The sequence below is a fragment of the Megalops cyprinoides genome, chromosome 20 (genome assembly GCF_013368585.1).
Source record: "Megalops cyprinoides isolate fMegCyp1 chromosome 20, fMegCyp1.pri, whole genome shotgun sequence".
NCBI classification, from domain to species: Eukaryota; Metazoa; Chordata; class Actinopteri; order Elopiformes; family Megalopidae; genus Megalops; species Megalops cyprinoides.
In genome coordinates, this window is record NC_050602.1 from 10,595,914 (window position 1) to 10,663,436 (window position 67,523).

Genomic DNA, 67,523 nt, shown 5'->3' on the forward strand with positions numbered 1-67,523 from the left:
GGGGGGGGGGGGGGTTGTAAGGGTGGGGGTGGGGGCAATAATAAGCTGCTTCCATTTAAAATAATTTAGTTTGTGTATTTGTTTGAAACGGACCGTCCCGAAGCTAGAAAAGAGAATATATAATATTTATATAGGCTATAAACAATGCACCATTCTTACGTAGATTTTCCATAATTACATACATTGGGTCTTTTTATTTATAGGATTTTAATATCTAGTTGGTCTGTTTGAAAGATAGCTCTAGCAGCAATCGGAATGCATTCTACGTTTGATCAGTGCTGAACGGAACAGCTCCTTTGAATACGGCGTTGCCGATTGTGTTTTCAATGTAAAAAGCGTGTTTTGGGGAAAGATGGTCTTCGAGCTTTACTGTACAGCTATAGAAACAAGAGCTTAAAATGCAATTCAGCTTCCAGTTGTTGATGTTTTGTGGCTTGTAAGCGCTTTTTTGGAAGAAGATGGTGATGAAATAATGGCAAGTTCATCCATTGCTATACATCGGCAGAGGTTGAAAGACGGAGCTGCACGGTTCAGCCATCTCCGCGTCTTCCTGCGCAGCAGTAGTTTAAATCGGGTTTCGTTTGGAGAATTGCCAGCAACCCCAAAATAAATCTCGGTCTTTCCATCTCTTCTGCTTTCTCGCTTCTCATCTCTCTCTTTCTTTCCCCATCTTCGTCATCGCTCCGTACCTTCTCTTTCTCCTTACAATCCTCGTACACATGCACAGCCGACAAGTGCTTCAAACCGGTGATTAAAATAAAAAGTCAGCAAGGCATCGTTCACGTTTAAACGCCAGGTGACGATTTGTCCGTCATTCCCTTCAGAACCTCGTCTATCCGGTCGTCTTCAATGACCACTGCAGAAAAAAAGAGGGAAAACGTGTTATACCTTCGAATATGCTGATTTAAGATTATTTAAACAATCTATCGTTTCATTTGGATGCTGGGGACGGATTTCACAAAATGTCCTAGGTGACAGACAACCGTTTGAAGAGACATACACATGTTCGCTTGACGCACATAGAATTTGTAGTGTTTGCATTAAAGGTTTGACTAATCCGTGACCATTACATATTTTGCATGGAGCAACGCGTTTATAAAGGTTACACGTAAAAATATACCCTGCACATTATGCAAGTACCACCACTATCCAAAACAACATATCTCTCACTTGGCCCAGTACTCCAGCTAGGGTATTGTTGATCTGTCGCCTAAGTTTATGCACCTTACTGGAGAAAAACAGACTCGACTGTAGAGAAAACCAACACTACGCTCGACGTTGTCCTTTCTGTGTGTTTCGGGGGTTAAAAATTACATTTCAAATGGCTTGTTTCCTCCGGTTTAAGAAAAATAGCAACCACACGTATTACGCTAAAACTCAAACTAATTACTATTCTGCGACAGTTCCACTGGTTGCCTTGCGCAGACAACGCTAACATTTTTTCGTACGGTGACCAAGACTCTTCTCCCAGTTCAAATGTTCATGATTCCAAAGACAGTATAAAATGCGTTTACAACAACGTTACACTGTTGACAGCCTACTCAGAAGTTAATGTTCTGTGTAATGTCAAGGGCAGTTGCCATCAGCTTTGTTCGTCAGCCCATTTATGGAACGCATCGCGTTCGTGTCAACATCTCTGATTCCTAAATGTTTTAACGCTGTGTTGAATTTAATGAGCAACATCATTACGGTAATTGTCACTGACACGTGCACGCGTGTTTGTTGTGAAATAACCAGCGATGGCATATTTGTGTTCCGGTGCTTACCTCGCTTAGCTCTGCCAATTTGTCCAAGTTTGGGGGGTCTTTTTGCTTGCGACGCCCCGAAGAACGAATTAGTGTCTTGCAGCCCACAGCTGAACGACATTTGACTGACTTCGCTGTCTGCTCCATATCCGCTCATTTTCCCCTCATTGTATGGCAGGACCTCGGACATTATGGCACAGAGAGAGAGCGGGTCGTGCGACGAAAAATAGGGTTGAATAGGAGGAGATGAGCAATAAATCGCAGATCTCCGCAAATAATTGCACTTCTCACGCGATCCTCTTGAAATCCTCTCACGGTAAATGTAACGGGCAGTCTTCTTTTGCAGCCAGCTTCGCAAGATGCAGAGCCCGAGCAGGTAGCGCCGTGATGGGCAATGAGGTGACGGTCGAGAGAGGAGCGTTGTGTTCGCGTGTGCGTTCGGAGAAGTCTGATGAGGAAAGTGGGAGATCCCGGGATCATAAAGGAAACCCAGGCGGAACAGTGAAGTCATCCATCCGGGTTTGAAGTGTGTGTGTGCGTGTGTGTGTTTCTGTGTGTGTGTTTGTGTGGGTGGGTGGGTGGGTGTGCGTGTGTATGGAGGATTCGAAATGCTAAGAAAGTAGAAAGAGTGACATCAACAGGCGAGCGGTGTAACTGACCGAAAGTACCAAGAAAAACGAGAAGCTGCTGAATTAATGTAGGTTCACGTTCTGGTGAACACCTGAAATGAAGCGGCAGGGCGGATATTGTTTTCAGAAGTTGGTGGGTATTATTTTATTTACTGGTGCCCTTATGCAGGCGGCTTGCAGGGGTATTGAGCATTATACAGAGTTGAATGAACGAAAAATCACGGGTAAAATAGGCCTACGTGTTACCGTTATGAACCACATACTCTATATCCTGTTACAACAGCTTATTTGATAACAGAATGCGGTAACTAACAATGTTTTATTCATGACAAGCATTTATGAATTTTACTGGAGCGTAGAAAATGGATGTCTTACTAAACGTAGACCTACATTTAAACTGCAACATGAGACAGGCGGTGGTAGGTTTGGGATTGAGTCAGTTTTGGACTGAGTCGAGCCCACACATGTTTAAACTTCTACTTTAGGTAATTTTTTTCTGGGCTGTTTGCCTCCACACAAAATCCACTGTAAATACTGTGTAAATTGTTGACCTGGAAGTGTCTTGAAGCGAAACTAAAATCATACGCTTCTGCTTGATAAAGAGGCGATGGATAAGACACATAGCTCTGTTTGAACAAAGGCAGCTGCTGTTCTGAAATGTAACTATACACATATGGTTTGTCTATTTGGACAGGCATACTAAGGGATTTCTCTTCGTTTCCCCAATCCCCCTCTTCTATTTAAACAATAGCCTACTTCGTATCTCTGGACAGCTAAACGTTATTTAATTGTTGCTACGCTGTGTTTAACAGTAGGTGCCTCTCGCAGGCATTGAGCCTACATTTTTTCTAACTTCAGTTCTAGAAGATTCCCGAAAGACAGCCAGAATGATCCCTCCGGGGGTTGGTTACTGTGCATATAACGGCAAATCGTAGAGAGAGGGCTTCAACTGGCATAAGATAATAATAAATAAATACAATCTAGTTACCAGCAGCAGAGACCGCAGTGATAAGTAGCTGTTTGTTAATTAGCCTTCAAAGAACAAATATTTACAATAACGTATCTGAAAGTTACATATTAGCCAGCATGTGACATAAGTAGGTGTTCCGAGTGTTTGCTGCAGGGAATACGTAGATGGACACGTTACACGCATTAGGAAATAGCCTATGTATGAACAGAGACATTACTTAAATTTTTACACTATATGCTGAATGCTACTTTCTCGGAGCTCTTAAACCGTCGTTGCTCAGCACTCCGAGTTCAATAGTCTCAACAGAAGGCTTATTTGAAACCTGGAACAGTTGGCTTTTCTGTGATGTGCACAATTATGGGAGCGCTCATCAATGTCATTGTTATCCTAAACTCCACCTAAGAAACCAGCTATTAAAATAAAATTTTATGACTAAATAATCAAAGAAAGTGGAAACTTAATCAGACTTAATCAAACAAAATAGTTTTTTGCCTGTGAAGGTATAGTTATTTCAATCGGATGATGTGTTAAAGACATGTATATTAGATGAATGGGGGCAATATAAATATTAAGTAAGTTTCATACTATTAATGTTATATTAATATTAAAATATTAAGTAAATTCATATTCAGCACCAAGGCCAGCGTTCAATGCAGTCTATCGCAGACTTAATGCAGCTGTTGAACGGTTTTGCTCAAATGTCCTTAATACTCATTGGCAATAACCCTCTGAAAATCGTGTTTACGTTTTAGAAAGTGAATATTGTAACCAAACAAAACACAGATAAAAATAGCTCTTGAGGTCCTTGTTGGGTCTTGAATTAAGAATGTATGTAATTCACTATCTTTGTAGCCTTCTCTCAAAAGCAGTAGCTGAGAGACCAGCCCTATACATGCACACAAATATACATCCGTAGTTACTGTTAAATGATGTATTGCTTGGCTAAAACTATACAAACATACTTATCTTCTTGCTACAGACAAACAAAGTCATCTTTTTTCCCCAAAAGATCCTTCCAGAAGTTTATCTGTTATACAAGTGCACTGGGCATTTTGGCCTAAGATACCCTCATTTTGGCCACATTAGTATGGCAGTAAATCCTGGATGGCCTATCACTTTTTTTGTGTCCAGGTCTGTAATAACAACAGCAATAACTGCGCCACAACCTGCTTAGCGCTGTTGCGCAATAACTCCAATATCTGCTGTAACACTTTGCTGGACAAGAAAATAAATGGGAAAATCTGGCAAGCAAAGAACAGCTGCTTTACTAACTGGAATTAATATTCTGTTGGACGACTACGGGGGTAGGGAGATGACGGAAGCACTCCTTAAAGGGAACTGCGGGGGACTGTCTTGCTCTTCTGCTGTGAGTTGACATGATCACGCTGCCTGTCTGTCAGGTTTTACTGTATGTCCTTGTTGCAGTCCACTCCTAGCATCTGCTGTGAACATAGACGTGCATGGAATGCCTCTGAACAACTCAAGTCCTTATTTGTCTATGGATTTATAAAAATAAATTATTAAAATGTGTTTATTTTTACTCCTTATTTATGTGTATGACCTTGAAGCATGCATGTCCACTCTTCCACGCAGTGCAAACAGGCTGTCAAAACAGGCTTCTCTGGATCAGGTTGAGGCCACTTTTATGCTATTGAGCTTTCAGTTTATCACACAGCTTTTACTTCAGTGTACACGCAAACTAATTCCCGGACCCCCAAGTAAAGTGTAGTCAAATTCGGTGAATCGAACTTTCTCTTCACGTCACGTCACATTGAGCACGACTGTCAATGTCCCACGTCCTCTTCCTGATGGACCTGCTACAGCCAGGCTAGAAGTACAGCAATGCAGGCCCCGCCAGGAGATGGGGGTGCAGTCAGACGTTGCTTTGAGAGTGCGCGGAGACCTGATTCTGTCACCGAGCGCATGGCATTAAGGAGATGGCACAAGCGTGGCTCCGACAGAGCGGCTTTCACGGTCACGCCGAAAACGCTCAGAGAAGATTTGCGTCAAGTGGGACACCTCCACGGGGTTGCCGTCGGTCAGGGGCGGAGCTTGGACCACGTGACTTGAGTCTCTCGGGACAACTTGACGCTCTGCTCCTATGCTCTTTGTGTACTCCAGCTATCTCCTTATGCTTTATGATTGGTATCAAGTGATTGGGCTCTCTGAACCGTGGTCTCCAGAATCAGCAACCCTCCTCCCCCTCCGGTCCGTGACATAAGGTGACCTAGTTAGTAGCCGGAGAGTTCTTCATTAGGGTAAACGAAGAAACCCAAAACCCTGTCGAAAAAAGACACTTCCCTGAATGCAGCTCTCTGATCACTCAGTCGCATTCCTGACTTACAGAATGTAGAGTGGAATATTCAAGAATGGAATTTCATAGGTATCATGAAACATATTAAGTTTATTATTTTTTACCAGACTTCCCTTTTAAACAACACTCTACCAGCATTCTTTTACAAGACATTAAAATATAAATGATAAACAGAAAAAAAAGCATTACAACAAATGTATGGTTTTCATATCCTACTTGCATGAAAATCAACCATGTTAGATGGGTTTTCGTCATATTCATACCAAATGTTGTTTTTTTGTCTGTATATATGTTACATAATTGGCAAGTGTGTTTAAGAACATCTGTTAATGTTGAAAGAGAGAGTGATTTGGCAGGGAGAGAGTTCTTGGCTCATTACAAAATGAATGGAACAGGAAGTGATAAATTTGGGAGGGGGGAGGGGAGTGTGAGAACAAGATGAGTAATGGGTGTGCAGCGTGTTAAACTGAGAACACAATTTCCAAATGATCTTAGACCCTGGAAAGCTGTATGCAATTTGTTATATTGTGTAATAAGCCAATAATTCACAACATGGCTCCATGTAGCACACGTATGGCAATGTGTTAGAAATATCATTTGAAAGGCCTGTCTGTAAAGCAAGGGACTCTTTATCTCTTCCTTTTTGTCTCTTTCTCTCTCTTCTCTTTCTTCTCTCCTTCTTTGTGCCTCTTTTTCCCTCCCCCTGTCTCTCTCTCTCTCTCTCTCTCCCCCCTCCTGCGGTGTAACCTCCCTCTGTGCTTCTCCTCTCTTCCCTTTCTCTGTTCTGTCTCTCCCCTGTTTGACAGGCAGCTGTTGTGTTGCCTGGCCCCTGATGAGGTGGCTGACTCGATCAATCCGGGTTCCTCTGACAAGGGCACCCGGCCTCAGAGCTCCGTCTCCGCGAGCCGTGCTTCCAATTACAAAGGCATCACCGGTGCTGACTCATCCGTGCTCCGCTGCCTCCGAGAAAAGTGGGTAGGCACGCCAAATAAGGAGGAGCCCTTCACCTGTATTGATCCCTAATGGCTGCTGTATGTGTGTGTGTGTGTGTGTGTCTGTGCGTGTGTGCATTTGTGTGTGTGTGTGTGTGTGTGTGTGCGTGTGTGCATTACCGTCTGAGATTAATTCCATTGTTTGTGTGGCACAGTTATTTGAGTAATCTTTTACAATCCTCTGCATTTGCCCAGGGGAAAAAAAATCAGCAATGTGGTGATGTGGTGTCATTTGGCAGGCGAGTTAAGGTAGCGAGCACAGTTGTGACATCATTTACTGAGTGGATGTCCCCCCACCCTCTCCACGGTTTTCTCCTTTGGGCTCTCGGTAAAAGGAGCATGTGTTTCGCTGCACAGACATAATCGAACCCGTCACCCGAACATCATCTGTCTGCCTCCACCTCCGCTAGGCTGAGCACACAGCTGCATTGTGGGACATTCCCTCGGTCTCTCTGCAGCTCGCTGGGCGAATCGCGGACAGTTGCTCCTCCTCTCTCCCAGCATACATGCCTCACCTGGTGCCTCCCACTGCTCCCCGCTGTCAGGCTCCTCTCTAAATTGGCTGTTAGTGATGAGCTACTGGTCCATCCCCACTGGATAGAAATCTTCCCTGCCTACAAAGTGTTTTTTTTCCTAAAGAAAAGATTTGAATTATCTGGATTTTAATTGGATTAGAACAGAAAATGAATGACAGATAATTTGATTTTGTGTTGGTGAGATCACTGACTAATTATTTGGATCAATATTCAAATTTTGACTAAGAAAAAAAGAAAAATCTAATCTTTAACACAGTTATTCATAATATGCATGAAGAATGAGGACCACACATAAAATAACAAAAGATTCACTGATATTATTCCTGCCTTGTGTCATTGTTTACACAGAAGCATCCTGGGTCTCATGCATTGCTTAGAGAAATTTGTACACAGATGTTTAAGTAGGCCCCTAGACAGGACACCAGTACATAATCGATTCGTTTTGGTGTCCACTGTGTGTTGGTAAACATTGGTAATCTGAACCATTTTAAATGGGTTGACTCACCTGGGCAGTAACCTATTGTGCTAAAGTATCACAACAGACACACCAGTTCCCTCGACAACATGGAAATGTACTCCTTAACAAAGCATCTATTCTCCAGTGTCCTTCTCTTTAAAATTGTCTTAACCAGTGTTGTCTTAACACTGGTTTTAAGTTTCACTCTTTACATTTTTTTTTTTTTTAAACATAATGATTTCCAAAATCCTGCTTCTAACCAGGCAGATGCTGAAGAACCCCATTGTAAATTGGACCCAAACTATAAAATATATACTGTTGTTTTTTTGAAAAGTATGATAATTTATTGTTTGTTTTAATTTTTTTTTTTTTTGTTGAAAGTGCTAAATACGCAGGGAGGTTCAACAAAATCCAAAGAATTGAAGTTAATTGTACCGGATAGTGAAGCACAGTGTCAGTGCCTTTCTGAGGACAACCTCAGCGGAGGGTTTCTCTGCTCACTGCGGGCGTTGTTGATAAATAAGAACGCCTTTGTCATTTGCGCTGTAGCCTAACTAGGTCACAAACGACACGTGTTTTCGGTGCCAGCTGGATACAAGTAATTGGCAGCGGCTGCCTGAGCTTTTTTCTAATTTATTTATTTTATCCTTCCTCCTTCTTCTTGTTCTTCAGACACTGCCTGGCACTTTGTTTTCAGATACCCGCGACTTTCAAAGAAGCTCCGATCGGTAACGACCGAGCGCTACAGCTACAGCGAGGCGCACTTACAGTAGCTGGCGGCTGGCGAAGTGCGAGGTAACAGCTGTCGCTCGGCGCGCCCCCGCCAAACAGCCTCCCGGGATTCGAACAGTATGCTAATAAGGCGTAGAACCGCAGGTGAAACATCGCCCGCCTGTCACACCGAATTACTTGTGCCGCGTCGGCAGCACAGTCATCTGCCTGAATGCAGCGTACTGACTTTGCTGTCCACTTGACAGGGGGACCTGTGTGGGACTGTAAGTTCATTTTACTGCAGTGCACCTTGGGAGACCAGTATGAAAAGGTGAACACCTTGTTTTCGCGAATTAAAAATGTTGAACGGGGCGTTTGTTGCCGTTACAGGTTAATACAAACACACGGAGAACCGACTCTCAGCCTGTTAGAAACTGCAGAGTTTGGCCTTCTTATGCAGAGAGACAAAAACTGTTTGAGGTCATTCTGTCCAAAGAAGTCCCATCCCTTCCTATGCTTTTGTAATAATATGAAAACACATTTTCAGAAAAAATAAATCTCACAAACCAAAAAGTAACAAAATAAGGATGCAACTAAAATACCAACATTCTCAGGTAACACTTGAAAACACAGTTCTCATTCATTTAAATGTACAGTATTTAAAATATATGTGAATTTGGTATTACTGACAGAAGTTAAAAACAGTCTGTTCCATGGGGTCAGGAGTATATACGGATTGGCATGGCCAGCAGTAGAAGCCTGTTATAGCTGGGACTGAAGCCATTACTGATTTTGTCTAGTGTTTTGGCAGCTGGCTTTTGCTTCTCTGGGACCAGAGATGAAACAGTGACCTAATGTAACCTCAATTTGACAGGAACAGGGTTATTTAATTCAAATGAATATTCAGGCCACTTTGTTTTCAAAAGCATATAAATGTTTTCTGTTTGTGTTAATTGACAAAGAAGGATTACTTCAGCTGTGCATAATTTTTGGCTGCTCAGATCAGATCAGAGCGAGATGTGAGACCGCAGTTTAGCTGAAAAGGCAAAGCTGGAGTTTCCTGGTCACATACTCCTGCCACTTCAGGGTTTGCAGGGTCCATCCTACCACCAAAATATTGTTGGTTCAATTCCTGATTAAGCCACACCTTACTGGTATGGTGTATTACCCACTGTGGCTCAGTTTAGCATTGAGCTGTGCAGTTAGCTGGTCTCTACTGTTGCTGCAGGGAGAAAGATTGAAGAACAGAACATTTTTATTTTGGCTTCTTGTTCAATAGGTTGAGAGTGGCCATTTACACACAACTAAACAAATTGCTCTGCAATTTGCAATATTTTTTGCAGCAATTTGCAATAGGGGCATATTTACTTGGATCTGAAGCTGTGAAGTGTTCTGCTGTAATTCTGGGGAATTAAAATAACCTTACTTGAAGAGCAGGGGCAATCTCTCTGCTTCAGATGCAGTCAGCCAGGGCTCTGTTTAAATTGGTCCTCCGAGTCCACCTGGTGGACAGTTCCTGAATAATTCTCAGCATTTCTCTACATTTAACATTTTCTCAGAAAAAAAAAAAATCAGGGATTTAATCCTGTCAGCTCTTCTGATTCGACCAAAGGCTAAAAGGGAGAGAAGGTGAGGGATAGGACCTTGTGCTTTTCATCACCGCAGAGTAATGAACCCACCCCCCCCCCCCCCCCCCCCCCCCCCCCTCTATATTGCCTCTGTAACAACAAAAGTGCAAGGAAGAAAAACATACGAACCAGATGGCTTCTCTCTGGATGTCAGGCAACTCGAAGGCATATGCAAGACTTGCTGCGCTGTTTGCCCAGTCCACGGTCTAGCAAACAGAGGGGCAAGTGTTGCCTGATCCTTGCAGCTGTCGCTGGGACACTTGAAGGATTTCATTGTGCCGACCTCCCTGACCCCGCGGGAGGATTTATAGAACTTCTGAGGTCCCACCTGCTCCACAGCCAAGCACCCCCTTGACCCCCCACATTTCCCGATCGGGCAGCATTTTCTCTGTTTTTTCCATTTCATCACTGTAAATCACTCCGGCATCTTTCCATCTCCCTCACCCCTCCCTGCGCGCTCTCCTTGTTAGGAGCTGGCAGAAATAGCAGGGTATCGGGAGCAGGCAGGCAGAGAGCTTCTCTCGGCAGACCTGCCAGCAAGGCTTGCTGTTTTATCTAATACGAGGCCAAGTCATTTTGGCGCTTGATAATGGGCTGTGTGAGGCCAGGTTTTGTGTCACGTGTATTTTTGGTGAAGTAGTAATGATATGAAATCTCTACAAATATCTGGGATCTCAGCTCAATATGTTTTCAACCTACTTAACAAGAAGTGTTCTCTATTTCTCTTGACTATACCAATAATTTTATAAATAACTTATAAAAAAAACTGATTACATACCTTAAATATAAAAGGATGCACTGCTCTACTAATCATATGTTGTTGACATTATTTGTTTTATTGTGTCCAGATGAATGTGGCAAATGAATGACGTGATAATTTTGGCCACTCACACAAAAAGAAATAACAGGACATTTTCTATTACACAAACTTGATATAGGCCTTTATTTTTCCAACTTATGGGTCTGCTTAGTTAGGGATTGTTAACAGTTTACAGTTTACCCGTTTTCACTGAGAAAGTATCAATTGTTTTTGATTTTTTTTTTTCAGTAATAGGGATACTTTTACGTTAAACCCATATCAACAATATATAAATATTGAGAGTAGGCAACGTGCTCTTATTCTGAAATTTGCCCTCCTAACTTATACCGGAAGTAACTTTAGGCTTCACAGTTTCCTGTGACAGTTGTCACATGAAAAGTTATTTGAAGCTGTTGTGGACTGTGGTCCGGGCGGTTAGCTTTCCCTAGTCATGTGGGCATCGCGTAAATCTCGTTGTGTTTGAGAGTTACACATGGTACGGCCTACTTACGTGGGCAGAAATGGCAGGAGGTGGAAAGAAGAAATCAGCCGGTCCGCCGTCTCGAGTATGGGGGACACTGCGCACATTATGGCAGGAGAAGCACCTGATATTGTTCAAAGCGGAGTATACGTTCCTGGTAGCTGCAGTATTATGGTGCTTAGAAATCGTGATCAATGTTTGGGTCATACAGAAAGTAGCATGTAAGTATATGGGAAACTGAGATTAGCTAGGAAACGTTAGCTGTTCCTGGTGAAACGTGTTCACTTGCTTACTACGCGCTAGCTACAATATAATTGCGTATAGCCACAACTGCATTGTAGCCATGTAGTCAGCTGTTGTTTTTTTTTCCTGTTCATTTTAGCAAAATTAACAAAAAACCGGTTATAGTGTAAACGTACCTAGTTAACGGCATAGCTAAAGCACTAGGTACTCTGTCACTTACTTACCGTTAGCTAGCTCGCTATTTGTGTGCAGTTATTCAAAATGTGTGAGCCTGTCACATTCCAGTTTTGCCGCTAGCTAGCTACACGTTTGCAATAAAAAAGGTTACCTTAACTATAGACTTGTGGGCTTGTTGAATGGGAAGATCTCGAGTACGTACCAAATGAAGAATTGTTGCTGTTTAGATGGCTGTCTCCATCCAGCTGACTGGGGGAGAGGGGTTCTTTAGTACTTCAGCTAGTTGTTTTAGCTAGGCTGTTACCACAGTTAATGTATTGGCTGTGTAACTAAGAATCTCTGTTGAAGTGGTAGTTTGGCATTTCCATATTTCTGATATAAAATCACTTTCTCAAAATCCAAATAGTATGTATGTAGTAATGTCCGAATTCTGGAGTCATCACGTGTGAAATGCATATGCATGCTGTGGATTAGTACAGTAAGGTGTTTGAGTTCAATTTTTTTGTTCTCTGCTGTTGTGCTGAATCCCCCCCCCCCTAGACACAGAGATCGACTGGAAAGCTTACATGGACGAAGTGGAAGGCGTCATCAACGGCACATACGACTACACCCAGCTGAAGGGAGACACGGGGCCGCTGGTGTGAGTTTTCGAGAATCGTCTCTCCCAAATCCCCGTAGGATATGGGAACAGTTTGTCCCCCTTAGAGTCACTGCAGTGACAAAATAGCTCTCTTCCTCTGCTTTTGGCTCTGCAGGTACCCGGCTGGTTTCGTGTACATCTTCACAGCGCTCTACTACGTCACTGACCACGGGGTGAACATTCGGACGGGGCAGTACCTCTTCGCTGCCTTCTACCTCGTCAATCTGCTTCTGGTCTTCCGTATTTACCACCGTACCCAGAAGGTGAGCCGCAGCATCTAGCAGCAGTCTGGTCTGGGCAGCATACTGTGTGTGGGATTTGACCAAACGTGATGGTGTCGTGAAATGACCATTATTATTATGTCCTTAAATGAACAATAGTAAGGGCTCATTCAAACTGTACTGGGGAGCAGAACAGACCCAACTAACACATCACTCAGTGCTCATAACGTGAACAAACAATTTTTCAGCTTGCTCAGCTTTCACCAGCACGATTCGGTGATTATGGCACTTGAGTTTGACCAGTAAGCCAGTAGCATAATGTCTTATGGTGAATAAAACAACATGTTGCTTTTGCATTGACCAAAAAAGAGCCACTCATGACCAGCCACTAATTCCATGCAACGTCCGTATGGCTATTGCCAGCCGGCCCTAAGGTTTGATTGGCCGTGCCGAGACTGCGGCGTGTCGTTGACATGCTGTGCTTTTCCTTGCCCCCCCCCCCCAGGTTCCCCCCTACGTGTTTTTCTTCGTGTGCTGTGCCTCGTACCGCATCCACTCCATCTTCGTCTTACGGCTCTTCAATGACCCTGTCGCTATGATGCTGCTGTTCGGAGCGGTCAACCTCTTCCTGGACAGGCGCTGGATGCTGGGCTGCGCACTCTACAGGCAGGTATCCCCACACACTCAGCACCCCTCAAGCAGGTGAAAGTCCAGTCCTGTCCCTCTTAAAGGAGGAGCACATATAACTTCATGTAAGTTCCCCTGAGTTCTTTTTGTAATAATACTGCATAAGACTGCCGTTTTACACACACTCAAGCACACTTAGTTTTGCCTGTCTGAATCACACCTGTTGAATGTGTGCTTCCAAAACATGGCATGGCATCACTGGACAACGGTTAGCCTGTGTGCACAGATAAAATTGATTACCTGTATTTGGATTGAAAAGATACTCATGTATAACATATAGTCAACGTGTGGGTGTCACTTTCCATGTGGTGATTTAATATGGCCTGGCAGCTGATAGATTCTCATCGTGTGAATGCCCTGTTGTTGTTTTGACGTGTCCACCCTCTCCTCTTGTGGACAGTTTAGCAGTGTCTGTGAAGATGAACGTGCTTCTCTTCGCCCCCGGTCTCCTCTTCGTCCTTCTGTGGGAGCTCGGCCTGCTGAAAACCCTGCCCAAGCTCTCCCTCTGTGCGGTCATACAGGTGAGCCCTTCCCGTCACCCTGGCAACACCGGTGCCTTGTTCTTTATCCAATCATCCAAGAACCTGTGTGTGTGACCCCTCCCCTTCCTGTGCTTCCCATCACAGCTGTTGCTAGGTCTGCCCTTTCTCATGGAGAACCCCGTGGGCTATGTCAGCCGGGCCTTTGACCTGGGCCGCCAGTTCCTCTTCAAGTGGACGGTGAACTGGCGCTTCCTCCCCGAGGAGGTCTTCCTGAGCCGCTACTTCCACCTCGCCCTGCTGGGGGCGCACCTGCTCACCCTGCTGCTCTTTGCATTCCGACGGTGGAAGAGGTAACAGGCCGGTGGCCCCCTGTGCGCTAAGACCGCCCACCACGGCTGCGCTGCTCCCAATCAACAGGATGAGATGAGGGCTTGAGGTCAATGCGGGAGATTTAGATTTCTGTCTATGGCTGGGGTTGAAGTTGTATAGTGTTCGTCAGAGCACTTGACTGTAGACTCCAGGGTTTTTGCTTTGAATCTGTAAATGTCAATGTAAATCTCAAGTGACCCCCTGCTGTTTTACCCTTGAGCAAGCTCTGCAGTCTAAGTCCATATATTCATAAGCATATGGATGCAAGTAGAAATTTGTGCACATGTATTAAATGTACACAAAGCATTACGTTGTTACATTACATTGCTGTGCATAAAGTCGGCCACAAATAGAGCCAAATGCCAGGCCCTTATGTGTTCGTTGTCTGTGATCATTCTCTGTGTTAGAAGGTTAAATATGTGCTGCTGATGTCATTTCAGGCCTGAAGAGAGCATTATGGTACTACTGAAGGACCCAGCTAAGAGGGTTCAGCCCCTGCCGAAACTTAGCGTTGATCATATCCTTCTGTCTGTGTCTTTGTTGCCAAAAGGCCTTGTGTGAATCACCTTTGTTTTTGTGTTGTTGCCGCAGAATTCCATGCACCTAGTCTTTTCTTTGCCAGTGTTTTTGGTGTAAAGTGGCACACTTTGTCATAGGCCTTCCCTTTGAGCACATGACCTGGTGCTTGCAGCATCACACCTAAAGCATTCCATGGTTCCTCCTTAACGGCCAGTCACAGATCGTCTTGATTCTGTTCACCTCCAACTTCATCGGCATGTGCTTCAGCCGCTCGCTGCACTACCAGTTCTACGTGTGGTACTTCCACACCCTGCCCTACCTGCTGTGGAGCGGGGGGGTGAAGAAGCTGGCTCACCTGCTCAGGTAAGACCAGGGTGACCTTGCTGGTCCGTGTGAGCACTGAACCTGTGGCAAGAGCGGTGGAGTTTTTAGGTGTAAGTACTCGCTAGCTCAGGAGAGCAAGCAGTGCAGCAAGGAGTACCTGCTCAGGGAGTGTCACATCAACCGCTGCTTTCCTGTTCCTTTAATGAATGAATATTTAGGCTAAGACTGATAAGTTGATATTGTTTCCATTGGGACTGCTGAAACGATAGGAAATTGTTGCTACGTGTTTACTGTAGGCAGCCGGTTTGTGTCTGTCTTGAACAGCATGCTGTGTATTTGAAGCACATCACAGCTGTTTACATCATATCAATCCCAGAATGCTTTGCAGTGCCTTTTAGAATACTGGGCCCATGCGAGACCAGCGGCTGCATGTGGGATAATAACTTCTTTAAGGAAATGAACATTTTAAGACCCACTGTTTTGGTTGTGGGGCATCCCTTTAGGATGAAGCTGTGTAATTTAAGGCTCCCGAGTGGCTTAGTCTGTTAAGACTGTAACCTAATCTAAGCAGTGTGGTCAGTTTCGGTTTGATTGTAGTCCAGGTTTAGTTTTCAGAAAGTCAATGTTGAAAGCATAAATGTGGCTTTGTTCAGGCTGTTGATGCGTGAAAGTAGCGTCAAATGCACATGGCCTTTGGAACACTTAATGTTGAACTTACTGTATGGTGTAATTGATACCTTTTATAAAACCATTTTGTATCGATGCTGCTGTAATGCTGCACAGATTCACTGTTTTTTAAATAATCTGCATGGTTTATCCTACTCACTGACACAGGCAAGTGTACTTATCCTACCCAGTACACTTGCCTGTGCGCATTGGAGACTGGAGAAAGTGCACAACATGAGTGCAGTATTGATGCTAAAACAAGCCTGATGCTTCTTGCTTCTTGCAGTTGTTTCCTGCATCTTGCAGAGTGTTCTGACAGTGATTATGGGACTTTCTTTCTTTGACAGGGTCCTGATTTTGGGCCTCATCGAGCTGTCGTGGAACACCTACCCCTCCACTGTGTACAGCTCGGTCGCCCTGCATGTCTGCCACCTCATCATCCTGTTCTCGCTGTGGCTGTCCCCCGCAGCCTCCGGCCACCAGGGCGGCGACAAAGGGCACGAGGACAAGCCCAAGCGCCAGTGACCAGGCCTCGACCACCCGGCCAGGACACGCGTCCGTCTCCACCCTGCTGTCTCTCGCCTCCCCCCCTTCTTCCGCGGGCGGGACGGTGAAAGGGCGAAGGGGTGGGGATCAGTCTTAAATACCAGCAGCTCGGCCCCTCCCCCCACCCAAGCGTGGCCATGCCCATAAGCTCCTCCCACACCATGGGAGACAGACAGCTTCCATCTTAAGGGTGGGTGGTAAAAACAAAAAAAGTATTTGCAGTGAATTTCATGTAGTCTCACCAGGTGGAATCCCCCTCCATGCTATCCGTCTCAGTAAAACCTCTCAGGTCTTGGAAAAGAACATAAACTTATGAAAAAGTTGTAAAATGTGATGACGAATGTTACACTGTGTTACAGACTTAAAGGAAACGATTTAAGGAAAAGTTTTTTTATTATTATTATTATTTCAAGTTTTTCTCCTACCCTCTGACGCCCCTTTCGTTGGACTTGCATTTCCGATGGTGGACCAGGTTGGCTTGGACTTGAACGAGATGTTCAGGCGTAATAAGCCCAAAGCTATCGTGGCACTGCAACTTCCATGCGTGTGCTTCATGAAAGATGACCTGTGACGTTTCGTTGACCTAAAGCTGACCTTAAGTTTTTAAGACGACCCTGTCTAGTAAGCTACCTTCAAGCGCGGTCATCTCACGCTGTCAAAATTCATACATACCAAAAAATAAAACATCTAAATAATGCGTGCTTTGATAAATACATTCGAAAGATTAGACAGCAGTTAGGCAGTAAAAACACATACTGTACTATCAGTCCTCAAATGGCTTTACATTATTGTATGAACGGTGTGATATCACTGAATCAGCAGGTACTCCAAACTTTCAAACACTTGAACTTCGGGACCCTTCAGGGTTAAGTATCTGAGCAGTGTTCAGTGCTAATTGCAAATGAATAAATGAAGTGTTCAGGGTAGAGATGTATTTTGTTGTTTTTTCTTTTTTTTTTTTGGACTAGTCAGGGCTTACGGACATTTGCTTAATGTATTAATTTGCATGACTTTCTTTGGCTGAATATTTGACAGTAAATGGAAACTGACAATGAGTGGATTCAGGGTATCCCTTTATTGTGTAGTCAGAAGAACTAAAACAGAAAATGAGTAATTAAATGAAACACGTGTATTTTTATTTCATTCACTGCTTGAAATTGACCATTGAAAGTAGGTGGAATTAAATGTTCACTTTTTCATTATCAATCCCCCCCACACACACTTGCACACACTCAGTTTTCTGTTACGTTCTTTAAAGGCTGTCAGTTTAATGTTGTCAGGTGAACTATGCAAGGAATGCGAATGCAGCTGTGAAGAAAATGAAAGCAAGTGGTGCCTCATTTCAGAACCACCTTAGGATCAGACACATGGAACCGAGTCAAATTCGGAACTGAAAAGGGTACCGCAGACTTCCTGAGACAAACTGCTGTCTCCATTTTGGCCAGTTGTAGTGCGAATACCTCTCCTGTTGCAAAAATCCCTCCTTGCTTTTTGGTCAGTCAACATGGCTGCCTGTCCCTCTCAAAATCAATACCATGCTGTCTCACAGCCCCTGTCTATGCATTCTTCTTCTCAAAGTGTCTTGAATGTTCATGTGTGGTTTTTCCCTCCAAAAACTTGCACAGTAACTCTGATTGGCTGCTGTTCCTCAGTGATTGGCAGGGCCGGGCCTGGTGTGGCGAAGGCTGGAGGCTCACATGTTGTTGGGGTTGTAGCAGAGCATGTTGAGCTTGATGTTCTCGTCCCAGTGGCGCAGCAGCAGGAAGAGCTGGCGCGCTGCCCCCTTCAGGCTGGCCAGGTCCACGCCCTCGGGCAGCCTCTGCCCGCGTAGCCAGAAGTCGGCCTTGGCGGCCACCAGCTCCCACTCCACGAAGTAGCCGGCGCAGCGGTGCTCCAGCCAGGCCAGCGCCACGGCCGTGGCCCAGGTGGTGCCCTCCAAGTCCCGCAGGGCCAGGCGCTCCCCGGCAGGGTCCGGCAGCTCCACTGGGGAGCCCTCGCACGCGTCCGTCTCGGAGCCGCGCCCGCTGTCGGCCTGCGGCGGCCCCCCGCCCTGTTCCAGGGACGCCTCCTCGGAGCTCGGCGTGTGGGGCGGGGAGAAGGGGTCCCGCTCCCAGGGGCGGCCGCGGGGGGGCCGGGCCTCTGCGGGGGTGGCACCCACCTCTGGCTCCTGGCCGCGGGTGCTGGAGGGCTTTGAGGAGGCGGGGGTGTGGGGGGAGTTGGGGGGTTTGGTGTGAGTGGGGGTGGGGGTGTGGGTGTGGGGGGAGGTTTGGGGCTTGGTGTGGGTTAGGGTGGGGGTGTGAGGGGTGCTGGGGGGCCTGGTGTGGGTATGGGTGGGAGTAGGGGTGGGGGTAGGGATAAGGGGGGTGTGAGGGGTGGTTGGAGGCCTATTGTGGGTATGGGTGGGAGTTGTGGTAGGGGTATGAGGGGTGGTGGAGGGCTTGGTGTAGGTATGGGTGGGGGTTGGGGTGGGAGTGTGGGGGGAGCTGCAGCGGTAGGGGGGGCTGAGGCTGCTCCGGTGGCTGGTGTAGGGCGACGCCCTCTTCAGCCGCTCCAGGGGAATCTGAAGGCACTCGGAGTACAGCTCCGTCAGCAGGAAGGCACCAGAGGCCAGCTGGAGATGCACCTGGACGGGGAGAGAGAGAGAATGTGCCGGAAACTTGTGAGCCTATCATTGTGAAGGAAGGAATGCCCTTGCATTTTAGTGACTATGCAGACTAAATAAATATGTACCTAAGTATGAAAACTTTTTTAGTCACTTTAGTCACTGCATTACAGTCATTTAGCAGATGCTCTTTTCCAATTACAATTTTTACATTTGTTCATTTATACAGCTGGACATTTGTTGCGGCAGTTTTGGGTTAAGTACCTTGCCCATGGCTACTGCAGCAATGCCCTAGCAGGGGATTGTGCCTGCAACCTTTCGGTTACGAACTTGGCTCCTTACCGCTATGCTATACTTTAAAATGTAAATAGATAAGCCTGTTGACCACATATAATACAGCTATCAGCTAGAAAGGTTTCGAGTGACTCGAGTGTGGTGATCTCACCAGAGGCAGGTAGTCGATGCTTTCGGAGTCTGGGTTTTTCTCCGTCTCGGCTGACAGGCAGTGAGGTTTCAGCGGTGCCTGCTTTCCTGTGCAGTTGGAGGCTCTGAGCTTGCCCATACTGAACCTGCAACACAGACGGCTTCCGTAGTGCTCTCGCACAGGGTAGACTGAGTATACATTCATTTTCTGATTTTTGCGTTCATATTTACTCTGCAAAGGGAATTTTGGCATGTTTGGTTCATTGTCTGGTGGTCTTTCAGCTGCCATTTATAACTGTTCACAACTTTTTATTGAGTACACAAACAGGATGTGATTTGTATTATGTGTAGATTAGATCCTTTTGACTTCAGATTTGGCAGCCGGGTGTCCAGCTTGTCTTTTCCATCGGGGAGTTCCTTACCTGGAGCCGAAGAACGTCTCCACTGACCGGCTCTCCAAAGACCGCTGCGATCGCATGGATGTGGCCGATGGGCTGGCGGGGTACCAGCTGCCCCCTGTGCCTGCAGGGCACACATTCACAGGGGTGTAGCGTTCACATGAGGCAAGTGTTCACATTGGCATGGCATTCAAATGGGGCATGCAGTGTTCATGCAGGAAAACCAGTCCTATGGACACAGCACTGGCAGACGACTGTAAGAATGAACACATTTGCAGGGACACAGGTTTGTGTGTTGGGAGTTCAGTAGTTTCATGTTTTTTTTTTTCCTGTTGGCTTTCCACATGATCTTCTGTCCACAGTCACATGACCCAATGACCTCATTGACAGAGTTGAGGTTGGAGACACAGGTTATGTGTCAGATCTGTTTGTTATGTCCAGATGGTCTGCTCCTTGATTCCTTGCGTCTTTTGCCCAGGAGGTTTTGATAGGTAATAGGAGACTCTGGTGCTGTCTGCTTTCTCATTCCAGCCTATGTATGTTCTGATTTAGACCACACCTCTTCAAGAACGTTCATAACAAGCCAGCAAATCGGAGCACTTGTAGTTTCAGCAATGGTAGCAACAGGTCTTTCAGTGTGAAGCACACAGAGCTGAATAATTGGTCATAATGAACCGAATATGTGTGGTGGTGCGGGGGAGGGGCACTCACTGCTGTCCCAGGATGTCAGGCTGCAGGGGGAGGCTGGGGTGTCGTCCCGGTCTGGAGAACCAAGCGAAGAGGTCAGCAGTGTGGTGCAGTGATGGAGGACAAACCAATGTATATGACAGTACAACTAGGTCGTAGACAGAGCCTGCAATCCAATATCCTTTGACTACCAGTCCGATGTTGAAATTAAAAATTATTATGATAGCGTATTGGTATTGGTGTAGGTTTCAAAGTGCTTGAGTAATGAACATGATGGAAGTTCAGTGTTGCCAACTTGGGTACTTTTGTGTGATCTAGAGACTGTACAGCATCCTCATGATTTCTTTTTATTGTCAAAATAATAAGATTTATTCATAAGGTATAAGGTACACATCACAGGATTGGTCTACAAAAAGCAACTTTAAAAGGGCAACTGAACGACCGTTTGTTCTGAGGACTTGCTAACACTGCGGTTCTCCTGTAAGTCATCCAATGGTAAGAGGTAAGTGAGAGATAATGGTGATACAACATGAAAGAGGTGCAGACAGGGACGGTTTGTTCTCAGTGTCTCACAGGTGAGAGTGAGGATACCTGTGGACGTGAAGGTGTCCTCGAATTCTTCCGAGTCCCGGCTGGACGGCCTGCGCCCCAGTCCCATGGAGTACGTCCTCTGCCTGCGGCTGCCAGAGTGGGAGCTCCGCCTGGTGGCGAACCGCACCCCTGCCAAAAAAACCGAAGCCACGGTTACCACGGAGACCAGGTCTACAACAGGCTCCAAGGTTCAGATTTTATGGTTTGGCCATCAGAAGTAAAGACAACCATGCTATTTCACAATATCCAGTTAAGTCAAGTGTTGATGAAAACTCATATACCTTTTAATCTGTGTTCACATAGCAATGGGCATGGCAACATTGTTTTTTCCCTCTGTCTCTGTTCAGTGTAATGTACGCTGTTCAGCAATGACATGAAATGGACCTAGCGTTTAGAATGTAATATAACTGAACCACCTTGAGAAATGCCTGTATTTTACAATTGACTGGCACTGGTCATTTTCATTCTCAGATTTTTAAATATAGTTTTCCTGCAATTGCTGTTGGCTGTATCCCAAACTGAATTTTGATGAATTTGCATGAGAAGATTTTTCAGTATTGATGTAGTCCAAAAGAGATTAGCACTCAGCTAGAAATTCTGAAGCAGTGGACCATGGGACTGACAACAGAGTAATATTTTAAGTTTTAGTTTAAAGGCTGGAAACCAGTTTCCTTCTTTAAAGGATTCACACATCCACTTCTGCATCTCTGTCCCTATAGAGCCTAGAGCCTATTCTTGGGGTCACAGCAAAGCTATTTATCCTAGAGCCCTGGGTGCTGTCAGCTGGAAGGAAAGCCAGTAGCGACACCTTACCCATGTTGCGCACTTCCACGGAGCCCGCCACGCCCTCGTTGGTGTTGGCGTCGACAGCGGCGAAGGCGGTGTACATGCAGATGGTGTTGCAGCCCTTGCTGGTCTGAATGGCTTTCATGCGGTACCTCTTAGCCGGTCCTGTGGGACAAACGCACGGTTAGCGGAGCCGGCTTTAGCCTGACGGCCTCACCTTCAGGGGAGTGAGGCATTAGCCATTAACAACTCCGTGCCCAGTCTGCATGGCTTCCCATGGATCAGCCCCCCGCTGTGAGGGGAGTGCATTAAAGGCACCTAGTGTGCAGTGAAATGAAAGCGGAGTTACCTCAGCCTTGTAAGGCCAGTGAGCCTTACTTTTTGAATATGGTCGGCGTTTTCAAATCAGCTCTTTTCCAGAGAACCTCGGTGACATTTTAAGTTGCAGCTAAGCAGGCGTATTTAGTGACAACCCTACAATTTTCCCTACTTTTTTTGCTCTTAAAAGGGTGGATTGTGTGCTTCACAGCAGCCAGTGTATTTTCAAACATTAGGCTCTGGGTAATCCTGTGTTTTAAGGTGAATTTATTAGTGTCTTTTATTTATTATGTCTTTAGGTGAATTTTTTAAGAGTGCTGATATTAATTACTCTCATTCATTCATTAATTACTCTCAAATCCAAGCACTTAGATGAGATGCAGTGATTCCTCAGTTAAAAGTAAATTATTGGTATCTGCAATTAAGAGACCATAATATAGATCTTCAGCTCAAAACAAGTACTTAGGGATGTTGACGTTTTTGTATATCTTGTGTATTGAACTGAATATTATGACATGAATATAATGAGAAGGCACAGCTGGTTGTTTTTACTAAAGCAATGGAAGGTACCTTGCTCAACCATACAATAGCAGTGAGATCTGAACGTGCAACGTTATTGTATCACAAAGTTTCTCAACTGACATGCTACACTGCCTCCCCATAGAACATACAATCAGCAAAAACACAGCTTCATACAGCTTTATATCATTGATTATATATTTATAAAGGGTACTAGTATGTTGCAGTGGTATGCATCTGTAATGTGAAAAAGCCATGCAGTAAATGTTTAAGGATGCACCTAGTTTAATCTCTCCACTGCTCAGGTAATCCAGAGCCCAAGGGGGGCCACTAAAGACTGTAACAGCATCAGCCCACCCACCGTGCTCGATGTCCGACTCCTTCTCCGCCAGGTTCTCGAAGTCCCGTGTGACGGAGCGGGCGGTCAGCTGGTGCACGATCTCCTCCCAGCCCTCCGGTCTGGCGGGGGGGCCCTCGGGTGCCCAGAGCGGCGACAGGTCCACCGTCACCTCCCAGGACACGGGCTTCCCGGCCAGCGTCCCGTGGATGACGGAGCGGCACAGGGCAGGGGGCGGGCGGGGCTCGTCGGGCGGGGCGGCGGAGAACAGGTACTCGGGGTCGGTGAAGCCGTCCCAGTCCAGCGGAGAGGCGGGGAACAGCAGGCCATCTAGAATTAAGGAGGGCGGAGCCAACGGGACAGAAACCCCCAGTGTTAAATGTGCCTATTTACATACACAGGGAACTCCTGATTACATGTTATGTAATTATGACATTATCTGTCCCAGTGGATGAAAAGCTTGTGTATAATCAAAGTATACAGTAGGGAGTAGGTTTTTAGTCTTAGTGTGAGGTATGAGCAGATCGGAAGTGTGATTTTAGGGGTGTAGGGTGTGAGTTTGGTGGAGAGATGTGATGGTCGGAGTGTAGGTTTGAGGGTTCGAAGTGGGTAAGTGGGGTTGGCATTTGTTGCACAGAGGGTGACGTTTGGGGTGTAAGATCTATGATTTAGTGTTTGGAGTGCAGGATGTGGTGTTTGAGCGCTGTGGTTTGAAGAGTGAGTTACTTAGGGGTATGACTGGAGTGTGAGGTGTGGGTGAATGATGGGGTTGGCATTTTAGGTGCAGCATTCTGGGTGTGGCATTCAGGGTGTATGGTGCAGGGTGTGATGTTTTAGGTGTTAAGGGAAAAAGGGTGTCAAACTTGAAGTGTGGGTGTGGTGTTTGGGATGTAGGGTGTAATATACAGAGCGTTGGGTTTGAGGAATAAGGGGATTGGGGTTGTGATATTTGAGGTATAAGGTATAACGGGATAATGTGGTTGGTGTTTTGGCATAGCATTTAGGGTATAAGGGTGTGGCGTTTCTGGGGTTAGGGGATATGGGTGTGTAGTGCTTAAGGGGTGTGGTGTTTGGGGGGCGGGGTGTGGTGTTTGGGGGGTGGGGTGTGATCGTGGGGTGCTCAGGGTCCCGCTCACTGGAGTCAGTGAGGCTCCTGCGGGACAGGGCCCCGCGGGGGGTGGGCTGCGCCTCTCCGTCGCTCTCGTCCAGCCTCCCGCCCAGCGCCTGGTGGAAGGACACCTTCTCCAGTGCGCGTCGCAGCCGGTGCATGTCCAGCTCTCCCTGCGGGGACGAGAAGCTGCGGCCCGACATGGCCGAGCGGGCCAGCGTCTTCTGCCTCCGCCGGGACTCCGCCTCGCCCGTCGACCTTCCCGCCTGCAGCGCACCGGGGCGGGGAGGGGCACAGGGGAGTAACCCACTCTGAAGAGCCACGCCCACAACACACTGACACGCACTGCAGGGGCTCTGAGGAACTGTCATCATTTCTGCTGCAGTATTCATTGGTAAACTTTAGTGTGAGTCTTTCCCATTCTCAATATACACTCTCTGGCTTTGTTTTTAATTTGTATGTTCTAGAGACCACACAACTAAAGCAATTATGACAATTTCTTAAATGATGCTGCATTTGTCAAGTATTGAACATTTCCAGAAATTAACTGCACATGAAAGAGAGAGTTCATTTAGAAAAATAGCATTTGTCAGTGTATGTAGTCTTAGGTTTGTATTTAGTAATGATGCTGCAAGTTACTTTTAAAAAGGCTGAAATTGTGATTGAAAAGGTTTTAACGTCCAGTGACAATATACAGTGTTGAAAGAAACTGATAGTCCTGTGTGGGGGTGGCAAGTTGCCTGTACCCCCCTCTCATCAGCATAGTACACGTACCCAACACTGAATGGCTAAATGGCAGCATTTATGACTTTTTTATGGCTAAGTGGCAGCATTTATGACTTTTTATTATTGCTCCACTCACACTCCACTGATAGGTAAACGCATACACATACACACAGATGCAGATGCACCGGTTTCCAGCTAAACCTCACCCTTCCCAGCTCCGCCTCGGTGCTGTCGGACGCGGCGGCCTGCTGCCACGGCGACTCCCAGCGCGACAGCCTCCTCTGCTCGGGCGGGGCCATCCTCTCCAGGCCCTGGGGCAGGGAGCCCGTGTCCAGCGGGGCGGGGCCGGTGCTGTCGGAGCTGGAGGAGCCCTGGGGCAGGCCCCGCTCGCTGCTGACCGAGCAGCGGGTCAGGTGGTACTGCTCCTGCACGTACGAGGCCCGCTCGATCCTGCGCCGCACGTCGCTGGGCGGCTCGCCCTCGCCCCCTGCGGGCACACGGCTGTCACTGCATGGCTTTTTGCTTGTGTTGTACTCTCAACTGTAAATTGCTTTGGATAAAAGCATCTGCCAAGTGAATAAGTGTAAATTTAAATGTAAATCTACTTCCTCTGTTGGTGACTTTGATTCTTATATCTGCCTTCCTACTTTAATCTCCTGTATGTTACTGCCCACTCTGGCTTGTAGTCATACTGCACTAAAACCGTTCTAAATCCATGGCTTGTCTGTTTAGACAGCTGAACATTTACCGGGTTCTGTTCACCTTAGTCGGGGTAGGTGCACAGAGCCCACTATACATCCAGCCATCTAAACAGACTAGTAAAACATAAGTGTTGGATTTGGCATGGTTTTAGTGCAGTATGACTCCAGGCTGGAACCCATGACCTTCTGGTTCCCACCCCCGCTACGCCATGCTGCTACCATTATCCGCATTGACTGATGGGGCTCACCTGTGCTGCTGCTGGTTTCGACAGGCCTGGCGCAGGAGAACTCGGACGAGATCTCGCGGGATATCTCTCGGACCGCCTCCTCGATGTCGCCTTGGTCGGAGGACGCGAGCAGCGGTTGGAGGGGGTCAGACACGAAGAGCTCGTCCTGGGAGTGCCCGAACACGGAGCCCACCGAGCCCCGGGACGGGCCCTTGTTGGTGCGGCCCCTTGTCTGGGGTTTGGAGAGAGAGGTACTGCTGAGAGCACAGAGACACCTGAACGGACTCATGCTAACTAATTACCCTCACCCGACCGTGCTGCGTTTCCTTTAGTATATCTGAGTGTGCCTCCTTCTGTGTGAATGTTATTGTTCTGTTTAATCTCAGATTTTCACGTGAGGTTCTGTTTGTCCATAACTTGGTCCTTCTCGGCAGTGGAGCTCTTTTCCAGGGGATTTTTTCACCTCAGAACTGATTACCATCACCATTCCACCATTTAAAGCAAATATGAGATGAGGTTTTAATGACTGTCTATGCTTATATCACAGAATTGCCACTAGAGGGAGTCTAAAGACACTTGATTACAGACAGATCTATGTTTTCAGTATAACCACTGAAGGATTTTGCAGTGATTAAATAGCTGTAGAGGAATTGCTCCCCAGACCCTCTATTCTAATGATCTAGCACCACCCAACTTTTACCTCCACTGTAAACTGGAGTTTTTGTCACTAATACTTCAGTGATTGGTACATATGGAGGGTGAGAAGAAGTGACCAAGATAATACTGATACTGTGAGGAAGGGATATAAGTGTGTCTGGAATTACAACAGTGCCTGAATTACTGATGGATTTCCTGGTGTCAGGGGGTAGATTGTGCTAAGAAACAGTTTATGAACATGTTTCTCGAAGAACTGAGATAGCAAACGTGTGATCTACCTCTGAATCATTGCACCACATGACTTACACTTACCTCATTTTTCTTAGATTGGAAGGCAGATACATCATAGAGAGTGCAGTAGCCAATCAGACAGTTTCCAGGGTAGAGTGGAGGGATTTCACTGGGCGAGAGGAGAGCCTCCAAGTTGTCAGGCACATACCAGTCAATGCGCACATCTGTGAGCACGGGTTCAAAGGCCTTCTTCAAGGATTTGATCAGCTGAAGGGAAAAAGCATAGGTTTGTGTTAATTAGGTTAGATTTTGAATGAAATTTTAATATTTACCATGTTTTGTACATATTGATAAGAAATGTACACCATATCAATTGCTGATGTGGCTACATTGAACCGGTTCTGTTTTTTCCCAGCAGGGGGCAGTGTAGCCTTGTTCTCACCTTGGGTTGCAGCCTCTCTTCCTCACCCAGGAACTCTGTGTTACCTCCTGTCACCTTGGCAACCCCCTGCAGCAGACGCCTGCAGGCCAGAGGGCCCAGCCCGAGCCCGAAACACCTGCCAATCAACAGAGTTCTTGCATAAGAAGGAGGGAAAACAGGCAAAGCTCTTGTACACTTGCTTCAGCAGCAGTGTGACATCTTATAGAGCATTTTGGCTTTTAACATGTATTCACTTACAATCTGTCAAGTGGAAAATCAGATCATCATGAGAGCATCAGTAGTGGTGGTACAGAGAGGGAGCATGGAGTTCTGAGGGGCCACAAGACTGTCCTCCCACCCCCATCTTTCCCAGCGTTCACTTCCAATTACTCTCTTATCTGATTGCCTGTTTAACTGGACATGTTTATTTATGAAGTGCTTTTGCACCATGCGATGAAGGACTTATTTCCATCATGTGGCAGAACCAATAAAACATACAAAAAGCCCTGAGAGAAGCCTTAAATGTTCCATGATGATTAATTGGGCCATTTCGCTGATTGAACGCCCCAATGTGAACAAAAGCTGGAGGACACAGCCCCGCCCTCTCGGAACCCGGTGTAGATAGAGTCACGTGCGCAAACCAACAACGCTGCTGCATATCGCTGAGTCAGAGCAAATCTGTGTAATATCAGCTCCGGGCAGAAATTGTCCTTAAGTGCTGATCTTGGACCAGTTTTGCTGTTTTAACTTATAATGGGTAAGGTTACAATTGGGGTTGGAAAATCTGATCCTAGATCAGCGCTTACGGGCAAAGAGGAGTGTAATTTCAGGTTGGTAAACAGGAAGCACTCTACCCCCAGGACCCATGTCAGGCGTTTCCTCTGCTCAGTCGGTACAGCAAATGATGGCGGTTGATCTGCGCCGTGGAATACAGATGCATGGAAAAATGGAGTTAGCCATTTAGCGTTAGCGGGTTTTTTTTTCCGTAATGCCCAGGGGAGCAGTAGAGCGGAGAGAAAGGAGCGGCGACAGCGTCGGGCACTTAGCGTGATTACTGGGCATGACCTAACGTTACGCTGCTCTGCCGCCAGCCGTCTACCACCCCCCGCTCATTCCCCCATCTCCCCTCTCCCCCGCCCTCCTTCACCAAGGCCGTTTCCAGACACGCTGTAATTACCTCACCAGCGGTTAAGCTGGGACAGGGGGATGGCGATCAGACACTTCAGGGCTTTGCTTTACCTTCGTTCAACCCCCCACCCGCCCACCCCCCGCCACCTGACCCTCTGCGCCTATGAGCATGTGCATTAGCAGTTCCGTTCTGGTTACAGATTGATGGAGAAACTGTATCCATGTGCAAGGCTGACCCGCGGCGTGCTGTTAGCATCTGACCTTCACAGGGACAGGCTGTAAAGTGACCAGCTTTGCAACCACACAACTTGCTTAGACTGTCCTGATGAAAGATGTGGCAAAGGCCATGAAAATTGCCTTGTAAACAAAGTGCATCAGTCTCGGACCAATGTCTTGTAGCTATTACTTGCGTTTTATGTGGATCTGAACAGGATGAGAGCTACTTTCACCTTTATATAAAAAAATAATCAAGTATAATATACCCAAGTATAACATGTCAGGTGGATTGTAATCTTAGAGTCAGCAGTAAACTGTAAACTGTGTTAAGCGTTCCGTCTTTACCTTTAGACTTTAACTGTAAACTGTGTTAAGCGTTCTGTCTTTAGCTGTAAAATTTAACTGTAAACTGTGTTAAGCATTTCGTCTTTACCTGTAGACTTTAACTGTAAACCGTGTTAATCATTCTGTCTTTAACTGTAATCTTTGCCTGTAAACTGTTAAGTGTTCCGTCTTTACCTGTAAAATTTAACTGTAAACCGTGTTAAGCGTTCTGTCTTAAACTGTAGACCTTTAACTGTAAACTGTGTTTATCGTTCCGTCTTTACCTGGCTGAACAGGCGTTCCTCCGCACCAGCTCCAGCACCTTGCCCACACTGCTGACCGTGCCGTCTGTGATGAGGAACACCTGGCGCGGGCAGCCGCGGTGCACAGGCTGCTGGTACACCCAGGAAAGGGCACCCAGGAGGTTGGTGCCCCCCATGTCGGCCCTCATCTTCTGGATGTACTCGCAGGCCAGCGCTAGGGTGTCCTGGAGAAATGGGGTGACACACGCTAAGGATGCTGGGATACATGTCTTATATCAACACGGCTTTAAGCCTCTGTCACAATGAACGATAGCTATAACTATAGCGACCAAAATACAAAATTTGTCATGACAATTAACATGTTTTTCCAACAACAAAATGCATCTAACCAATCAGTGCTATAACAAAGAAATTAAAAAGGAGTTTTGTGACAGAGATGTCAACACTTTAAAGTCAGTAGTGTGTTGAAAAAAACATTCCTTATATGACCACTTACAAAAGAGGTCATTATCATTAACTATTATCATTGGTCTCAGTGTGACATGGTCTACAGTAAGTCACCTTGTAAATGTGATCATGAGAAGTGTGAAACCTCTATAGATTTGAGGCCAAAATGGAATTTAATGATTCCAAAACATATAAAAGACAGCAGCACACCTAAATCAACACCAATATAGTCAACAGCACTAATAATATAACATGAACGTAACTATTTAACTATGCATGCCAAGGTCATATGGACATTTGATTTTGTTGGAAAATTTCCATTGCTTTTTTTTTAACCGGGCACAGATTAGTGATTACTACATGCTGTGACTGCATAGTCAAATCACCATATGGCTGTCTTTATTAAAGAGCGTGTGTCCTTCTTGGCCCTTGCTGTGGCTAAACCTGATACTCTGCTGTCAGGGCAACCCCCGTTGAGGTGACCTGGACATTTATTGTTATCCGCAGAGGAGCAAACAAGGTTATTCGCTCAAATAAAAACCAGCTGCTTGCAAAGGTCCTTGCTTGAGGGAACGCCGTTTCTGCGTGCATCGAATGAATTACTCTTGCTATGATTTCGTTTATGACATGGAGATGTCCTCTTGACTGAGCTGTTGACTGATACAAAAAAGCAGTTTTTTCTTTTGTCACATTATCCTAGGACTTTTTGAATGTAATATTGTTTATGGTAGGAATGGGTATGTTTCTATGCCTGTGAAATGAAGACTTGGCCTCTTACAGTGAATCAGGAGCTTAATTGACTGAACAGAAATATTGAGTCACTGTGGTATTTCATCTCCTTGCAGCTTCAAATTAAAAACTTTGCGAGCTCCAGCGCAGAAACAGTGGAGACTTGCAAGCCCAGAAATCCGTGAGGAAACCCTTTAAAGATGTACAGGTGACCAAACTGACACACGATGTTCTTGTGACAGTCGCTGCCCTTATTGTCAGGGTGTTAGTGTGGGTTTGTGGTACTGACGTCAGTGCAGAGCTTGCTGGTAGTAAAGAGGGTCTTGGAGGTGGAGCCAAACCCAACAATGTTGAGAAGCGTTCCAGGCGGCAGACTCTTAATGGCCACCACCATACTCTCCTGGGAAGAGAAGACCAGGCTGTGAGTGCTGTCGAGCATAATAATAATACATATAGTTATGATGAAGAATAAGTACCTTTACGAGGTTAAAAGCTGTAAAACCAAAAAGGTGATGAGGAATTATCCAGCTGTATAAATGGATAACATTGTAAAGAGCTATAACCTATGTAAGTCGCTTTGGATAAAAGCGTCTGCTAAATGAATAAATGTAAATGTAAATGAATATGTATGCTGGCAAATGTGTTGTGCCATGCAATTAAAGATAATGATAAAATCATTATTTGCACAGGCTTGGTATAGTGGGCAGACAGTGTGTGTGTTGGGGGGGGGGGGGGGATCAAAAGAGGTTACACTGCTTTGCTAACATTTTACACATAACCCATTCTCTCCTTCAGGGGTAGTTTGCATTTGACAGTACTAATGCAGTGTCTCATTTTGGAAACACGCCCACTGCCCTGTAGAAAGTCCCTGATGTCCACTAAACCCTGCTGCTCCCTATTAAAGTTACATAATAACCCCTTGGATGGGGGGGGGTTGAGGATGGCCCTCATGCTGCCCCCAGCCCCAGGCCGTGGCGTGGCGTTTCTGAGGGCCACCTTGATCTTGTCGATGTTGGTGCCGCTCATGCTCCCGCTGCGGTCGATGAGGAAGAGCAGCTCCCGGGTGGCCCTGTGCAGCTCGGCCGGCTCGCTCAGCAGGTCCGGGCAGAAGTTCAGCATCAGCACCGGGTTGCACAGGATGTCTTTGTGGAATCGCTTCCGCACAAACTCCAGCTGAGGGAAAAGCAGACGGCATGTGAAGGAAGAATCTCCCAGGAAACGCCTATAAATGGTTATGTTGAGATGAATTCCAGAAAGTGTCTCAGAGGTACAGAAGGTTGGAGTTCATTTTTCTGAAAATTTAATGGCTGAAGAAAACACAGGGGCTGTCTTAGTTAATCAGCAAACCTAAATCGTCCCCTTTGGTTACATGGGTGTATATGCATCTGATGATCTGAAAGTATGTTCAGAATTTTAGCAAAGAGCTGATCTCAGAGTTACCTTCAGAGTTATCCTTACCTTCTTCTCAGGCTCCGCCTCTTTCCTTGCACAGCGAATGAAATCGCGGCGGGCACAGATCTGCTGCTCATACTCCTGGAAGGTGAGCCGGCCCCTCTCCAGGATGATGAGAGGACTGTGCGGTTCTGCGGGAGAGGGGATCATGGTCAAGGGAGTCCCACTGCCCAGGTGGACACATTTCATCGTCCGTCTCACAAACACACACACACACACACACATACAGAGCTTTCCCTGCTTGTGACCCCCCATTCCCCTCATGTAGATACCCCAGTCTGCAATGCTCTGTGATGCCTTAATCTCCTCATGTTAACACCCTTGTCTGCAGCTTTCCCTTTAGCCTCTTGTGTAGGCTCCTGTGTGTGTAAGTCTCTCTTTAGCCCCTTGTGGAGACTCCTGTGTGTGTAAGTCTCTCTTTAACCCCTTGTGGAGACTCCTGTGTGTGTAAGTCTCTCTTTAGCCCCCTATGGAGACTCCTCTGTGTGTAAGTCTCTCTTTAGCCCCTTGTGTAGGCTCCTCTGTGTGTAAGTCTCTCTTTAGCCCCGTATGGAGACTCCTCTGTGTGTAAGTCTCTCTTTAGCCCCTTGTGGAGACTCCTCCGTGTGTAAGTTTCTCTTTAGCCCCATGTGGGAACACCCCCAGAACCTCACCACTCAGGTGCAGTATGATCTCCAGGTGCCGGTCGTACGGGTGCTCCTCTGCCAGGGTGATATAGGTGGCAGAGGCGGACTGGGCACTTGGGTCTGCATCCGCCCGCAGGGCGTGGGTGGGGCTCTCCAGACCTGCATGGGCAGTGTTGCGACAACTGTCTCACAAAGTAGGTTCTGCAACCAAAATCTTTGGTGTCATAATTCTGCAAATTTCGATCATTTGTAAGAGGAGTTTCAGAAGCTTTGATATTTTTCTAAGGTTATCATCACAGCTAATACATCTGTATTTTTCCATTCCAGTGTGATGTGTGTTTATGACAGTGTCACGGAAGAGTGGGGTTTCTCCTCTTGACAGATTCGAAAAAGTGAGTGAAACCCACCCCACCAGGAATATATTGACCGTGGGGTGATTGAATGTCCTAATTAACCACCTCCTTAATCTTGGCCGATACAGTCTGGCCCCACTCCAGCTCCAAAATCCATCCCCCCCCCCCCCCCCCCCCCTCTCCTGTCTCTCCTGTTTGTTACGGCTGGGCTCTCCGGCCAGCACGTTGACATATTTTATAAGGGATGATGCCGGAGCCAATTGAGTCTTTCAGTAAATCAGTTATGGAGACTGGCTCCAGCTATTAGTGCCTGCACCTCACTCCAAACCCCCCCTCCCCCTCCAGTGTTCCAGACCGCCGTCTGTTCCTACCGCCAGTCCCAGTGTTTTGTGTGGAGAGACCGTGATGAGGAACTGTGAAAGGAGAAGGCTGGGGCTGAGGTTAGGACGGGCAGTTTCACTGTCGGGACCTGTGCCAAGCAGTCTTTTATCGGTTTGACTGCTCCTCCACATGTCTCTGTATGAAACAAACATAATTCATGACTCTACCTGCCAGTAGACAGGCTCCCCTCACCAGCAGCTGGAAGCTGAACTCGTAAGGCATGTGACTGGCCGCTGGGCTGGTGAAGATACCATGGGCACAGTGCTGGGGGGAGCCCAGAGTTCTTTCCTGTTTACCAGAGGCTCCCCCAAAACAGCTAGTGGGACTGGCAAAGGGGGCGAAAAAGGAAGCAAAAAGAACTCTGTTACGTAGTTTGGATGTTTCTGTTTGTCTTGTAAAGATCTCCTTTCATATTAAACATACGCATGATTTAACATCTTTTGAATTCAGCAAATGAAGTAATAATAAATGACTGAAGGTTTTTTTTCAATATCGTAGTAGGATAGATACCAACATACCTATTTTCGTCCCACCTTCCCCCGCTCTCACTCTTGTTTCGAACCACCCTGCCTCTCACGATGGGTGTGAGCACGGTAGGATAGACCAGGCGGATCGCTCCATTCTCCAGTGTGGGGAGCTCTGTGGTGGTGCTAATGATGATGGTGACTACTTCCATCGGGCCTATGACACCCGTGCCAACAATAAAAGTGGTACGCTCCAGGTCTTCATCCAGGATGAGGTGTCCTGCAATGGAGTAATTTATTGTCAGTATTTTTACGTATTCTGCTGGCTATCATATCCATTTAGGTTTGAATTTATTTCAGACTAAAACTAAAAGAAGGTTAGATATGGAAATTGCGTGTTTTTTATTTAGCAATAACAGTGATGTTTTCATTCCTCCTAATGTACGTACACATTTATTTGCCTTGAGAGAAAATTGACACTTCAATGTGCAATGTGCAATGTATATAGCATTGACATTATGATAACAAAAAAGGATGAATGAAAAAGCCCTATCAAACGGTATTCAGAAAGCACTACTGTTTCATAAACAATCTAACTAACAAAACCATTCTTTTTTCGGAGCAGCAATTTTTTTTCCACCAAATGCAATTTGAAATGAATGCATTGAGCTTAATCCATTTAGCCTGGTGTCTCACGCCAGTCTGCAGAGCAAAGTCCTTATGCTAAACGAATAAGGTCAAGAAAAATGGCATCTCTGAGGTATCTGCAAACCCTAGAAAGCATTCAGTCTTATGTAAATGGCTGTGCGTCTCTTAACAGTGCAATGCTTTGTGCTAGTGGGCTGTGCACTGTCATTGACGGCTACTTGTTCATAATCAGAAACGAAAATGTGACCAGTGCATCAATTTGTGACCTGCATTAAGGGATCGTGTTAAATTTGCCCACTGTTTGTCCTTGGTTTATATAGCAGATCCCCTGGCGTAATGTAGATACTTCATGGCCATTCCTTTAAATGGTACCCAGGACTTTTTTCCTTATAGTAATCACCTAAAATGTAGACCTAACTGGAGAAATTAATGAAAATGAATTTGAACTTTTCCGCAGACAGTTGGACCTTTGAGTGTGTGCGCGTCAATGGCCCCTACAGGTCTGCCTTCTAAATGCATGGTATGTGCCAAAAGTCCTAGGGTTACATTTTACCATAAAATAACCAGGCTTAGGTTTTTAAGTTCTCCAAGACAGCTAGGAACCTCTGCTTGATCATCGCCATGGTGACTGAATCACCTACCCAGTCAGACCATAGCCAGCAGGCGCCTATGTCTTTTTAACACCATGGGCATGAATTGCCTTATTTCAACAACTTTGTGTTTGTATCATCCTCTCTGTTCAGTTCGCCAGTAACCAGCACAAAATGAACGGGCGCACTATGCACCGTTGCAGACTCAGAATGATCTCCCCAGGTGTGCGCAACCTATCTAGACACCGTCAAAGTCGCCATCCTGGCCTCTCTGGCAACGGCATCGACCTACAATATCTCCACCGCACTTGTGCATTCATGCCATTTGTCAGCTTCAGAGTGCTCTTACAGTGTGTTGTTGTGTAATTTAATAAAGGAAGCACACAGACCTCATTAGAAATGCCAATAGTACATTGGCATTCTGCCTGAGAAATGGCTGGCGAGGGGGGAGGGGTGGGGGGGGCGGGCAGAGGGTGACTGTGGTCTGTAGGATGCTGATGACTGCTCTGGTAAATATCGCTCTCCCTGGTGACCCACAATGCATTGCCAGCAGACAAGACAAAGCCCCCCTGAGCACTGAGCGTTGAGGAATGTTGCCATTTTATCTGACGGAAACCCCGGAACACAGCACAAGGAATGTGGCGGAGAGGAGAAATGGACAAGCTGATTGCTCTGGGACCATTCTTTATCTAATCTCAATCTGTTCCATGCCAGCGTGTTTTTTTTTTTTTTTTTTTTAATTCCGGCTGTGACATCATATCATCATTCCAGCATGCCCACTGGCCCTGTGCCCAGATACTGCAGTTATAGCATTAACATTAGCATTAGCAGCAAAGATGGCTTCTCAGTACAATCTAAATAAAGCATGTGATCCATACCGGTTGTTTTTAAGAAGCCTGTGATTTGGTAAGATGGAATGTCATATGCCAGGCCAGCCGCCTTCTTTCCCAGCGCTTCCCAGGAGCCCCTGGGCCCTCTCAAGAGCCTCGGCCTCCTGTGACACCCCTACCCCCCTGGACCCAATGGTATCCTCTCACCGTTGGTGCACTGCATGTCCAAGCTGCTGCTCCCACAGCAGCCCCAGTCCTTGCCGGCCGGGCACTGCATGTCCAGGCTGGAACTGCCGCAGCAGTCCAGGCAGCAGTCCTCTATCTTCCCCCGGCTCTGAATCTGCACGCTCACGATCCTGCCGGCGATGACCGCCTCAAAGCCCACCACCACTTCCTTCTCCCCCAGGGGGTACACAAACACGCCTGGGGAGGGGGGCAAGAAAGCCACGCCAGCGCCAACGGCACAGGTCAACAATGGAAGATCAACCAAACCAAAGGTAATGTGTTTCTGCTGAGAGAGCACAGACAAATCAGATCAATACCCCAACACTACACAGTAATGTAGTTAGCCTAAGGCTGTTTACTATATACACCTGACTACGATGAAGGGAAACATGCATTCAAAGACATTTTGATCTAAAGACTTGTGCTTAAATGCTTGACATTTGTTTCGTAGGCATCAACTTCACTATTTGTATTTGTCTATGTATGCATTTCTTTCCAAACAAAAAATGTAACTTTAAAAAAAATACCCCCCCCCCCCTCCCCACAAGCTCACCTTCCACGGGCTCCGAGTCCGTGTTGGCGTAGGTGAGGTGGGCGGTGATGCCCAGGGAGCAGCCATTGGCGCAGGACTTCACACATGAGGATTTGAGCAGCAGGGGGCCCCACGTGGAGCGGTTCCGCAGGCCCGGCATGTCCTCTGCTCATGGGCAGGAGGGGGTGTTCCCGTGAGAACAGGCAACTGGGAACCACAGGTGTCGCAGTGGCTAGAAACAGTGGAAACAGGGAAACGACATAAAGAAGCATGGTGTGGTGGCCCCGTTTATGAATCCCTGAAGAGCAACCCCCTACTGAAGATGTAAGAAAATATTTGCCGATAACTGTCCTGAGTGACTAGCGTCTGGGCTAAATCGTTCATTTCTATGATGAATAGTTTTGCAACAAAGCTCAAAGATTTTGATTAAAATGAGATTGTTGGGAGCTGAAGGGGTGCATAGCTTACAGGCCACAAAAATAAGGCTCTTGATTAATTTACTTGAGTGCATTTTTATTATGACAAAATATATCAACTGAAACAAAAAAAGTGCAATAGAATCACGTTAAAGTACAAGTGAAAACTCTTGATTCTGAATATCAAGTGTCTCAAAAAGAACAGAAAAGGGATCAAAGATTGCAAAAGGGGTAAAGATTCATGTCGCCAAAGAAATCCCAAAAACACGGCATTCGACTAGAAAAAATATAGACAATGTCTTTATTTTACGTGTACATGAACATTTACACTTAGATTTATTCATTTGGCAGACGCTGACTTACGAGTGACTTACGAGTGAGGCAGAGTACAGCACAATCAAAAAGCCATATATGGAGACAACAACATCAGAGAATGAATCTGAAGCCATTATTTTGATGGGCATAGCGTACTAATCAGAGTTTTGGCAATACCCTTCGTCACGATAAAAATTGTATCCTGATGTATGGCACTTCTTTTGCAATCTTTGATCCCTTTTCTTTTGAAACTATCAACTTTTGTGTACCACTTCACTATCCAGCTTTGTGAACACAACGTGAGACTAGGGTGCTGACCACAGTGCGTACTTTCTGCACTTGAGCATACATCTAACCCCAATCATTTACTGCTAATTTTTTAGTCTGATCCAGGATCAGTTGCTAAGGGCAAATTGTTCCTACACCGTGTTGAGCACAGGTGCTGTTTACTCTCCTCTGTGCACTGAGGGCGCAATTATGTTCTCAGGGTAGCTACTCTGCCTTATCCTTGCCCAATAAAAAAAGGCATTTGTCAGTAGGCCCAGCGCTCGTATTTGCTCCCCCACCACCGTGATATTTACAAGGGTTCCCCCTCCGTCCGCATCCTGGGGTGGTTACCAGGCTATTCCTCGTCCCTCGCTGCGGGGCAACCGTCACAAGCAGCAAGCGGCCGCATTAGCGCGCCGCTAAATTATTAACAGCTCGGTCAACAAAGCGAGAGCGGCGGGGCCACGATCAGCGGCCATCCTAATGCAAAACCAAATATCCAGAGCTCTCAAAGGGGTCGAAATGTTTAGATGTATTCATGGCGTAATTGTGTATGTGTGTGCGTGAACCTGTGTCCGCATGTGTCTGTCTGTCCGTGTCCTGGGAAAACAAGGAAAAACTGCCTCATAAAACTAGGAACCAAGCCTCTGGCTGTACTGCCAACTTAGGTGCAAAAAAAGACTTGAACTGACTGACGAACAGACGTAGTTGTTTACAGTGGCCATCTAAATATCTGCCAGTATTTGACCTGGATGAAGCCAATACAAAAAAGAAATTTGAACAATGATCATTTTTAAAGTATTATTTCAATTTACTCAATCTTCTCCATTTTCTTGTCTGGTTTTGTCTATCCCAGCTGGTCCCAGTCATGGAAAACTCACATCATGGTGTTGTGACTTCAGTGAAAGGCACATTTTTAAGAACTAATGTAGAATGTATGATCAGGTGCATGACTTAACTTCTTGCAGATTAGAGGCCATCAGGAAAAAAAAGGGTTTTTTTTTCTTCAAAGTGCAAGTGTAATGGTTTGGTGGATTTGGCTAAAGGCTCAATGAACGGATGATAGCGGTAGCGGCCAGTGGCTGTTTGCTCTTGCCCAGGTAATGACCTTTTTAGATTCATTCTCAAAAGTAGATCAACAGCTCCCATCTGCCCACGGAGCCTGGGCTCAAAGACCATTCGCTTTGGGGGGGGGGGGTCATGTGAGTACTGGGATGGCGAAAGCCAGGTGTGGGCCTCGTCAGGCCAGCGGATATGAAATGTGTACCGTTTGCATGTTTTTAAACATTGCTAATGTGCCGCTGGATTAGGCTTTCTGCGAAGGGTTTGAAGATAATTGTTTTTAGAAAAGCAGTGTTGTTCATACAGAGGAATGATTTCCTACTGACCGCAGAAACACAGTGTCCATGTGAGCGACAGGACAGGGTCGGGTTGTGGAGCCTTGCGCTTTACTCAAAGAAAAGGTTATTTGCAACTTCGGTTTAAACCGTGAGTTTCAGACCAGGGACTCGTATGATGTCATTTAGAAGTGGAGGTTGTTGCACTGTAGAAAAAAATGTTAGCTTAATTAAGGGCTTAAAAATTTAATAATTGCGGAATTGAAAATCCCACACCAAAACTCATGTCAAATCACTGCAAGGACACAGAGCCAGAGAGGCCCTGCATTCTGTAGGCGTTCTCAGAAGAGATGATAGTGAAATGGCACAGCGCGGAAGTGGTGCCATTTTTAGGATGTCCCCAGATGTGCTCCCCCATGTATGCGTCTGGTGCATTTGGGTTCATTTTGTTCTGTTCGTTGCATTTGACATCCCGCTCAATGGGGTGTTTAGAAAGGCAATCAAAATATTCCACCAGCTATATACAACTCAAGGGTTTGGTGGTTTTTATTCAAGGGCACATACAGGCTCATCTTATAGTAGTGCTCATGTGGCAAAAAATTAAGGCAGCACAGCTTAAAATTGGTAAGAAAGGTGAACTCTGCCCTCAGGGTTACTGGCTTTGGTACTGAGTAGAACATTTCCCAGAGTCCCAACATCTTTTAAGGTCACGGGGTTCACAATGTGGTTGATGATGCTTCTGCATTGGCTGTTCACAGCCTATAGTGTACAGACGCACTGGGGGAGTCACTACTAAGAGGACCCACAACATGGCCCACGGAACGTACAGCTCTCACAACCCATGACAATCAGCAACATGGCATTGACCAATGCCCCTGACAACCACTAAATGATTCTTGGACACATATTCAAATTACCGTGCATTTTACTACACTTTGCACCACACCATTGACTGAAAAAGAGCCCACACTTTTCAAAACTCTGACATTATATTTCTATCTTATGTTTTTTTCTCGTGACAATTGACTCAAAGGTATGGAATGGCATACCCTGGTGTACGTCACCATTTACCGGTGAAAATGGACGTTTGCCAGGTAATGGCAGTAAAACTGGAGAGCCTGCAAGACAATGGCTCTAAAGGAGCTGCGTATCGTGATGATTCTGTAGTACAGTACTTATCAACAAATGACAGCTCAAAGAAAATGCGTCTTTCCTTCAGCAATTTCCTACATAACGGAGATAGCAAAACTACTGGTTCAAAGAGAGAATTGTCATTATTTACCAACAGATTCAAAGCCAAAGCCTTAAGGCTTTCTTTTCGCCCGTACAATTCAAGAAATCTTCCTGTTGAGATGTATTCCCTCCTTGTAAAGCGCAACATGGAAATTCTGCTGTCACAGGCTCAAGAAACAACTGTCACTCACCAGATCAAAGCAATAAAAGATACATCTGAGAGTAAAACCTTTCAAACCATGGCTTTGTGAAATGTATAAGATACAGCACAAGTAGTTAAACTTCTCAGAATACCCACCGAGTGCCCTGACGTCTCCCCTAGTGCTAGGTAATCCCGCCGGGACCAATCATAAATCAAACCCCAATTATGGAAATTATTTCGTTAAAAAATGTGTGTGACAGCGCTAGGCAGTATACGCATGAAAGAAGAAGAGGCTACCCTACAGTAATTGGGAAAGGACTCACAACAGTGAATAATAAAAACGCATAGTTATGCGTTGTTATAATATTAAAACAAATAATAATAGGATACACTAATATAGCAAAACTTGCCATTTAAATGAATCTTTACATGAAATCGTTATTTTGACCATAGGATTTAGTATAGGATGTAAGCCAGAATAAGTTTCCGTAACTCTTTCAAACCTGTACAACAGATAAAATAGCATATTTTTCATTATAAAACGCGCATAGGTCGCTTCGCGAGAAGACTGCACTTACTGTATCGCTGTGCAGTACAGGAAAGCTGTATTGTTTCACGTGTAGCTTTGTATCTTTCTCTTCCACTTCAGTCAGGTCTGTGTGAATTGCCACCGGATGCCTGCTCGGAACAGCCCCTGATGTTGACAGCGCGCCTCACTAACATGCGCTCTCGGACAGCACAGAGAGCGCGCACACTGTTGCGCGTCTTGAAGTCTCCTTGTTGCAGCCCTGCCCAGCATCCGTAAAGGGTATATACAATGCACGTGAGTCACGCCCCATTTCACCCTGTTGTGATTTTTTTTCTTTTTTTTTCAGAATAGTACGCGTTGGTGTATGTGCTGAATAAATAATCAATACAATACACAAAAAAAAAAAGATTTTGATGATGCCAGTGATGACCATGTTTAATACAAAATTTCAAAGCTGTACTGCTTATTTTCCATGACGTGAATGCCACCAAATAATTTTAGTATTCTCTGTAACCTTTACAGAGGCAAGTATTTACAGGTTTGAACGGTTATTTCTGAGGTAGCATTCATTTAAATACATTCCAAGGTGGTCGGTTTTCAGACTGATGCAATAATGCCTAAGCGTTCGTAGCCAGAAGTGATCACGATACTGATCTTCACCCTAACTGTAGAATTAAAGTACATTAAAAATTAAATCATAAGATGATGTTCAAGATCATGGACCAGAGACGGTGAAATTGTGTATGTGTGTATCCCTTGCGGAAAAGACGGCGAGCGGCGTGGAAGGACAATTTCCCTGCAGCTGGTCTGACCCAAACAAAAGCTGCTTTCCCGAAGATGAGGAGAAATTGAATGAGCTCGGCTGTTCTGTGTCGCGGTAATTGCCTTTGACTGTAAGTTACAACTCTCTCTGGTAATGATCGACTCACCACGACAGTCGGTGTCTGTTCCCCCCGGACAGGTTACATACAGGATGAAACTCTGTGTCTGATGCGAAGGAGCCGCTGAACAAACGCTGTCCAACTCGCGTACTGTCCTTGAGCTATATTCGTGCCAAATGCACTGGACTGAAGTGTAGCCACGTGGTTCGGGATTGTCCAAAATGAACTATGTGTTGTGTTCACCGCATGCCCAGTCAAACGGGTTGCTGATCGCCAACAGAAACATTTTGCCGTACGTATAGCTGCTTCTTTGGTTTGATTCGTAGCTTTAATTAAGCTACAGTGTATCTTTAACATAAAAGTTTGATCTCAGATCAGCTGTGCCATTTATGTGTTGGAAGCAAAGGCGACAGAATTTCATTTCGGTGAAATTGCAAGTATAGCCCATGGTTTTAATGTCCCGTTATGGGAAAGGGAGGCAGTCTACACTGAGATACCAGTCAAATGCTTTGGTTGGAGATGTGGCTAGTTGTTTTTGTACCAGTTATGCTACCAACAACTAGTGAAGGTCTGAAACATTTAAGTAACGAAAAGTTTACGAAATATATGAAATAACTCAAAATACAGCCTGTAAAGATTGCATGTACAGCATGTAAATGTCTGAAACATTTATTAAATATCAAAGTAACGCATGAAACATACAGGTATAAAGTATTTGAAACATTTAAGCAATGGAACATTGCCCACATGTATAAAATATCTATTAAATGTAACTTAACGGCTACATAATAAAGTGAATATGCCTGTTTTAAATGCGTCATTTTGGAACCGAAAATTTAATATTTAAAATCTCATAAACGTGGAAAATATACTTTTTGTTAATTTGGCATTTAAAGGTGATACTTTTCTTAAATGTGGGGAAAGGCCCGTTTGGCACCGTTTGACCAAATGATTTGTTTTTTTTTTTTTTTTTTTGTTTTTTTTTGATTACAGGTTGTCTTGTTTTTTCTCTCTAAACCTGGTAGAGATCAACACACAAACAGCTCCTGAGAGGGGCAGATTGAGAAAGAACGTTGTGTCCGGGCACAAAGCTTGGTCCTCTTTTTGTTTTCGCCTGATAGGCATAGCGAGACGTGTGCTTCAACAGAGACACCTAATCCGTGACTCCATGTGACAGCGTCCACAAACGCTAATTTGATCTGGAGCGTCCCATGGCCTTTAAACGAATCCAAGTAGATCGGAACGGCTTGGGAAACCATGGAAATATGACCACTGACAAGTAAGAATAATGCAATGGGAGAAGCGCATGTCCTGTACGATAGGCATAGGCCATGTTTCGCGTTAGCGTGAAGTCCTCATAGACAGTTTACAGCTGTAAAGATGATGGGAAAAAATAAAATAAAAAAACTGTTGTTTAAAAGCACACAGCAAATCACAGAACAAAACGAACTTACTAAAATTCCACACCTTTGTTTGCACATAGCAAGATGGTGATGATCTTAATCAAGCGATTTACAGTGTAGGCCTACTTAATCTACAACCGGTTGATCTTCATCTTGTACTGTTCATGTGGATGAAACTGACAAATTTTCTTCTTTGTAGACAGTGCATACAGCACAAACAGGAAGAGAGAAAATGCGTGGTTTTCGAATACACTATGTACACATAAAATGACTTGAATTTCTTAAACTTTAAATGTGTGTGTAACTGTAAGATACACAATCTTGACACAATAAGTCATCTGTATTTTGCAGAGTATATTTATTATGTATTATTCACTAATACATGATTTTGAACTCGTTTTGTCACTCTGTCTTACACTTAGTATGCTGAACTCAGGTAACCAGCCTTGGAGGATATACTGCTTTTGTATTATTTTTAGCACCGGCTAGCGCCATCTAGAGACGACACCAGGCATCTCTTAAAAGAATAATAGGCTGAGACAGATTTTTTTTATTGCCTGTTACACATTATCTGAAAAAGGATCAGCAGACGCTAAAAAGACCAAAGAGAACTCTAACTCAAATATTCTGGAATCTAATCTTCCCACAATTCTCAACTAGTAAAGCTTTGTCATCTGCCAGAAGGTATTGTGACTTGAAAAATACATCTTCTATTTTCTCTAAGCTTGTTCCATGATATTTGTAGCTATACCATTAGAAAGAAAAGTTGACTGACATATAACTAGAGGTTCACAGTACAGCGGTGAATTGTTAAGGCTCCAGGGGTTCCTCCAGTGGGACTTCTTCCTCCTTCTGCCGGATGGAGGGCAGCACGCTGTATCTGTTCAGCGTGGAAGGCGTGGGGTGGACAGGGGGCAGCCCATGGGTTGAAGGTAACAGCAGCTGTGGCTTCAGCTGCTTGAAGTTGCTCCACTGCTGCCCACAGGTGTTGTCTCTGATTTGTTGCCCACACTGCCATCCGCCGAGAGATGTCGCGTCACGACCTGTCTGGGGCGGGTGTCTCGACCCATGGCTCTGTTCATCTCTTCCCCAAGAGGTTCGAGTAGGCTGACAGAAGGGGGCCTCTGCCATGCCCTGCTGTTGGCCGGGTGTGTTTTTCGTCCATTGCTCAGGGCTTGGGGTCTGCGCTGTATTCCGTTGCCTCCCCTTAGCCGATTTGGGCCTAACCAGAAGAGCTCGGTTCCCAAGGTCCTCCTGACCAGAGGTGGCACTGTGGAATTGGACACTCCTCCTACGTTTTTGGTCCATCAAAGTCTCTGTGAGCCCTGAAAGAACAAGTGTGTTTTCAGACATGCTAAAAGGAGGTGCTTCCAAGCAGCTATGATGGCAAAAATAGGTTGTGTGAGGACTGTGATTATTTTGTGTGCTCAGATTATTTTAGCAAATTGTTTATTCACTGCTCACTTAATGTTCAAAAGCATCTTTTGGCCAATGCTTGCCATTTCTTAGCATACATTCACAATACTTCACTTTTCAGCTTCAGGGGAAATTATCAAACAACAGTAACAACAAACAAGTAAACGTGGGGTTAATCCATACAGGTACACATAAAAATTTTGTAGTTGAGTATTTTAGTAATTTTCTTTGAAATAGAACTACAGACTTGCAAGGATGCCAATGTAAATATAACTCTGTACACACGTACAATAAAGACTCTGGACGAATCAACTAAATGAATACATTTTTAATCATAAAATACATATTGAATTGCCTTGTTTTCATTAATTCATGAAGTAAAGAGGGAGAAAACTGAAATTTCACAGTCCCTCTTTGGTTTGTAATGTTTCAGTGTATGTCTTGAAATTCTCTCATCTGTATGTGACATGCTGGGATGAATTTCCACTGAGCGGCCATATTTATTCAAAAATGTAACGGCAGCCATTCTGTGGCTGATGTAACATGATGTTAATTGATGCGTTTGTCACATATGTAGATGATGACAATGCAAATGCAAGAGTAGGATCAAAGGAATGCCTTATTGCATAATTACTGTAAGACAATCATACAGCGTGACACTAGACTGTGTAAGAATAATTTAGCTGTTTGCATTTCAAGCTTGATTTATTCTAAAACAAAATGGTTGTTATCCGTGTGTTGACTTTACTAGGGTTTTACAGCCAAAGCATACATTTGGCAATGCTAATTACATTTCCTTATGACATTTCTTGGAATGGTAACTGAGATGTGCTACCTTTGTGGTAGTGTTTGTCTCAGTCTGTTTCAGTGTTCACCTGGCACAACTGAATAAAACCAAGCATACACATATCAAACATCACACGCATGCAGAGGGTGGCTGATGTTTCTGTGCAGTTATCACATCAATTGATTCAAGATGCAAATACGTGAATAAATGATTAGTTTGATAATTCATTACATTTTGCATCCAAACCATTTGTGTGTCTTGTTTCCATGTGTGGAAATTTGAAACGTTGGGAACCTTTCTCTAAAAGTATCTTAGCATTGTCAAAAAACAATTCCTGCAACATCTACTGTGTTGATCCACATACACTGAATACAAAACAGCTGAAAAACTAGCTAACACTGTTGATTGCTTTGTCATTTGCCATAAATGATTGAGCATCTGGCATTTAACTTTTGAGCATTTAGCAACATTTTAGCATTTAACTTAGCATCTACCTTCCTTATCCCCCCAGTAAGCTGTTTGACTACCCTGTGCAAATAAATGTCAGTCAGCTAATAGTCAAAGCTTGATGTTCTGAAATCCACTCTTATTTTCATATGATTAAGCACTGATTAGTCTTACACCATAATTTTTCATTCAACATCCCATATTAAAAGCATGATAAATAATAAATCACCAGCTAACAAAGGAAAAAAAACAACAGTAATTAACCTCTTCCCTATCACCCCACATGCCCATATTTTAAAGCATTTGTTAAAATGAAATTTCTTTCTGTCTTGATGAAAGCTTGCATTGTTGGTGGCTTGTAGGCCACCTTTTAATGTATCATAAAATCTCCTCAAAAATCCCATCCCCTGACTGCAGCCCAGCAAATGAACTGGTGTGGTGAGAAAGGTGACGAGTTACCTCAGCCTCTTGCTCCCCATTGGGTCCTACACAATCCTCTTTATGTCTGGCAGCCTTGCTGCCTCAGAATGCCAAAGTTTAGTGGGAAAGTTTCTCAGAGTCCAAGGTTTCCCTCTCTCCCTCTCTCTCCCCCACAGTCTCCACCAAGCTGCCTTGGAAACACTGTTTGCCTTCAGTAAACCCAGGCAGGGGTAAACAACATGTGAGTGAGCTATCACTGTAGTATGTGTGTGTGTAAGTGTATGTGTGAGTGTGTGTATGTATGTGTGTGTGCACTCACCAGAGTGAAAGGAAAAAGGAAACAAATGAGGCAAATGCACCTACGCTATTCTTAGGTGCTGGGTAACTGTGTACTATACTGATAAGAGAGGGAGCAACCGGCTGCACACTGCAAGCTGTCAGTTTTGCTTGACCCATTAGTGTATCATAGATAAGTCTCAAAAAAAAAAAAAAAAAGTGTAAGTTGTGAATTGCCAATGAAAAAGAGAGAGTTGGAATTTTACCAATGAACACTGCGATGACGATTTTCTCACTTCCTCTTCAAAATACATAAATTTGTAAAAAAAAAAAAAAAAAAAGGTTGAGTTGCTAATTCATTAAAATGTTATTATTAGCTAATATAAATTTCAATTAGCTTTCCCTCAAATGTATGCTGCAAAAATGGTCAGTGCGCGATGGTTGCCGTGTAAAAACACATCGAGTTACTCACACAATCAAATCCTTTCTCCCAATGCAAGTGGATACAAGTATTAAAATGGCTCTGCTACGGGAAATACTGATACCAGCATGGCGCTAACTCGTAACCAATAATTTAGCCAACATTGCTTTACATTAAATATTCCCAATGAAACTATTCCTGAACTATTCCGGTTTTCTGTCTTATTCTTTGATTTATTCGTGAGTAATGTGCCGATGTGTGTGCGAGACATTGCAGTTACACATAAGGAGGTTTTTTTTATTATTATTATTATTATTTCATTGAGATATGAATCGTTTGAAAAATAATTTCACAACGAAAACGGACTGACTGTCGGCACCGCCCAGCACGGGGGCCCTGCACACCCGTAATTGACCTGATACGCCAACCCTAGGCTCACGCAGTTGGGCTTTTTGCGCATGCGTTAAACTTCAGGCCTTCGCCAACGTCAAACATGAATAACGAACAGCATAACCGTCTCTGCCATAACTAGCACTAGCGCCACCTCGCGGTAAGAACATTATAGGTTAGGTGTTAACGTTAACGGTAAAGCTGTAATTTTAACGTCAGTAGCTATTTGTGCTGTTTTAGCAATATCATCAAATACCAGTGGTACACATAAAAAGAAATGTTTATTTCCCCAAACATGGCAACAGGAATGTACAGAACGTTTTGAACATTGTTTCATCTCATACATGAATGTGTGCCATCATTCAGGTCCGGCTGGGTCGCTGGAAGGTTAAAAGTTACTGTAAGTGCTTCTGGTTGAGGCGCCAGCCAGCGATAGCTATCTAGATCGGTTATATTGCAATGACAAGAGAGTCATTAAATTGAAGTTATCGTTAGATATCTATCTCGTATTGATGTGGTTTTTATGGGAATGTCATTTCTGAAAGGTGAAATGTTCTCACCCATCCATCGATGGATGGCAAACTAGCTAGCGTGTAACTAACTGTCTTGGCCACTGTTTTCTGTTGCTGATAATCTGTTTTTTTCCATTATCAGATTTCACGGCAATGGCAGGGGAGCAAAAACACAATTGCTATTTGCAACAGTACATGTCACTGGCCAAAAACACAAAAGGACTAGCGCTGATCGCCCTCATCAATCAGCTATTAGAAGCGCCAGGGGTCTATGTGTTTGGAGAGTTCCTGGAGCTTCCTTGCGTAAAAGAGGTAGACCAGTTAATTGCGACACTGACTGTTTAGTTTAAAATACTACCTGCCGAGCTTGTATTTTAAATTGACAGCACTGATTTCACCCAGTTACAATAATATGATTTCAGTAAGCCGAAGTGAGTGAAGTATTCTCCACATGGTGTCGCTGTTTTCAAGCCAACCCAAGGATATAATGAAAGGAACAGGCTTTCGTTTCTATTCTGTAAGGTCGCCAGCCAGATTTTCAAGCAACGATATATTCGTCTGGATTTTGTAAGTGTAATAGACATTTCCTGTTTTTGTCGTCTGCCATAGCTTTCCAGAGGCCCTAATGTGGGATATATCAAGCTCTTAAACATATTTGCTTACGGCACCTACATGGATTACAGAGGTAAAATAGTATTGATTTTCTTGCTTGTTCGGTCTGAATTATTTTTATTCTTATTTGTTTTTGTACGCGTTCTTAAAATGTACTTAAACGTAATGTAATGTAATGTAAACGTAAACACGTAGTTAATAATAATAATAATAATAATAATAATAATAATAATATATGAAATATGGTCATACTGCAGATTGTTTACATTTCCCTTGTTTTTCGCAGCAAGTAAAGATACCCTTCCGCCTTTATCTGAAACCCAGAAGAACAAACTGAGACATCTCACTATTGTCAGTCTGGCAGCTAATGTGCAGGTGCGTAGCAGGCACTGGTTAACCTGTGTCTGTCCATTAGACACACACATAGTCAATCACATCCTCACAGGAAAAATCCACATAATCAATCAATGCTTTTTTGGATTTTTTTTTAAATGGAATCCAATGTAGAGTGCAGCGTATTTTCTACTTTTCAGTAAAGACATCTTCAAATTATCAGGTCGAATCATTTGTAATTGTCAGGTGTCCTGCTTTAGGAGACAAAAAATACATGATGCACCCATGCTTAAATCCCAGGCTGTAAACTATTAAAAACTCCCAGGAGTTCAGTACATCGCTACAAAGTAACAACGCGTATGGGTGGATGGGTAGACTGAGGAAAGTGCCCCAGTTCATTATAGACTCTGGAGGAGACTGTATGAGAGTGTTGCTGTCACACTTATAACACAACCCCATCTGAACCCCCTGCAGTGCATCCCGTACACGGTGCTCCTCGAAGACCTGGAGCTCCAGAGCCTCCGGCAGCTGGAGGACCTGGTCATCGACGCCGTGTACGGCGACATCATCCGGGGCAAGTTGGACCACTGCCGGCAGCTGCTGGAGGTGGAGGCCTGCATCGGCCGGGACACCTGCCCAAAGGAGCTGAGCAGCATCGCCAGTACACTGCAGCGCTGGTCTGTGCCGCGGAAAACAATCCTTTACAGAGCAACTTACATTGCATTACATACGTATAACATTACATTCATTTAGCAGATACTCTTATGCAGAGCAACTTCCAGCACAAAAGAACAGAAGTGTATCCGTTCAAGTTGAATGGTATGATGTATTATAAATGTATTACTGGATAGCAGCCAGAATTAGATAGGCATGAGGCAGAACAGCAATGCTACACTGAATGATTATGGCAGTGAAGTCATAGTGCCAGTTATCCATTAAAGTAACATGCTCACATTGTACTGATGAGAACACAGAGCTTAGCAGCGGCCAAAACAAAACTACCTATAAATTTGCTGTTTGAATCCCAGGGCTGATTCCTTAATTTCACCAAGGTGCAGAACTTTGACTACAACACAAAAAGCTTGGCTACTTTCATGTATGTAATTGTTCAGTTAATTGCACTGGTGCACTGGATATGAGTCTGTCTGTGTTTCTGCCTGTCTGTAGGTGCACTGGCTATAAGCCTGTTCATCTGTCTGTCTTTGTAGGTGCACTGGATGTGAGTCGGCCTCAGCGGTGATAGGGCTGCAAGTGGACAGGCTCAACGAGTTTCACGAGAGTAGCCTAAGCGCCCAGCAGCTGATAGAGACAGAGGTAGGTTTTGCTGTACACTAACAAACTCCATCTCCCTACTTAAATTAAAAGGAAAATGAAGAGGTTACTGTGTCACACATTCACATATTATTTAGACTTCTCACAGATGTTGTCATTTGGCAGATGCTTGCCTACTGTATGTAACATGGGATATCTTGCACATCCCTTCCTCTCGGATGTGGATTGGTACATTGAAAGCAGCAAAGCTCTCTTGAAGGGTTTGGTCTTCCGGTAATGTGACCTTTTGGCCCGGTGCTTCTCCTCAGTACAATACCAGTAACATTTGCTGTTGAACATGTGTGTTTGTGCAAGTGAGCATACGCGGTGATCTCTTTCCTAAGGGCCAGTATGTGGAAGGTGATTGTGAGTGTGTGTGTGTGCGTGTGTGTGTGTGTGTGTGCGCGTGTGTGTGTGTTCAAGTGCTTTAATGGCGTAATCTCTCTAGGTGGCCAGCATTAAACAGAGGATGTCCTCTGAGGAGGCAGAGTGTGTGGTGGAGCAGGAGTCTGCATCCAGCACAGAGCACAGACAGTCGCTCAGAACGATGGCCAAGAGGAAATCGCTGAGTCCACCGAGGCGCTGATTCCCCAAACACGGCCCTCACCCTCTCACCCTGCCACCCCACTCATCCCCTCACCCCCTTACTCTCCTCACCCCATCACCACCCTCATTTTAATCTATAGTTTTCTTTTTTGTCCTTTGAGCTCACACAAAATCCTTCCAGCTCTGCAATCCCTGCTGCTCTATCCCGTCTTGGTTGTACAGAGGTGTCAAACTAAGCTTGCCTTCTGATATTGGTAATTTTTGTCTTAGAAAGCCAGTAAGTCACAAATCAATTAGATAGAATATATGTAGTAGGAAAGGTACAATTCATTTACAGTACATGTTCTGTAAATGAACATGGTTCAGGACATGAGATTGGATTTTGTGAAAACCTTGGTCCATCTGCCAATTATAAGATTATAAGAAGATACATGCTTTGGATTGATAACTTGGATTTTCTATTAGCAGTTCGTCCCCTAAAATTTCACTGTAAGTGATTCTTTATCACTAATGATTATTGAGCTGGTGGACTAAAATTTTTAATTGATCCCAGCCTTAGTTTATAATTTGTTTTAAAATTGAATGTATGTAAAAAAAACTACCAGAGCACTTCAAACGCTTAAATTTTGAAGCCATCAAAATGGTCAAAATAAGAGCCCGAAATAAAATTCAGTGTGATTTATGTAGCATAATCCATGTGTACAAGATAAAATGAAAACAATCCTCAGTTTCTGTCTTTTTTATTTTAAGAGAATATAAGACAATTTATAGAATGTACATATCTATGTGAACTCTTGATGGGGAAAATATTTAAGCTTGTATAGAAATATTGCATATATTTTTGGTATATGCATGCTGTGTGTATATCTGTGTATTGACATAAATATGTATATACAAAGTGGTATTTTTAAACTCAAAAAGGAAGACCTCATATATATATAGTTTTTTTCTGCATATTTAATGTTGTGACAAATGTTACTTCAATTTTTGTGTAAAAAAACAGGATGAAAATTTACAACTAAAAACTTAAAAATAAATCTTTGTCCATTATTTATGTGCATAACATTTAATATACTCAGTTTTTCCCTTTGTATTCTGAACGGATTTTACTTTGTGTGCTAGTACAGCAATGAAAGTGTTTTATTTGTCTGAAAACGAAATTATTACAACAGCTGAGAATTGAAATAACCCAAGAGAATTAAAATAACTTTTTTTTTCTTTGGTGGGTGGGATTAAACTAGCTGCAAAATGTTGGGAACCATAGATTTTTTTTTCTCCCTCTTCTCCACCCCAGTGACCTACTTTTCAATTGTTTTCCCCCTGAAACAATGGGAAATGGTTTCATAACTGTACACAATACCTGGGTGTCATTCAACATGATTGTGGTAGTGTTTTTTTTTTTTTTAATTTTAATTGTGGTGTGATCGTGGTGCGTGCTTTGTGTCGTTGCTTTATGTAACTGCCTCATGTTGCCCTCCAGCCGGGACACTCGCGAAAAAGCCCCCCCGTCCACGCACCGCCCCCCCCCCCCCCCCCCCCAGACGAGCCGCGAAGGAACGGAAGCTCGTTCCCCTCCGTCGGACCCCATTTCTGCAGGACAGCGTGGTGTCTGCCGTTGTGGGGTCGCAGACACGGAGCTAACCCACCAGGGGTTAATTACGGGAACGGGGCAACGATCTGCACAATTAGCTCAGGTTCAGGCGTGCACCCGCAGGGCCCCGGGATCTCCAGGACTGCTTTAATGAGAGGAGGGGGAGAGCGAGAGACCCACTCACGCCGCAGTGACGTCTGTTAGAATTAGGAGCCACGCAAAAAACCTGTTCCCTCCGCGCAGAGAAATGCTGCCTGCCAGAACCAGTGTCCTTTCCCTTGGGAACTGCGGCCTCGTTCCATAAAAACGATCTCAGCACGGTCCTAATGTAGGACAGGCTTTTTTTTTAAACTAACCACTCATAAACTTGATATGGCAATTTGCAGTAAAAATATCCTTCAAGTCATAATATATACATTCCAACATTTTAATGTATTTGGGTATTGTGTGTTTAGTTTTTCCCAGCCAAAAGTAGAAATGGGGTAGGACTTTTGCCTCAGTCGCCCAGCTTTCTTCAGAGTGACAGGAGTAACCTGACTGGCTGACTGAGCGTCAGTGTGAAACACGGCAAACGGAGCCTTATCAGATCTACGCTTTCCTCAAACCCAGTTCCAGCCCCCTTTCGGCTCTGGCTCCGAGAGACAGCAGTCAGTCACATTTGGGTCACGTCATGCTGTCAGCCCAGAGCCGAGGGAGGATGGAGTTTGCGGGCCGCTTGAGGTTCGGGTGCAGCTGGCCCCCTGCGGGTCTTAAGCGCTGGTCTGTGGAGGCCGCGGAGGTGAGAAGCCTGGGGCTGGAGCGCCACCTCTCACACGACACCCACGCCCCCCCACCCCAGCGCCTCTCTGCAGCAGTGGCCTTGCAGTAGCGCCCCGTGGAGAGATGAGGAGAGCGGAGCAGTTTGGCCCAGAAGAAGGGGAATCTGTGCCCACTACGGCGGGGGGAGGGAGGGGAAGGGGGGCGCGCGGGGGGGGGTGGGGGTGTGCTTGGTGGTTTAATCAAAGGACATCAAAGCGGGGCGAGGGGATGAAAGAGCGCCGGCCATTTACCCATGCCATCTCGCTCTGCCTGAGTTAGCTTACAGATCCCAGCGCCATTGTGCGCCCCTCGGGTGCACGGAGGGGGCCGGGGACCCCGTGGTCGGCCCGGGCCGTTTTTGTTTCTGCCGTTCCAAAAGGGGAGGAGAAGCGGGGGTCCGGCCGCTGTCCCCTCCGCGGCGCGGGCCGTTTCATCCGCCGCCCAGCCGGCAAAGCAGGCCCCCCCCCCCCTCCCTTTTTTTGACGTCTCAGAAAAGCTGACCACTCGCGGGCCACTGGCAGAGCTCTCCGTCTCTCTCTTTCTCTCTCTCTCTCTGTCTCTCTCTCCCCCCCACCCCAAAACTCGTGCGCACACACACTGACACGTATGTTGGTGTTATTAGTCATGCCGTCAGCGCTGGCTCCCAGCACCGGCCCAGCCGAGTGCCCCCCCCCCCGCCCCCCCGCCCCCACTTTTTGACAAGCGCTCCAGTGGCGATGCCCGCCTTTTATCGCTGGATGCATGGTGATCTTTTGGGGCAGCGCGGCGCCCTTGAAGTTGACTCCCAATTTGCGTTTCTGTGGGGTGTGCAGTTTTTTCGCAAGCGTTTCTTTTTTTTCCTTTTGCTCCTTTTTGACACCGGTCAGCGAGCGCGGGGAGCGGTGTACATTTTTCCACCGCCTGTTCGATTTGCGTCAGACTTTGCCGAGGATCATTATCTGTTTTGCGGTTATTGATTTGTCCCACTGTGCCAAAGTTCCCTTTGGTGACACTCTTCCAGCTGATGCCTTGGCACCTCATGTCGTGTTTGCCATTGTGAAAGATCATCTCTAGCAAATATGTGGTGACACTTAACGCCACTTATTTTAAAATCTTAAGAACATGTTGCTTTTTAATTATGTGACTTATTCTTTTTAAACAGTTGATACAAAAAGCAAGCAGATGTTAAGTCAGTCATTTCCACCTTGGTCGTTGGTTAATCACCATTGTCTCAAAGTGAGCAACCCCTGTTTAAATGTAAATATCAGGTTTGAAAGGAAGCATTAATCCAAAACAATAAATCGAAACATAAAAGAGGCGTATTCTTAAAACCTCTCAAAATTTTCCCACACATCAAAAATTGGGAGTCAATGACCCATTTACAACCGTCTCACTGTCTGTGCGCTAGCTACTTTAATCAGTATCTATCAACCAGTTACTAGCACTATAAAAGGGGGCCCTTAAAATGAAGTCTGACCACATGTGTATAAAATACATATTTTATTCATTTGAAATAAAAATGTGACAGGCCTGAGCCTTTTATGACAAAAATGATGCATTTCAGTTTGAGATGAGCTGTTTCTGGAAGAATCTTCCCTCTGCTATCACTAATTCTCGCTCTGTCTTGTCTTCAGTTCCCGAGCGTTGAAATGAACTACCCACAGAAGCTCTGCTTACTCTCAGATAGTTACCTTTCATTTTCCTGCAAGGGTGGAGATTATCTTTCTTTGCCCCCTTCAGATTATTTGACTCATTTTACCCTGTATTAAGCTTCCCTGACCTTCACTGGTCCTGTCTCTGTTCATCCCCGCTTTTTAAAGTCTTTCATATGCTGGACCACAGCTTGTTTTTAACCTGTAACTTTTTCAAACTACTTTCCTCATGACATGCAATCAGTTGTAACATTTGGTAGGAGTTTTTGCTCAGTATATCAATGTCAAATGTACTGTAAGTGTCCCCCCGGACAAAGGCTGTCTGCAGTAGCGGCAGATGAATGAGCATCCCGAACCTGGCCGACTGTAATATACAGTACGATTCCTTTTTGCTGTTATTATTTACGTAACGAAAGTTCAGCTGAGAAAGACAAAAGTGATCTGAATTGACAATATTTTAATGGAGGGGGATAAAAGCGTGGAGATGATCAATGGAGGCGGCTCGCTCTGTGATCGTTAAGGGGACAGCTTTGAAGTGGGGAGGCTCTGTGTGATGTAGAGGACAATGCTTCCTTTGAGGGACTGGCAGAATGGCAGACGTCCCTCTCTCTCTCTTTCTCTCTCTCTCTCTCTCTCTCTCTTTCTCTCTCTCACTCTCTCTCACTCACTCTCTCTCTCCCCTCTCTCTTTTTCCAAGCATTGCCATCCACAGCCATCTCTTTCCCCAAGTTGCTCTCCAACGCTAATGAATTCAAACAACAACTCCCCCACCCCACCCCACCCCAAACCATCACCACCAGCACCACTCAGCCTACCCCCCTCCCCCCCTCCCTCCCTCCCTCCTCTCCTCTCTCCTCTCTCCTCTCTCTCCCCTCCCTCTCTCTTTTCACAGAACCAAACCACTTTTTAATTTCCAGCCTTGGCAAGTTGCTCGCGATTTGCTGTCACCGTCTTAATGAATTCAGCTGTTTGTGCATTGGCCATGGGAGCACACCCCCCCCCTCTCCCCCTCCCCCACAACAGCCCCCCTTCTGTTGTACCCTGAGGGACTCTATATATACCCCAGGCTACTACACGCACCTATTGTTCCACTAAGTAAACTTGCAGACAGATGCCCTGCGCAAGAGTGTGGGAGAGAGCTGAGACACTAGGGAGGTGGGAGACAGTTGCTACTGGACACCTCGAAGGGGATTCTGGGGGATTTCTGAAGACGTCGCGAACCCGGCCCGCCGCGGTTTTTTGAAGTTCTACGGCCGCGCGGTTGTTTACGTTCCTCTCCGCGCGGTGAGAGAAAAAGCATGCTGCTGGCGTCGCTGCTGCTGTTTTGGGTGGATTGGGGTCTGACCGCGCCGCCCGGGAGAGAGGTGTACACGATGCCCCAGAGCGCCCTGCAAGGTAGGCACGCTCCCTGCGTCTCGGGCCACTCGGAGGGCTGGTCCCAGCTGGTGCCGGCTGAGGCTGCCATGCTCTTTCACCCTGCCTCTCCTAGACCTGTGTGCAGTTTCGAGGCTTAGCGGCTAATGCAGGAGCGAGTGTTACCATCTGTGAGCCGGTTGTGAACGTTACTTCTTGTGGGGTAGAAAAGACCACTTCTCTGTATGGATTCACATTCAGAATCCGTAGTAGGAATCCTAGTGTTTTCATTCTGGAAGTGGGGGCACTGAGGTACAATGAGACCTCAATGAGACCCATTCATAAATCAGTTGAAAACCAGCATAACTGTTAATGAAATGAGATTTTGACTTTTAAGATAGATAGCTGACCTTGAAATTAGATAGAAAGTGATAGAAAGTTAGATAGAAACTTTCTGTCTAAGACACGCAATCAGTCACATTTAAGGAATGATTATTCAGCAGTGACCAGACATTTCTTTGTCCCACTTGTTAGAACACTTAAGGATTTGTGAAGTCTTCTGACTGTGAGTGCTTTTATGTGATGTGTGGTGTAGCAACATTACAAAAGACAAAATTACTTTCAGTACCAGAGAACACCTGCAGTGATCACAGTAGTCCCTTTCTTGTAGAGCCCTAAAATGAGTTTCTTTTTACATGCTGCGTAGTTGACGTGTTGCTCGGCCCATTCAGTTTAGGCTGTGCAGACCCTTAGGACCTCTTAGAACCTTTAATCTGATTCAGAAAATTCTCTTTTCATTATTGCCTTTTAATAGACATACAGATCTAGCCAAACTGTAGGATCGTGTTTGATCCTTCAGTAATCTGCTTCTTGTCTTTTGCATTTATAAGGCAGTACAGCTCTTGTGGTTTACGCCCGTTTCTGTCACACAATACAGATAGAAGATGTGCAGGTTAAGATGAGCAGAGACTCACATATAGCCTTTGCCTATACAAATCCATGCACATGGCACCTGGCTCATTTCAATGGGACCAATTCATTTTAAGCAGGTCTGAAATCCCAAGGAGGTAAAGTACCTGCCGTGAGTACAGTTACTGATACTGTTTTAGAGGGGATCAGGGGATCAGGAGATTTGTGTGGTTGTACATGTTGAAAAAGTTTACTGTTGAAAAAGTTGTTGCTCTGATGAAGGTTCATAACTTGGTGTAAAGTTCTGCAGGAGATGGCGTATGGTACAAACACCTGCGGGGCAAGCTGGTAGGACTGCGTGCAGAAAGTTGAGCTTCTTAAATGACTGTGAAAGAGCGAGAATTGATGTCAGGCCACATATGGTTATAGGCAGACAGTTCTCTCCTACACAGCAGAATTGGTGTGTACATTTTGAATGTTGGATTTGTTCAGTTCCTTGTTCTGTGATGTTAGGTTTAGGAGTACATTGATATGCTTGGGGGCAGGAGGAGTGTTATGTGGTGAAGTGAGCTTTCTGTGGGGAAAAACCCCTCATGGAGCTAAACGGCGGCTGAGGGGTACGAGGGATGGGGAGAGAGGGAACGCGATTCTCCCTCGCCCTGCCCCAGTCTGCACCCAGGCCTCATCAGAGATGCTGCACCCCGGCGCTCTAATTAAATCTTCAATCAGCATTGTGGTCGTTAGCGGCTCTCTGTAGCGGAGCACATGGGGAGGGGGTGGGCGGCGGTACATTTGAAGCAGGTCCCTGGCTTCCTCACCAGCGCTCCGAGCGTGATCTCGCTCCCTCTCACTGCGCCAGTGCTGTTCCGTGGCACGATGAGAACGAGGACACACGCCCCACACACACACACACACACGCACACACACACGCACACGCACACACACACACACGCACACACACACAAACCCCCCCCCCCCCCCCCCCCAGCCCTCTGAACTGTCCGTCCGACCGAGGGGGCAGCTCCACAGCCCTACCCACAGGACTATGCTCACCCACACACCTCCCCTTAAAAACACACATTTTCCTCTGCTGCTGCACCTCTATGAGGCACTACAGCCATCTGCTTATTCATCAGGCTGAGCCCATCACTCCGCAGTTGAAACTTTACCATCTAGTGGCTCTTATGTGTCCCCCCCCACCCTGGTGCTGATGCTGATGGATTTCCTCTGCCCCCCTGTTTTGGCGCAGCTCTGTCGGACAGAGGCACGGTGGTGCTGGAGGCGGCCCTGACCAGCGCCCTGTCCGCTCTGGACCAGGCGGTTTCGGAGCGCAGCCGGGCCGAGTCGGGCTGCCGGGGCTGCGTGCCCTGCCTCTTTCAGGACTGCGGACAGCGCTCGGGGCCCTGCGGTAAGAGGACGCTGCCGCCGCCCAAAAGCCCCACGGCACCACTGCCCACTGCACATACAGGGTATCCCCTTCAGATCTGAACCCGCAGTGAAGTCCTCAGCACCACACAAACCTTATGTTTAAATGCAAAGATCAAATAGATCAGACTAAGAAGACTACAATGCAGACAAGTTCGGATTTTCAAAAGGCGCCGTCTTTATCAGTCATTGTTGGTGTTTTGACTTCTAACAGTTTTATGCAATTAAAATACATGAATACTTCCCTCAAGGAGACTTCAGAGAAATAAATACGTTTTCATTGGCAGGACTGGATGCCTCCAGCTTTTCTTAGTGTAGCCGCTCTCTTTGGCATTGGAGGATGGCACCTTTTTGTGACGTCATGTCCTGGTGGAAGATATTCTGCATTAGCCCTCTATATTAGACTATTTATATTGCTGTGGCAAAATCAGCCTGAACCTTGCTGTGAAAATCCTGCTTCACTCTGGGATATAATTTCACTCACAAAATAACTGAAGCTGCTTTGGAGGCTGCACACTTAATATATCAAGTTTTAGAGAGAGGAAAGACAGAAAAATGTGCCAGTGTCAAAATTCAAGCTTAGGGCTTGATGGGAGGTTATATTATATTTATTGTTGGCATTTTAACTGACAAAAACCAAATGGGAATCTGTAAATGTTTCAGCTCCTAGTGGAATCACACCTCTACTGACCATCACGACTGTACTCAATGTATAAACTGATGATTTCTTTTAATATGAGATGCCTTGCGCTTCATGTGGTAAACGTGTCATTGTCTGAAACTTCATGTGCTGCTTTTTTTTAGCCAGGTCTGCCTTGAAAAAAGAGATCTTTAATCTCAATGAGACTAAAATGGTAAAATGAAGGTTAGAAAGGTTAGATAAATTAATGAAAACAATTAAATTATGGTAACGGTAGCTTTACCATTGGAAACAGTTAATAAAGAAATACAGTTAATAGCAATAGATAGAAAGAGAAACAGATAGAGAGAGAGACAGGCACAGAGAGGGCAGCCTCCTGACCGACGCGCTTTGCCCACTCGCTCCACAGCCCGCTCCCCGGATGCGTCCTCGGCGGAGCCCGGCTGCGAGGTCATCGGCCAGGCGCAGCGGCTGCCGGACGAGCGGGAGCGCAACTGGGCGCTCAGCCAGGCCTGCAGCTTCTACCGCCGGCGCTGCCCGGCGGGCGAGCTGGGCGAGGAGAGCTGCGTGCGGGTGATGGGCGAGAGCTGCAGCGCCCGCGTGCTGCAGTGCAGCCTGCTCAGCACCATGCAGAACCTGGAGCCCGCCGGACAGACCCGGAGCCAAGGTACCGGCCCCAATCCCGCCACCGGCGCCGGCGGAACCGCGGCCCAAAGCGCCGCTCCGTTTCACCTGGGCCTGTTTTTTTTACAGTGACTGAAACCGAAATGCTGTTTATACCGGCGTAACAGTAGTCATATTCTAAAGGAAGGTTTCCGTTTACAGTGACTGGTACCCGCTTCGTAACGGGCATATTCCTAAGGAAAGCCTACTTTTACAGTGATTGGAACCAAAGCGCTCTTTAATGTTACCTGATTAATTATGGTTGTATTATAAAGGAAGGCCTCTTTTCAGTCATGATTTCATTATGACCAGAGCCAAAGCCCTGCATTTTACCTGCTCATTAATGACCGAACATAATGCAGGGCTTCTGTGCACTAATGTTTCATACTAACCATCACATTACATTGTGTTATGCTTGCTTAGCAGTCACTCTTATCCAGGGGATTACATAGCATACACTTTTACATCATACATAAAAGTCACACATAACATACACATAAAAGTCATCTAGGGCAGTGCAGTAGATGCAACGTTTACTGAGGTGAAGCACTTTGCCTGTAGCCACAGTGGTGGAGTCTCGGCCAGGATACAAAGCCATGACTGTGTTGACCACCAGTCCAGTTCCCCTCCCAGCACTGAACCAGCTGCTGCCCTTCTGTTCCTGCCTCTGAATGGTCTGTGCTCTTGAGCTCTGCGTAGAGTGCTTCCTGATTGATTCTAACAGCATGGTGGTGGGCGTGTCTCCCTCTCTGTCCGTGAGCAGCGGTGTGCGGTCAGCGGGTCCCGGCGGTGCAGAACCTGACCCAGCCCCGCTCCCGGATCGTGGGGGGCTCTCCGGCTGCCCCGGGGAGCTGGCCCTGGCTGGTCAACCTCCGGCTGGACGGGGGCCTGATGTGCGGGGGCGTGCTGGTGGACAGCTCCTGGGTGGTGACGGCGGCCCACTGCTTCTCTGGGTGAGCGCCATGATCCCAACCGGTCCCGCCGCAGCTGTGTTCAGTCCACAGGCGCCGTCAGTCCAAATCCCTGACCTTGTGCCAGTCAGATTGCTAACTGATAGCCGTAGCAGCTGCTTTTTCAAGAGTTTTTGGTTCTTCAGCAGTGCAGTGATTATTGGTTCTGGTTTATTCAGTATTTCGGCCTCTCTTTTGTGTTATTCTCTCTCTGACTCTAAATACGCACGTCAGACAAATGACCTTAATTTTATTGGCTGGACGATTTGTCTTTCAGGAGCCGCAGTGAGAGTTACTGGACGGCAGTGGTGGGAGAGTATGACATCACAAAGACTGACCCCGAGGAGCAGGTCATGAGAGTGAATCGCATCATTCCCCATCCCAAGGTAACAATCCGCAGCTTCCTGTCACGTGTCTATCATTACACAGTTATCTCCTTACGCCTTACATTATGCTCTTCCTGTAACCTGATGTCTTTAGTCAAATTTTTATTTTAGTCATTAAGTGACAATATTGTCTTCAGATTCAAAATTCAAAAAGAGTTTTCTACAGCCTACAGCCCCACTAGCTTTCTACCCATGTTTTCACTAATTCATGGTGTGTTTTCTTCTTTCATTTGACTTGTCTGCAGTTTAACCCGAAGACCTTCAACAATGACATCGCCCTGGTGGAGCTGACCTCTCCCGCGGTGCTGTCCGAACGCGTGACCCCTGTGTGCCTGCCGTCCGGACAGGAGCCCCCCGTGGGGACCCCGTGTTTGGTGGCAGGGTGGGGCTCCCAGTACGAAGGTGAGGGATGGTCACTCGAAGAGCAACAGCGTCACCTCGTTGTCACAGCTTTGTCTTTTTACCCAAATTGGCCTCCCATCAGAACACTAATCCACCTCATTTAGCTTCAAAGATTAGCAGTAGATGACTAAGCAACGGTGGCCCAAATTAAGATTCCACCTTTTGAGGTTTTTCAGGGCACACAGTCTTCACCATTATCCAGCTGTTCTGTCCCCCCTCCACCCTCCTTTTTGCTGTTATTATTTACGTAACGAAAGTTCAGCTGAGAAAGACAAAAGTGATCTGAATTGACAATATTTTAATGGAGGGGGATAAAAGCGTGGAGATGATCAATGGAGGCGGCTCGCTCTGTGATCGTTAAGGGGACAGCTTTGAAGTGGGGAGGCTCTGTGTGATGTAGAGGACAATGCTTCCTTTGAGGGACTGGCAGAATGGCAGACGTCCCTCTCTCTCTCTTTCTCTCTCTTTCTCTCTCTCTCTCTCTCTCTATCTCTCACTCACTCTCTCTCTCCACCCTGTATGGTAATGCAGGCTTCTCTCTCTTCCTCCAGATGGGCCCCCTGCAGACGTAGTGATAGAGGCCAAAGTGCCCCTCCTCCCTCAGAACACGTGTAAGAGCGCCCTGGGGAAGGAGCTGGTCACCAACACCATGTTCTGCGCTGGCTACCTGTCGGGTGGGATTGATTCCTGCCAGGTGTGTATCAGGCCCTCCCCGGCCCTGGGGGCTTCATCTCAGCCTCATCTTCAGACACTCTCAGATCACTCTTGAAAGGTTAAGCTAATAGTGACAGTGTGACAGTGCAGGTCCACCTCGTGCCCTCTCACTTGAAAACGCCTCGAAGTGTAAAGCCATAGTGGTGATGCTCTCTGCTGTCCACGCAGGGGGACTCGGGGGGCCCCTTGATCTACCAGAACCGAGTCTCGGGACGCTTCCAGCTGTACGGCATCACTTCCTGGGGCGACGGGTGTGGCGAGAAGGGGAAGCCGGGGGTGTACACCCGGGTCGCGGCCTTCTCCGACTGGATCCTCACTGAGATACAAAGTAAGTTGCCCTCCTGTTTCAGACACTCACATGACACGCCTGACCTTCCCCCATTAAATCCAACCCCCAACACCCCTCCCTGTTCTCTGATGTCGCTCCAGAATCTGCCGGGAGCCGGGAGCCCACGTGCCCAGAGCTGCTGAAGACCTCCGAGATGTCGGAGGAGCAGCAGAGGTCGGAGTTCAGCTCCCTCTGCCGCTTCTACACCCTCTCCTGCAACCCCGCGCAGGGCGCCACCGCCTGCAGCAGGCTGGCCGAGGACAAGTGCCGCAACCGCTTCAAGAAATGCCGTGAGTGTCTTTCACGCAGCTCTGCTCCACTGCAGGGGAAAGGAAAGGAAGGCATGGCAGCAGTCTGTTACCATTAATTACAGCATAAGTCCCTTACGCTAAGCTAACACCTTGAAAATGCAAGGGCATATCACTTAATTAACTTCTACCTTAAGGAGAATAGCACTCACCTGTGTGCTGGTTTGAGCAATGTGTTGTGAGCTGACAGGTTTTCAGGTTCTGATTGGATGGTTCGTCTGTTGTGGCGGGATCTGATGCTCTAAGTGGTTTTCTTTAATGATGTTTTGAATAGCTTAAGACATTCCTTTGAGATCAGCTGATGAAGTGGCTAACCTTCATGAGGTTACTGTAACCTGACTGTATCTGTACGTTTCAGTTAGGCACTGTCTTCTCACAGTTTAGCTTGTGCATTGCACTGGCAGTTCACAGATTTTTATTGACTGTGATTGTTAATGATTGTGAATGTGAGTGGAAGCATTCCCATAGGCTGGCTTTTGCACCGTGTGGGGAGAGGAGGCGTTCTCATTGGTCTGTTGGGCTGTGTCTCACGTTGGCAGAGCTGAGGTCCTTCCTGCAGACGCTGCTGGACCTCCTGCAGCGCGCTGAGGACTACATCAGGGACAAGGTGGACCTGACCTTCTTCACACAGACCCTGCCGCAGCTGGTGGAGCACATCTACACCACAGCCTTCTCTGCCCGGGAACGCCGGCAGGCTCCTGAGCAAACAGGTACGGCACCACCATCATCGCTGGCATCCAGGAGGGTCCTGGTGATGGGCCTGTCACACCGAGGGCTGCCAGGGACCAAGAAAAATGACAGAAGTTGTGTCAGTACCACAAAGTTCAGATCTTTAGTTTAACTTTGCGCAGAACTGTACTGCTACGGCAAATGAGCTTCGGCAGTGAAGCATCAATTAACGTGCTGTGACTTGTAGTCTAACAAGATGAGAACCAAGAATAAAAGAAAAAAGAAATAAAAGAAGAAATAAAAAACAAAACAGTGCATGGAGGCCTGTATACATCTGTAGGCATTTCCCATCGAGTAACAGGTGTATTATTTCAAAAGAGCAGGTAGGAGTCAGCCTCTCGTTGGAAGAAGCGGCTGTTCACCCGCCCCCGCTTTTCGAAGAGGTCGGACCCTTTGTGGACGACTGGGCCAATTACCTGAGGAGCATTGCTGAGGATCTGGACCAGCATTCCAACGCCCAAGAGCCTGGGTCTCTGCTCCAGGAGAAAGACCTCTTTCTACAGGTATAACCCTACGCTGCTTTACACCACATACAAGATAGGAGGGAAGAAGTATCAGAATTTTGTAAAAAAAAAAACTCCTTCTGTGTGATGAGCGATTGTCTAATCCTAATATGAATTAACTAGATGCAGATGAGGAAGGGTCAGAGGAAAAGACACTGATATTAGAGGAAAAGGGGGTCTTATTAATTGTAATGGTCTAACCCTCTGTGGTATTTCATTTGCAGGCTGAGGACACTGCTTTACATCGGTTGGAGGGGGAGTACCGGTCTCTGATTGGCCAGCTGCGCTCCAGGCTGGACCCAGGGGCCGCTGCCGTGGACGTGGATGCAGACTTCGTTCTCAGCACAGAGGACAGCAGCGTTTTTCCCTCCCCCGCTGCTTCCGTGGCCTCAAGGACTCCATCCCTCTCTACCTCGCCTCGACCTCAGGGACCCGTCCCTACGTCTGCTCTCGACCGCGTGCAGGAACCTGAAGCGCAGACCACAGAGCCCCCCTCTGGAATTCTGGGAACGACCGAATCTGAGGGACCTACCGTAGCCAGAGGCTCCCAAGCCCCGGCGACACCAGCAAGTGGACCTGCAGCACCGATACCCTCCTCTTCATCGTCGTCTCAGTCGCCCCCTCACACAGACACTCCCAACGAGGGTGGGGCACTGACCTCTGACCCCGCTCAAATGCTCCTCCTTGTTTCTCCCACCCTCCATCCTGCCCGTAACGACCCCGCCTCCAGAAGACGAACAGGTGGGCCCCTGTCATCCACCAGCAGCTTCTACATTCTTACCACTTCACTGGCTATTGTCCTTTAAACCACCTTACTCACAAACTTAAAAAGGCCTTGGCCTAGCATTTTTTACACTCTGACCCCCTGGTTCATCTTAATGTCTCTTAATCAAAAGTTTGACTAAGGCAATCTTAAAAAAAAACTTGAATCAGAAAGGTTCAAACCATTTTATGAAACACTGTATTGATTTTATGAGTTTTATTTTCATATTTTATTGGCTTTCATTTTGACACACAAAGGAAAACAGGGCATAAGATTCAAACATATTAAATGAGGTTAGAAGAAAAATGGATGATGTGTGAAGGGTAAAGCAGCCTGCTTTTCCTAATGCTGCTGGTACTGAAAATCTGTTCTTTTTACATGACATGACATTACATTCTTTTTTCAGAGAAAGTCCACCGGAGACGCCGAAGCCTGCGCAAGAGACAAGTGTCAGGGGCAAACGGTAAAGGTAGGTGTCCTGGCCTGTCATTGCAATGGTCTCAATTGCTTCTGCAAGAGGCTGAGGAAACTACTGCCTGTTAATGCTTACAGTGTAGCTTCTGAAAACACTCCCCCAAAAACCTTAAAGCTGATACGTAGATTCTTGCCTTCAGAATACACTTGTGCTTTCTTTTCAACATTAAACGTTCTAGAATAAGCAAAAACACAGTGCTACGCATCATTTTGTGTTGAAAGACATCTGGGTCAGTTAGGGGCCAGAGCCTTCCTTTTGGGTATTTACTGTATGCAGCATGTGTGCAGTGTCTTCAGCTTGCAGGCTGACGATGTTGTCCGGTTCAGATAGCGCTTTGAGATTGACTCACATGTTCAGAGATACCTGTCGTTTAACTAGTACAGAACAACCTGACCTGTGCTTTGTCATTAGCCAACAATATCTGGGAGTCCTCAGTGGAAGAACATAATTGGATCTGTTCCACCACATTAAGCATGAGTCAGGATGAGACGGGTACAGCCTCCCCTCTCGAAAGAAAAACAACCTATCAGTTTAGTTTTCTTTTTTTTTTTTCTGGAGCACCTCTTTAAGAGGGATGTTAAGGTGATACACTTTAAGCATAGCAGGGAGATAAAATGCTTAATTATAGTAGCAGTATAGTTGATGGAAACTAATCAAGAAACATTATTGAGATCATGCAGTATAGCTTATGGAATATACATACTGTAAAACTGGGAGGTACAGATGGACTATTTATGTGAATTTGGAGACAACAATGGCTGGATTTGAATGAGAAGTCATTCTTATCAGTTTAATGTGTCAAGGAAAAGGACTCAAAAATAAAGCATTGATACTCGAATTGTCATATCTTAACCATGCAGAAAGTAGGAGTGCCTTTTCTAGGTCACTAGAGGCAGAAAGAGTTTAGCTGTAGAGCCTGCAGCCCCTTCCCCTCCCATTTTGGCCCGGCAGCGTAGTGGTAAGGAGTAGGACTTGAAACTGAAATGTTGCTGGCTTGATTCCCTGTTGGGGCAATGTTGCCGTATCCATAGGCAAGGCACTTAACCCAGAATTGCCTCAGTAAATATCCAGCTGTATAAACAGATAACAAGAAAAAATGTGACCTGTGTAAGTTGCTCTGAAAAAGAGCATCTGCTAAATGACAACAATGTAATGTAATGGCCCAGAAGAAGGAACTGTGCTGGACCGTGAGCTTGCTTCCTGAAAGACCGATGACTCAGACTGTGATTGTGTCTGTGTGTGTGTGTCAGTGTGCCCCGGAGTTGTGGAGTCTGCGCAGCACGTCAGCCTGGTGAGACAGACGTACCGCTGGGTCCTGGGAATCCCCAGCAAGAACCTCAGCATGAATTTCCAGGAGGTGAGCCTGCGCCTGCACATGCTCGGTGGCGTTTCACTGAGCGCTTCATACACTAACCAAAGGCAGCCTGCAGGGGGAGACAAAACGCACAACAGACCTTCACGGAATCCTCACACAGTGCACTAAATCTTTATCACGTGTGTACATCGCACCTCTCACATCGCACACGTGACTCTCCTGATGTTTTTGTTAAGAGGGAGGTGTGCTATATGCCACAGCTTAGGATATTCGTACTGCTTTGATTTTCATGTTTCTGCTTTGCTGTTGCATGTGGTGGCCTTATCACATCTGCCCAGTGCTACAAGTATACGTTAAGCATACTTTATAAGTGTAGTTTTATCAGTCTCTCATACAGTGACACATTTTCACACTAACTAATTCTGAGCCATGCTGAGTCTTCGCTGCAGCACAGAAAGTAAGCTTCACACCAGGCGTGGCGCCGGCTGGCCTGGATGTGCTGTGATAGGGCTTTTCCCTCCCTTCTTGCTTTGTGACGGCTGCGCTCTCCTCCTGCTTTCAGGTGCTGGTGGACCTCGCCTCCAAGAACGAGAGGGGTCTGTACGAGGCGCGGGTCCGGGCCACAGTGGCGGGACGGCCCCTCACCTTCTACAGCCTGGTGGGGCTGGAGAGCGAGGCCTTCTACCGCAGCATGCCCCGGGTCATCGCCATGGCGCTGGACGCACTCAAGGCGTGAAAGAGCCGAAACGATGGCGGAGCCCAGTGGGGGGGCCAGGGACAGAGGGGACGGGGTTTAGGATCACCTCTCAGAACCCCCCCCCCCCCCCCCCCCCCCCAGGAGATGGCGCCTTGTCGCGTCTTCCTCAAGGAACTGCTGAAGTCAGAACACACACGAAAACACCGACTTTGAAATTAAGACAGAACAAATAAATGGGAGAGGAAAAAAACGCACTCACTTTAGGCAAGCTTCTGGATGCCAGAGAGAATATCAGGATCGCCAATTTCAGAAACGTGGCCAAATATTTGTTGCGTACCGGTCTTATCAGTCGACTGGCATGTTCTACAGGGCCGGTAGTACATCCCTTTTTCATCTCCTTCTCCGGGACCTGTCACGTGACACAGGACTGAAGCCGTGCCCTAAGGCCTTAGGGGTGTCTTGCGGCAGCAGCTTGGTTCAGATGTGCCAATGTCTATGCCAGTAAGACTGAAGAGCTGTTTTAAGAGTTCCCCATCACTCACCGTCTGACAAATACATCTGGAGCTGAAAATTTTGGAAATGTTCTCGCTCATGGCTACTGAATCTAATGGGAACTGCTGAAGACAGTCTATACTTCCATATATTGCAATGGCTCCTCTAGCTTGGCTGGCACAGTTCATCCCATTCTAACTTATGCGACTGTTTAAAGGAAAATCTGTACATGGATGTTTGTTGAGTAAGTTATTTGAAATGGCTGTTTTTGCAACGGTTGAACCTCTTGTAAAACTGGCTGATTGTAAATATATTGTAATGTTCATTTTGGACATATTTATTTGTATAGAGAGAAACACTTTGTATTTTTGTAAAAAAAAA

The 67,523-nt window shown here is 46.0% G+C and overlaps 4 protein-coding genes across 4 annotated transcripts; 2 read left to right on the top strand and 2 right to left on the bottom strand.

Annotated features, from left to right (window-relative positions):
- Positions 1–22: 22 nt before the first annotated feature.
- Positions 23–2,272, bottom strand: camk2n1a (calcium/calmodulin-dependent protein kinase II inhibitor 1a). Its single transcript, XM_036554488.1, has 2 exons — positions 1,767–2,272; positions 23–856 (listed from the first exon to the last, which is right to left on the bottom strand). The coding sequence occupies exons 1-2, from the start codon at positions 2,254–2,256 to the stop codon at positions 786–788; spliced, it is 561 nt and encodes a 186-aa protein (XP_036410381.1). The 5' UTR covers positions 2,257–2,272; the 3' UTR covers positions 23–785.
- Positions 2,273–11,290: 9,018 nt separating this feature from the next.
- alg3 (ALG3 alpha-1,3- mannosyltransferase) lies at positions 11,291–17,084 on the top strand. Its single transcript, XM_036554553.1, has 9 exons — positions 11,291–11,483; positions 12,223–12,322; positions 12,438–12,585; positions 13,049–13,209; positions 13,631–13,751; positions 13,857–14,062; positions 14,522–14,598; positions 14,819–14,963; positions 15,938–17,084. The coding sequence occupies exons 1-9, from the start codon at positions 11,303–11,305 to the stop codon at positions 16,113–16,115; spliced, it is 1,317 nt and encodes a 438-aa protein (XP_036410446.1). The 5' UTR covers positions 11,291–11,302; the 3' UTR covers positions 16,116–17,084.
- Positions 17,085–17,230: 146 nt separating this feature from the next.
- On the bottom strand, positions 17,231–40,512 carry vwa5b2 (von Willebrand factor A domain containing 5B2). Its single transcript, XM_036554977.1, has 23 exons — positions 40,365–40,512; positions 36,098–36,308; positions 35,527–35,742; positions 33,306–33,531; positions 32,955–33,112; positions 32,081–32,212; positions 31,434–31,558; positions 30,972–31,148; positions 30,265–30,375; positions 28,821–29,023; positions 26,890–27,004; positions 26,529–26,714; positions 25,581–25,791; positions 24,838–25,118; positions 23,934–24,171; positions 22,822–23,127; positions 21,651–21,788; positions 20,838–20,966; positions 20,271–20,321; positions 19,584–19,683; positions 19,184–19,307; positions 18,615–18,759; positions 17,231–18,500 (listed from the first exon to the last, which is right to left on the bottom strand). Exons 2-23 carry the CDS (start codon positions 36,234–36,236, stop codon positions 17,830–17,832), a joined length of 4,182 nt encoding a protein of 1,393 aa, XP_036410870.1. The 5' UTR covers positions 36,237–36,308; positions 40,365–40,512; the 3' UTR covers positions 17,231–17,829.
- A 6,909-nt stretch (positions 40,513–47,421) lies between these two features.
- Positions 47,422–50,110, top strand: LOC118796086 (COP9 signalosome complex subunit 7b-like). Its single transcript, XM_036554917.1, has 6 exons — positions 47,422–47,580; positions 47,878–47,953; positions 48,167–48,255; positions 48,688–48,890; positions 49,422–49,527; positions 49,973–50,110. Exons 1-6 carry the CDS (start codon positions 47,422–47,424, stop codon positions 50,108–50,110), a joined length of 771 nt encoding a protein of 256 aa, XP_036410810.1.
- The last annotated feature ends 17,413 nt before the right edge of the window (positions 50,111–67,523 follow it).

Coding starts and splice junctions, on each gene's coding strand:
- vwa5b2 (XM_036554977.1), bottom strand. CDS start 36,236: ATGCCGGGCCTGCGGAACCGCTCCACGTGGGGCCCCCTGCTGCTCAAA. Junction 32,213..32,954: donor GGGAGCCTGTCTACTGGCAG/GTAGAGTCATGA, acceptor CTGCCCATGCAG/GTCTGGAGAGCCCCACCCAC. Junction 19,308..19,583: donor GAGACGTTCTTCGGCTCCAG/GTAAGGAACTCC, acceptor TCTGTGTTGCAG/GTTCAGTATGGGCAAGCTCA.
- LOC118796086 (XM_036554917.1), top strand. CDS start 47,422: ATGGCAGGGGAGCAAAAACACAATTGCTATTTGCAACAGTACATGTCA. Junction 47,581..47,877: donor AGCTTCCTTGCGTAAAAGAG/GTAGACCAGTTA, acceptor CGTCTGCCATAG/CTTTCCAGAGGCCCTAATGT. Junction 48,891..49,421: donor GCCAGTACACTGCAGCGCTG/GTCTGTGCCGCG, acceptor CTGTCTTTGTAG/GTGCACTGGATGTGAGTCGG.
- camk2n1a (XM_036554488.1), bottom strand. CDS start 2,256: ATGACTTCACTGTTCCGCCTGGGTTTCCTTTATGATCCCGGGATCTCC. Junction 857..1,766: donor AATTGGCAGAGCTAAGCGAG/GTAAGCACCGGA, acceptor TTTTTTCTGCAG/TGGTCATTGAAGACGACCGG.
- alg3 (XM_036554553.1), top strand. CDS start 11,303: ATGGCAGGAGGTGGAAAGAAGAAATCAGCCGGTCCGCCGTCTCGAGTA. Junction 12,323..12,437: donor GGAGACACGGGGCCGCTGGT/GTGAGTTTTCGA, acceptor TTGGCTCTGCAG/GTACCCGGCTGGTTTCGTGT. Junction 13,210..13,630: donor CTGGGCTGCGCACTCTACAG/GCAGGTATCCCC, acceptor TCTTGTGGACAG/TTTAGCAGTGTCTGTGAAGA.